At 36.7% G+C, this 72089-nt stretch overlaps 4 protein-coding genes across 5 annotated transcripts; all 4 read left to right on the forward strand.

Moving 5' to 3' along the window:
• The first annotated feature begins 9615 nt into the window (after positions 1-9615).
• LOC113315518 (F-box protein CPR1-like) lies at positions 9616-14505 on the forward strand. 2 transcript variants are annotated; one of them, XM_026563791.1, is made up of 3 exons: positions 9616-10916; positions 12496-12696; positions 14082-14505. In XM_026563791.1, exons 1-2 carry the CDS (start codon positions 9959-9961, stop codon positions 12498-12500), a joined length of 963 nt encoding a protein of 320 aa, XP_026419576.1. In that variant the 5' UTR covers positions 9616-9958; the 3' UTR covers positions 12501-12696; positions 14082-14505. The 2 variants fall into 2 exon arrangements, with proteins under 2 accessions (XP_026419576.1, XP_026419572.1); XM_026563787.1 differs by lacking the exons at positions 12496-12696; positions 14082-14505 and adding an exon at positions 12151-12489.
• Positions 14506-18969: 4464 nt separating this feature from the next.
• LOC113359876 (F-box protein CPR1-like) lies at positions 18970-19491 on the forward strand. The gene has a single exon (XM_026603448.1). The coding sequence runs from the start codon at positions 18970-18972 to the stop codon at positions 19489-19491; it is 522 nt and encodes a 173-aa protein (XP_026459233.1).
• Positions 19492-25141: 5650 nt separating this feature from the next.
• On the forward strand, positions 25142-28011 carry LOC113359882. Its single transcript, XM_026603452.1, has 7 exons — positions 25142-25344; positions 25455-25566; positions 25616-25702; positions 25909-26345; positions 26602-26783; positions 27119-27227; positions 27495-28011. Exons 1-7 carry the CDS (start codon positions 25142-25144, stop codon positions 28009-28011), a joined length of 1647 nt encoding a protein of 548 aa, XP_026459237.1.
• A 19332-nt stretch (positions 28012-47343) lies between these two features.
• On the forward strand, positions 47344-48498 carry LOC113359886 (F-box protein CPR1-like). The gene has a single exon (XM_026603457.1). It carries the CDS (start codon positions 47344-47346, stop codon positions 48496-48498), a length of 1155 nt encoding a protein of 384 aa, XP_026459242.1.
• The last annotated feature ends 23591 nt before the right edge of the window (positions 48499-72089 follow it).

The raw sequence follows: 72089 nt of genomic DNA on the forward strand, positions 1-72089 counted from the left end.
TTAGCTTATGAGTAATTTTCAAGTGATTGAATGATCAATACGAAACTTTTCGAGTCGACATCAAATTAACGATTATCTCACACAAATCATGTAAGATGTTTCAAGGCGATTTTCACATGATCATGTTTTGAATTATTATTTAGTTCCCAACAACTAAATTTTTTCCAACTAAACTCGTCAAGAATATGATGAACGTAGCTAAAGCAAAAAGCTTCCAACACATATTTTGAGAAATAGATAACCGAGTTAAACTCAGCTCGAAATATCAAATGTGTATAATATAAAAGTCTATATAGATATACGACTTAGTCTCATTAGGATATAGAATAGACTTCTGAGTGATAGGTAAGTTTTAGTCTGCACATACCTTTTGTTGATGAAGTTCCACAAGCTCTCCTTAGTAGTTCTTTGTCTTCAATTGATGAACGCCGTAAAGTTTAAGGCTCAACTACACAATCTATCCTAGTACGAGACATAGCTATAAGTAGACTAGAAATCAAGACTTATAGTTTTGATCACTAAACTTGACAAACAAGCTTGAGATAGCAACGCTTGCGAGTTCGACCGAGCAGTGTTCGAACAATATTCTTCCTTTTTCTTTTCAAAGTTGTAGAAGAATGAGATTTACCTTTTTCCTTCATGATTGATGGCTTAACGATCATATTAACATCTTTTCCATCAGAAGATATGATGTTTGGAGTCTCCATTCAAATATGGGATTGTGAGAGAAATTACACAAAACTAGCTCCACAAGCATTCTTTTGACAAAAAGAGTTTTCAGAGAAGGAATAAAGAATGTAGGTTCCCGTAACCTATACACAGAGTAAGTAGGATTCACGTACGCACAACTCTCAACCCTAAAAAGGTATAATTGTCGATCTTAACCCTCTTTTACTAAACCAACAGGGTAAACCTTTTCAATACCATGAAAAGATCAACATAATTCCAAAAAGAAAAAAAAAGTTCCTAAATACCATGAAAAGATCAACAGAATTCCAGAAAGAAAAAAAAGTATTTTCCTAAAAATACGATTATACACGACTCATGTCTCTTTTAATTCGGGCACGAGACAAGATGCGCTTTCAACACAATTAGGTTGTGTTGGGGTGAACAATAATCTGTTCACCATGTAATTTTTCTATGGAATTCTCAGTTTCCTTTTTCATAGAGCATTTAGACCTAGTTCTTTTCTGTGAAAGTCTAACTTTTTCTTTTGAAATTAACTTCTTCAGAGATGAGTTGAGTTTATATACCTCAGATGAATTCGACTTCAGAACAAGTTTAAGTTTGTTTGCTAATCGACTTGCTCTCCGTTGAAGTTTGTTGACATATCTTATTTTATGTTTGTACTTGAAACAATTTGAGAGTTCATGACCCTTAAAGGTACAATAAGAACATGTCAATGCGGAGGACAGTTCAGGTACCATAGCTGAGCTTGCTGCTAAACAAATTGAAGTACCTGAAACATGTGAGATAGAATTTTCAGTAGATAGAGTAAAATCCATTTTTTCCTCCAAAGTGGTCGAAGAAGTTTCTCCTAGAAGAATATCTAGATTGATGTACGTATTCCTACAATTATCAAAATTAATATTTTCGCCAAGGAGCGCAACACTTCATTTTTCATCTTCATTTAAATCATAGTGATTGGATATTTCATCAAGAGTTGCAGCAAGACCTTTGTTACCAGTGTATTTTCTATGATTTGGACACTCATTTGCAAAATGACCAAAACCTTTTACACTTGAAGCACTGTGGCATATCTACATCATCAGTGTCGATAGTGTCCTTGTTTTTAGGAGGGGCACGATCATGAGGTTTAACTGATGATCTGGGTTTATCTCTGGTGAACCGTTTACTTCTCTTTAAAAGAAGATCTCTAAACTGTCTTGTGATCAAAGAGACTGAATTGTCAAGATCCTCATCTGAATAATCGGTCTCAATAGGATCATTCACAGAGTTGCCAACACTTTTACTTTTATCAAGTAATTTAATATTCTTTTGTGCTTTGAAAGTAATATCATTTCCATACTTGGATGTATGCTCATGATCAAAGATTTTTAACTTCGTAACAAGAGTATTTCTGGAAAGTGTATCAAGGTTATTCCCTTCAACGATGGCATATTTCTTAGAATCGTATCTAGATGGTAGAGACCTGGGAATTTTCATCACAATGTCCTTTCAGGAATAGTCTTACCCAATGCAAAAGATGCATCAACAATTTCAGACACTTTGTGATTAAACTCATCAAATGAATCTTCATCATCCATACAAAGGTTCTCCCAATCAGAATTTAGTTTTTGAAGCCTAACTTCCTATTCAGAGGTATTCCCTTCAAATACGGTTTCTAAGATATCCCAACCATCTTTAGACCGAGTGCATTTAGTCACATAGTGCTGAAGATATGGGTAATGGCATGGATGATAGCATTCAAGCTGTCAGAATTTTGCTTTGCATCAAGAATCTCGATAGGCTCATACTCACCAATATCCTTTGGAACAGTTACATAGTTTATTGTAACCATTGGACGATTATAGCCATTAACAACACGAAACCATGATTGAAAATCACGCGCTTGAAGAAAGGCATGCATAAAAATTTCCCACCATAAGTAATTTGAGCCATCGAAGACTGGCGGTACGTTTATAGAGATAGCATTTCTGTCCATAGAGTCAGATTGCTACAAACACAAACTTATGAGGTCTTCAACGTGTTTGCCTGCTCTGATACCAATTGAAAAAGCGGGGGTGTAACAACCACACCCAATAATTCATTCGTCAATCTGTATAGACTAACTCCAATATAATTTCAGAAGTACCAAATTATAAAGTGAGCTCAATCAAGAAATATATCAAAGAGTTATATCTCAATTTCTCAATACAATCTGCAATCGAACAGATAGAAATGTGAACCCGATTGATGTGAGAAATAAATTGGACGGTACCAAAGACACATGCCAAAATTTCAATCATTTTGTATCAACAACCAAAGGTCGGATTTACCATTTGATTGAACTATGCACAACCTGGGATATTTCAATTATATAAACAAATATAATGCGGAAAAGAAATAACACAGACACCGGAAGTTTTGTTAACGAAGAAATCGTAAATGCATAAAAACCCCGGGATCTATTCCATATTTAAACACCATATTGTATTAAGCCGCTACAGACACTAGCCTACTACAAGTTAACTTCAGACTGGAATGTAGTTGAGACCTAACCAAGTCTCACATCCATTAAGGTACAGTCGCGTTCCTTACGCCCTATGAATCCCAGCAGGACTCTACACACTTGATTCCCTTAGCTGATCTCACCCAAAACTAAGAGTTGCTATGACCCAAAGTCGAAGACTTATAAACAAATCTGTCTCCCACAGATAAGTCTATTCTGATAGATAAATCTGTCTCCCACAGAAGTACCTATGAAGTTTTTGTTCTGTCTTTTGATAAATCAAGGCGAACATGAACCAATTGATAATCCAGTCTTATATTCCCGAAGAACAGCCTAGAAATATCAGTCACCTCACAATAACTTAACAATATGGTAGTAAAAGAAGTTATTATGGAATCATAAAGAATGAGACGAACAGCTTTGTGATTAATTTTTATATCTTACCTATCGGAGATAAATCTCGAGTTAATATTAGGGAAGATAGTACTCAATACGATGGAACAAGTAAGATCAGATCACGTAACTACAGAGAAAATAGTTGGTCTGGCTTCACGAATCCCAAATGAAGTCTTCAAGTCGTTAACCTATAATGGTTTCGGAAAAACCTAGGTTAAAGGAGAATCGACGTCGTAACTAGGACACAGGAAAGTGTCGAGCGGTGTTTGGAGACATTGTTCTTGATTTTTCTCTCATTTACTCAAGTTGGTGTCATTGTTTTTGTCAAATTCAGTGAAGAATTATTTGGGTTTCATTAGTATGGAGACTAGAAGAAGTTGGTCTTGTGTGAAAGATCAATTGTAATGAACTTTGAATCTTGTAGTAGCAATAGTCCAAGAAAGTTTATGACAAAGGTGTCAAAATTCCTGCCCAAAGTGTTAGACGAACATGCGATCGAGAATCATTGGGAACCGGGTTTTCAAGTGATTGCATGACAAAACTGAAGAGTATGTTGAATTCTATGGTGCAAGTCAGGTGTTAAAGTCCATGTTTCTCACAAGTATGAGAAGATTATGCATTTGGAATGCATTTTTTCGTAGTGTTATCAGTAGCGAGTACATTACATGTTGTAATGGGAATTTTGCGAAAATTCCTGAAAACCTGATTTAAGATTCAAGCTAAGTCTGCTTAAAACCAAAGCAATATCTCTCCACCATTAGATGGTCTTAGTTTCTTACACACAAATGAAATATAATTTCATTTAGATATGGGTAACCGTATCTAAACGTGTATATCGAGTTGGCTCAATAGTAGTTAACCGAAGTTAGCCATATGAAAACTTTTGTCTTAACCACATTCTAACACTTCTAGATCAACTATGATGATCAATCAAACATGAAAGATAATCAAATGAATCTAATTGTGTTTCAAATAGAGTTGTTCAATTGTTCACTATATCACAAAAATATATATATGAACCAATTGAATCAAAATCGGATTGATTCATGGGAATCAATTCATGATTATTAAGCCACGGTTTGTAAAGATTGCATTCCTTAAGTCATAAATGTATTGTTCATGAGTATGAAAACATATTTAACCGATTTGAGAACTTTAAACACTAAGTTTGCAAACGGGTACACAAACTATAGCGTCCGGACTTTGGTCTTGTCCAGCAGTTTGCAAACCGGTATGCATACTGTTGTCCCAGAACTTAACTCAGGTAGAACCGTCCGCACACTGGTATGCAAACTTGGCTCCCAGACTTTAACTGTTAAAACCTTTCGCATACTGTTATGCAAACGAGGTTTCCGGACCAAAATCATACCACAACAATTTGCATACTGGTATGCATACTGTGTTGTATCTAGACAAAGGTTAATTTGTTCTAAACTCCCATTTCAATCATTGAAACATCCTTATAAGACGACAATAGCTGTCTCAGACAAACTATTAGCTAATAAGTAATTTTCAAGTGATTGAATGATCAATACGAAACTTTTCGAGCCGACATCAAATGATTGTCTCACACAAATCATGTAAGATGTTTCAAGGCGATTTTCACATGATCATGTTTTGACTTATTATTTAGTTTCCAACAAATAAATTGTTTCCAACTAATCTCTTCAAGAATATGATGAACGTAGCTAAAGCAGAAAGCTTCCAACACATGTTTCGAGAAATAGATAACCGAGTTAAACTCGACTCTAAATACCAAATGTGTAAAATATTAAAGTCTATATAGCTATACGACTTAGTCTCATTAGGAGATATAATAGAATAGACTTCTGAGTGATAGATAAGTTTTAGTCTCCACATAACTTTTGTTGATGAAGTTCCTCCAAGCTCTCCTCAGTAGATCTTCGTCTTCAATCGATGAACGACGTGAAGTCTAAATCTCAACTACACATTCTATCCTAATCCAAGACATAGTTATAAGTAGACTAGAAATCAAGACTTATAGTTTCGATCAACAAAACTTGACAAACAAGCTTGAGATAGCAACACTTGCGATTTCGACCGAGCAATGCTCTAACACAACCCTCCCGACTCCGGAAATAACAAAGCGATCCGCAACCCCTACAACCCCCTCATGCACCTCGAACTGCCCAAAACTGGGATGCACTGCATACAATATCCATATGTCATCATCAGATCTGGTATCTGCTTTGTTAGAAGTTTCTGTGGACGTTTTTCCTCATTTTCGCCTATGGGTGCCTTTCCTTTAGCATCGCATGCATTCCCATCAAGATCCATTGGTTTCCTTTCATTTTCAGAACCACCATCACAATCACTACCACCACCATCACCACAACAACGACCATCACCACTACCACCACTGTCAACATCACCACTTTCCCTACTACTTTCAACCTAATAGTATATGCACTGAATCTCAAATGGATTGATTACTGGTATCATAAACTACATGAATAATTACCTCTGATAGAGTTTCAATCAGATTAATATTCAGGAAAGATGAGAAACTCTGGATGAACCTTCCCGTCTCATGATCATCTCAGTGTTTACAAGAAATTATGTTGAAGATCCTCTGCATGCCAATTGAAGTTGTACTCAGTGTTTTCAGAACCGGACCGGACCGACTGGTCTAACCGGCGAACCCGTAGAAAAAGTGGGGCTGGTTCACTGCTGACCCATTAAATTACATAAAAATCGCTAACCCGTATGAACCAGACGGTCCACCCAGTGAACCAGATAACTCAGCTAGGTTTTTATCCGGTTCACACGGTTGCTTCCTTATCAAAATTTTAATTTTAAATATTTTTTGTTGGAAAATATATTCCAGTTTTACAAACAGGGTTGATTTCTAACCTTTACAGGAAAGATAGTTTACTTGAAGTACAATGGGAAACCACTGTGAAGAACAAGAAGAAACAAAAATAAATAAATAAATAAATAAATAAATAGATGAGGTTTATGATAATCAGATGATGTAATGTAGTTTCAAAAAAAAATTATAAAAAAAATCTTATGATGCTCTAATATCATTATTACTAATACCGATAGTATTGGAAATAACAAATAGAAAAGGAGAAGAATATCTATTGTGAAATTGCGGCATAGATCAGACCGGAGGATTCTCTTCTAAAATTTTAATTCACAACTCGCATAAATTGCAAAATTGGAAAAGAGTAATCATTGTAGAACAATTCATTTAATCTAATCAGACCTATATTTGATTCAAATACTATAATTTGAATCTCCACATTAATTTTACATATTTGTTTTTAAAAAATCACTAATCAAAAACGTATGTATGAAGTTGTATAAGACGGATTCTATGAAAGAGAAGAAAAAATAAGTTTTTAGAGAAGACGAAAGGACCGAGGGGAGTAATGGTTTCCTTATCCTTTTTTTTTCCAGTTTTATCTTATACCGTACTTAATAAATAGGGTTATCTAACCTAACTTCTATTATATAGTTTGACCCAGTGAACCCCAGTTGAACCGCTAGTTAAACCAGTTAACCCTGACCCACTAATTTTACTGGGTTGACGCCGGGTCCGGTTCTTAATACATTGTACTTATAATCAGGAGATTCACACCCTTGCGGGAAAGCAATTTAATACGAAAATCTTTGAATAGCATGTTCAAATGGATACCAATAGATTTGTGGCTCTACATCAACTTCTGGCAAAGAATTCTCCTCAAACGAATACCAATAAATCACATCATACCAAATGCTAGGAACACAACTCAGAGCAGTAAACAACATCTTTGATCTCGTAAAAGAAATCATCACATTCAGGATCACATCCTCAACAATATGTTTTACCATATTGAGGATAATGTTGATATTCAACCTTCCATCTTTGCTGACCAAAGAAGGGACTTTGGAATTGTCATAAAAATCTCCAGTCTACAAGATCCAGAGACACTTTATTATTACACTGCTCTAACTGGTACAGATTTTGCTGGCAACACCATTAGGACTAGAGGACATCCAGAACATCATGAAATGAAGAATGAATAGAAACAATAGGAGCATATCTAGCGTTCAACTGGGTTAAAGAACTGTAGCATACTAATGCTGTAATTCAAGCTGAATCTATGGAGATCCTTGTCAGATTTACTATGCTCTATCAAAATGTTGTCTAGAAGAGATTTCGCTCCAGTTACCATAAAAAAAGTAGAAGAGATAATGAAGACGGAGAAAACAAAAACAACATCATCACTTCTGTTTTATTTAATCTCAATACTATGCGCAGAACTCATAATCTTGAATCTTTTTATTTATCTTTGGCTTGTAATTAAGAAAAATAATCACATGACTGGTGCCTACCACTAATGGCAGTTTGTACTTACCTTAGGCTTGTCTAAGTTTTTATTAAAAAAAGAATATGTGGAAAAATTAAAACAAATTGGCTTGTACACGCTAATCTTCTCACTCAAGTTGGGAGTCTTGGGACTTCGTTTGGAATAAGATTTTGCGGCAAGTGATACACTCATCGAAATTTCTCCCAACTAAAATCTCGATAGAGAATCGTATGGTCCTGGAAATGCTTCTCTATATTGGGATTATAAATGGTGTTACGGTGAGTCCCTCTGTTCTCTCAGTCGGGATTATTTATCGGGAGAAGTCACGGGTAAAGATAGCATTTTCCAAGAATCATGTTATAGGGGATGTTGAATTCATTAGAGGGGCTGCTATAATAGGACAAAATGGATCATTAGATGGTAATTTCAAAAGCCCCCTATCTTAATTTTTTTTTATAATGACTAATCAACCTTTATATAGTTAGTGTGTATAATCTAATTGAAATTAACTAATGATGATTCATTAATTTTTATTATATTTATAAATTGGGTTTTTCTAGAGGGAAAAAAGTGGAGAGGAGAAAAAAGAAAGACTTCTATGATTTATTTCAAAAACGTAGATTTTGATTTACTCAACCAAAATGAGTGATTTCAGTGGTAAATTGGAGGTGGGTGAATCTCTATATGATAGAAAAATCATATTTTACAGATACCCCACGACGGAGATCCTATTATGGCTGATCTCTTAGCTCCAATGTCCATTTCAGGATAATTTACAATTGGAATTAACTATAGAGCCAACCATAGGAGCCATTTACCGTTGAAATTAACCACAGAAGCCAACAATAGGGGCTATTTACGATTAGTATATGATGAACATCCAACCGTAACTGGTTAAAATTGGGGAAAATCCAATCATAAACCAGTTACAGTTGGGTTGTTATCTTACAAGATGAACCATAAATAAGTTACAGTTTGTTTGTCGATGGTTAGTATCCAACCGTAACTATTTACGGGTGATAACATTTAAGTCAAAGCCAACCTTAATCAAACTCAAAAACTTAAATTATTTCCGCTCAGAATTTTTACGGTTGGTATTGTTAAAATCGAAACCAACCGTAAATATTTTTACGGTTACAAAATGAACCGTATCTGGATATTCCAAATAGTTTTTTAGAATTTACGGTAGTTAGTTCTTCAATCACCAACAGTAACACCTTCAGAAATCATAGTTACGGTTGGTTAACTAAGAATAACTAACCGTAACTCCATCTGCAATCCTAGCGTAAGTCATGCCACTTAATCTTTCCGACGATTTAGGGTGAAACTGAAATTGGTGTTCTTCAACAGTTTGAGGATGTCGAAGGATTGGAGGATTTTGTTGACTATCGTCGTTACAAATCATTTCATTTTTTCATTTTTTGATTTTAGTTTTTTTTTTTTGATTTTTAGGTTTAAATATATTTGATGATGATTATCAAAAAAAATTGATTTTGATTTCGGTTTTTCTTTAATGATTAGGTTTGAATAAATAGGAGATGGTCCAGTCCTTAGTCCTTTTAAAAATGGAAGGGTACCCGGCCTTTAACATGACACTAAGACACCCCTAACCAATTTGGTAGACATTGTTATCACGATGAAATCCCTCCAATTCTCTTCCAAGATTTTCCCGAGAGAAGCTTAAATGAAGCGTGAAAAGTGAACCAAGAGCCAAAGATGTGTGCACATCTTTTCAGTAGTTTGTCCAAGGAAATTGCCAACTCCACTGGTCCTCGATGTGACAAATGTTTCAAAATAACCCAAAACCCAATGCCTTCTTCATTTTGCCTTTCAGATAAAAGAAAAGAAAAGAAAAAAAAAAGCTCTCTTTTTTCCTCAAAGGGATAACTGTTCTGAAACCCAAATCTCCGAAAATTAGAAATGGAAGATTAGTTTGATTGGGCTATTTGCAACAAGGATTCATCACTTCCGCTACATTCTTTGTTCTCCAAAAATCATTTCCTTGGGTTCATTTTACCAGAAAACAAACATAAACCCTAATTTTCACTTTGAAAAAATTAGAAGCTGAGAAATGTCAAGCATTCCGGAAGAGATCTACCATGAAATTCTTTTAAGGTTACCAGTCAAATCAATACTTAAATGTAAGTGTGTTTGCAAAAATTGGTATGCCCTAATCTCTACCTCTGACTTTATCAAATTGCACCTTCGTTTTATTACTACCCAGAAAAACAACCCTATTCTCATGCTTGAAGGTGCTTATTCTGATAAGGTACTTAAATCCATTGGTTATGATTCATCAGAATCATCAGTGTGTGAAATTGAAGATGCTGCCATTGAAATGGATTACCCATTCAAATCTTTAAATTATGGTGTTCGATTGATGGGATCATGTAACGGTTTGTTTTGTATACGGGTGGTTGATTCTGATGGTAAAAGGGATTTTCTTTGTCTTTGGAACCCAGCCACAAGAGAATATAAAGAATTACCCGATTCACCCATTAAAATGAATAGCATCTGTGCGTTTGGGTATGATCACAAGAACGATGATTACAAGTTGGCAATAGGTGTAGCTCGGGAAACCACGGATGCTACTCTAGTCCAAGTCTATTCGATAGCATCGAATTCATGGAAACCTGGGCAAACTATACCTTATCGGTTTCCTAATTATATGTTTATGCAAAGACGGGGAGTGCTCATTAATGGAGACCTTCACTGGTTAGCCGTGGCTCAAGATAAGTTTTTCTTACTCTCTTTGAATTTCAGTGATGAGAGTTTCAAAGAATTGCAACTACTACCAAAAGAACTTTTGGAGAAGAATAAGAATCCATGTGTGATTCTGGGATTGCTGGAAGGCTGCCTTTGCATACTTGTCAACTCGTACGTTAATGGTGTTAAGATTCATTGTGAAGTATGGGAGATGCTGGATTATGGAGTTCAAAATTCTTGGACTAGACGCTATGTCATTACTCATAAGAGCATCATCGTCAACCATGTTTTATCTTTAAGTCCGGTGTGGTGTTTTGGGAATGGTAAGATTCTATTCATGAAGTATGGTAGTCTAGTTTTGTATGACCCAGAACATGGAAGTGCTACAGAACTAAATAAACATAATAATTTCACCAGGCTTGCCATTAATTATTTTGAAAGCTTAGTTTCTCTTAAGTCTGGTACTTATGTTGGAGGAGAAGGGAAAATATAGGAATTACCAGAACCTGAATATCTTATAGGTTCTTGTTGTTGCTATATTCCTGCAGTTTTTAGTAAATTATCAAAGAGTTGTATAATTAATGATATGTTTCTCTTATGTATTTTTCTAATTTTCCAATCCTAATGTATATCATGGATTCCTTAGAACTAGTAATATGTTTGTCTCCAATCTAGAGCAGATCAATTTCATGTTATATTTTTGTAATTCGTATTCAAAGATTATTTTGTTCATGATTTTGTTCTTTCTGCTGCATTGTTATAATTCATCAGCTTCGTTATGCGTTCACGACTTTGTTTGTGCCTGCAGCCAAGACTTGTTATTTAGTACGACATGTGTTTGATATAGTTTGCTCATGGTTCATATATTTTATGTTTATTGCTTGGTTACTACTTTCTACAAGTTCTTGTTATTATACCTCATTCTTTGTTTTGACTTTATTTGAGCTTCATACACAATTAGTTGTGTGTGTGGTAGTGACCAGAGTTCCTCTAAGCATTGTTATGAACGAGTTTCTCCCTAGATAGTTAAATGTTAAGTTTACCTACCTGAACTTGCCTGAGCTTTGGAAACCATTTAACAAATCCTTACTGTTGCCTACTTGTAGTACTTCTTAATTCCTCTTCAATATTAACATATCTAACGATTAACTGCAGAACAACCTGTCTTCCTGATAAAAAGTAGACATCCTTAACCATGCATCGTACTACTAATTATGTAAGATCAGCTTGATTATTGTTTTTGGGTTCTTGGCATGATTAGAGGCTACAGTAATAACCTTGCAGTATTTGGTGCTGGTACAGAAGGTTTGATTAGATCTGCATACCCGGACACAAAGTGCCTTAAAAATCAGTTACTGTTATGAAACCTGTGCACCTTCTAATGTTACATAGTCAATACTGTGCAGCCTGCGCTATTGTGCTTAGTATTTCCTTTGTAATTTTATCCTCCGGGCTAAACATAGATCGAGGGCTATCTGCGCATTGATTCAGAGACTTCACACAATTGTTTTGTATGGGAGACCTCTGCCTTTTAATTATATTTCTTTTTTTTACCAGATATATGGAACAAGTATATTGATTATTGACGGATTCTTGGAAATTTTTGATTGCTTGATCGCGATATGTGGTGTCACTGTTGCTTTGTGTAAACCCTGGTGATTGAGTGGGGAAGAAAAAAGAGGTTAAAAAGATTTTCTAATTATTGCATGAGAAAACTTGCATAGACATTAACTTGGAACTGGAGCTAGGTATCTTGGAATGGAACCCGATGAAAATTGCCTACTCAAAAGAAGATAAATTTTTCTTTTGATTTCCTTCAATTTTGATGTGATTCTAGTCGGTTATAGACCACTCATATGATTCCAAATATATTTTTGCTTCCATTTTTGTTTCTTCTTGCAGGATGATGAGTTAGCTTTGTTGACTGAAAGCTTCGCTCGCCAAAGGGAGAGAGCACTATTTTCCACACTCATACAAATGACATGGTTGTGTACAACAGTGCTCTCTCTTGGTGTCATTCGATCTGGATACCGGTGAAGCATGGGAAGCTTAATGCACATCTTCTCTCATTGATCATGAAATGCTGGCAAGAAGGCAATTTAGGTTGGTTCTCATTTCCAATGTTGCTTTACTTTTAAGTTCCATTCTGATACTTCACTTATATAACTCGTATATAATAATGCTAATTGAGGAGTTGCTTGCTTCTGATGCTTTAATGCTCTCGTATACTTTTAGCTTGTTCTTCATGTGGGGAATTTTTATTTTACTTTTATTGATAACTCATAAACTGGGAGGATGAAGGGTTCCCACATGAGCCAAATGTCAAGTGATGATATCTTTTATAGTTTTATTCATTAGAAGTGTAGGTGTCAGTCATCATTATTAGTCGCTCCCACTCAGAGATAGTCATTAGGGAAATATTTTTCCACCTTCTTAGTCATGGACAGAAAGCTGGAGTCGATCAGGGTAAGCTCCTGCTTCTGTGATAACTCCATTTCCTCGTCTTGCTTTTGGCAGAGCTTCTACTTCGCTTGTTTTTCTTGTGCCTGCTTGTGTGGAGGATTAGAGTACCTTTTTCCTTAGTCAAAAAGCTTTTTCTTCGATTCGGAAGATCTTATCCAACACATTTTTCGTGTCTTCAGTTGCCTCAGCGAGAGTTGCTATCATGGTTTTTGGTTAAGAGATTTTTGATCAATTCCTGTCCTAGTTTTCAACATTTTTCTCTATTTGTCGGCACTATCTAGTTAGTGACGACATTGTAATCAGTAATCACATGTTAGATATATTTACAAACACTGGATTGATAAAGGATGCGTCTGTCAGGGGAGCTGGTACCTTTATGATATCTGAATTTGTAGCATGGAATCATCTGCTTACATGCTTTCGTTGGTTTGTAACATAGAACTACATCAGAAAACTATCAGCTGATGCAGAAAATACAAAAGTAGGGTGACTTGTCTAATTGAATAGGTTTCGGCAAGTCCCTAAGCGGTGTGAAATTTTTGTTAAAGATACTGCTTTCACCAGAATCCACCAATTGTATCTCAAAGAATTTGGTTGGAAGTTAATGGCGAAATTTACAGTGTTTTGTATGAACTACTAGTTTATTGTGAGATCCAAGGGTAAATAGGGGGTCACGGATCAATTATTCTTATGGAGGGTCGTTATGGTCAGAAACCAGTTTTTTTACTTTTCCCACATCACTATTTTACCCAGGGTTCAAGTGTTACTTCCCCTTTTTTAATAGTAAGTTTCTGGTTTGAGGGAGGGGATTAATTTTTTCACGCACTATTTATGGGCCTGTTTTGTGCCACCTTTATCAATTCACATTTGTGTGAAAATGAACACATGAATGGTTCAAGAGCATACAGTTTTAGGTTTCTCACCTTTTTTACATTCTTTTGTAGTTTCCCCATGTTGTTTTATGATTTCGGTAGGCAGAAGGGTTTTTTGTATTTTGGGGTTTAACAGGTAAACATTTGCTGCAGGTTTTATATATGCGCTGCTACATTGGCCATAGGCTGAGTCCCGCAGGTTATCCAAGCAAGCCAAACCTCATCAAAAGCTACAACCATAGACTTTCCTGACTTGGTGAAAAACTAAGGTGGGTGGGTTAGCAGGGGGGTGGATTTTGAGCCCATGGGTCCTGCAGGGTTGTGTCACAAGGGATAATCGGCTGGACGCAACCCTAGGTCAAGCTAGAGTTTCCTTTTATATTGCACGGTGTGAACTGTGGGAGCTGGAATCCCAGGAATCTTCACTTGTTGGCATCTGCAAGTAATGATTGTACCATTCCAATGGTGTTAACTTGATGCGCAAAGTAAAATAAGAAAATGGGGTCGTCTACCATTGTAATGTCGAACTGAACTTGATAATATCAATAGGAAATAAAAAATGAGGAAAAATTCTTGAGTTTCGTTTTATATTGCACGGAGTCACAGGTGAGCTGCTAGAATCCTTACTTGTGGAGAGCTGTGAACTGTGAGAGCTGGATTCCCAGGAATTTTCACTTGTTGGCATCTGCAAGATGATTGTACCATTCGAATATGGTTTGAATTGTGTTAACTTGATGCGCAAATTAAAATAAGCAAATGGGGTCGTCTGCCATTGTAATGGCGAACTGAACATGAAAATATCTATAGGAAAAAGATAAAGAAAAAGGAAAAATTCTTGATTCAGGTAATTTGATATTTCTATTCAACTCTGTTGGATATTGGAACTATGTAAATGACCAAGGGTGCACAGGAACCGAGCTGGACCGAGGAACCGTCCCGGAACCGGCGGAACCGAGCCGATATTTGTCCCGAACCGAGGAACGGGGTACAGGTACCGGTCCAGAAAATAGGAACCGAGGCTGATGAGGTACAGGTACACGGTCCTGTATAAGTCCCGTACCGTCCGGACCGAAAGAACCGACCATTCGTAGCCATTAGATTTAGGGGTACTGAACAAATATAGCCGTTAGATTAGGGGGGTATATATAGTACCTTAACGATAGGGTTTCTCTCTTTCTCATTTTCATTTTTCTTTTCCGTCTTCGAGTTCGACTCTTCCCTCTAAGAGACTGATATAGAGAGAGAACTGAGTTCTTGAGTCTCTGATTCTCTGAAGTCTGAAAGTGAACTCCATTAATCAGTGAACACGGAACACCGAACAACACCTCTCGATCCAGAAGAAGAAGGAGAAGAAGTCAGTGATTTCAATGATTTGATTTGTGTAAGTTTTTTACTTTTTTTGCTTTTTTTCTTCTCTAATTTTAATCCTAGGACTATGGATTTCTATATGAAGTCGAGTTCTGGATGATCCTAGGACTTTTGATTAATTTAATTTAGGGTTTCAGTTTCACAGGGTAAGTTATCAATCACGTCAGGGAGAAGACGAAGGGAAAGGATTCAAGGAAGAAGCTGAAGGAAACCCATTAAGGTACTTTGTATTTCTTTAGGCTTTTTATAATTTTTTTAATTAATACTGTTTGAGTATTCTTTTAACTTCTTTTAGATCTTTGGAGCTAACCAATTTTGTTGTTTTCAGTTTTTAATTTTATGATGTTTTGAGTTTTTAATTTTATGATGGTTGAAATGTTTCTCATATTTGTCTGTGTAAAAAGTTACACAACTTTCATTCTTTCACATTAACATGCATATATAGTGCTTCCTACTTAATCTAGCAGCTTGCTTGTGTAATGTGTGTGTGATAGTAATTATGGGCTAGCCATTTACTTCATAAGTTGTTCGATGAACCAAATGTGTCTAAATTTTATCTCAATGCTCCTTGAATTGCTATGCTGCATACTCAGTTTTGAGTAATTTTTGTTGTATCTTTTTGTTATCATTAAAAGTCTTTTCTCTTGTCAGTGATGGAAATATGGCGCCATTTCACTCGGGGAAATGTTGAAGAAGCCACTTGCAATTATTGTGGAAGGACTTATAGGGCTAACATGTTCAGAAATGGAACTTCTGCCTTGTGGAAGCACTTTAAAAGATGCCCCAGCAATCCTAATCATAACAAAGCTCACATAAATAATGCTTAGAATTTGTAACTTATGCAGTTATGCTTAATGAAATTATGCTTAGAACTTATGCAGTTACGCTTAGAACAATGCCCAGTTCTTATTTTTTATAACAGAACTCAATGCTCCTTGAACAATGTCCAGTTGAAGAAGGTAACATATTACATTATTACTTGTGTTTGGCAGTAATAAATATAGTCTAATAGTTACTAACTGCTATTATTTGTTTTTGCAGCGTTACTTGGTACTATCAACACTGATGACACCACAAGTGCTGCTGACATGGATTAGAAGATCAAGATTCAAGACTACTGCAGCACTAGCTGCACTGCTAGTTGTTCTTTTTTCAGATTTTCTCATTTTCAAGACTTAGTGTGTCTGTCTGTGGCTACTGCTACTTTTTTTTTTCCATATTTTCAAGACATTGTTTGTTTGGTTTGTTAGTAATATTGCTACTTATTAGTTGCTGCTTTGAATGAGAATTTGTTATATAGAAAAAACAGGTAAAAGAAAAGGCAATCAGTTTTTTCGCTGAAAAGGTACCGACTGGTACCGGTCCCGGACCGGAACCGAGAAACACGGTACCGGTACCGGTCCAAAAGTTCAGTGCCGACCTCTAGGGGTACAGGTACTCGGCCTCGACAAGAACCGAACCGAATCGTACCGTGTGCACCCTTAAAAATGACTATGGCCACTGTCTGCAGACAAACTCGGCTACTGATAGTCTGATTACCTTATTCTTTTAGCTTTCCGACTGCTTTTCTAGTTTCCTTTATTTCTGTGTAATGTTGTAAGCATGTGCATCATGAAAATGAGCGACTTAGGAGATTTTTTTTGTCTCTTCTTTGCAAGTTATGAGAGAAAACAAGTCAGGAATTCATATTAAGTTCGGTAATCTTTCTAGAGAAACAATATGATTCTGAGAATTATCTTTTCAGAAGTTTTGTCCAAGGAAAATGCTAAATGACTGGTCCTTGCAGCAAATTTTGACACTCAGCCTGCAAATTTTGCTATACATTCATTTCCAAAGAAGCCTATTATTGGGGCGTCACATTCTAACAGAAGGGCTTCACCTAATAAGACAAAAACGGGTCATCCATAAATAATTTCAAAAACTTTATATCTAAAATGATTTTATAATTACTAAAAAACCCTTATTTAATTAGGGATAATTATTAATTAGGTTAGATAACTTCCTTTTTAGATTAAATAATTGATTTTGATTTATAATTTACTAGTCCAATTAACTCACGTTTTTTTCTCCTACCTGCGGCTAGGAAGAACTCCCAGACGTAAATGGTTTGAAAGCTTATCTACGGTTGAGAATTTTATAAAACCTAGCCGTAACAGATGGAGATTCTTTTTTCTCTTCCTATCCTCGTCTTCACTAACACTACTATTTGCTTTCTTCGTATTTTGATCACCACTAGAATGATCACTGGAGGTCTTATTCAGTAGGCTCTTCTTGTTGAGGTCCAATACCTGCAAACATGTATTTCGCTTTTCTTATTGTAAACTGCCTCCACAAAAGTTCAATATAATCATTTTCAAATGCTCCTCCATATCCTCCTGCATGTGTATACCTAGAAAATTTAGGATAAGCGCTCTAAGAAATAGTACACTAGGTACTAAAATTGATTAGAAAAGCATCATCCACCCGACTAAAGTAAGATGCAATGTCTAATTTATGATCATGCACCTCGGATAGATCAGTCGGAAGAGCGGCACCAAGCAAAGTCTTAAGAAAGCATAGGGAACTGGTTTTCGAGCATCAGCATATCCCTCCTTATACATGACATAGAATATAACTAGCCGTGAAGACTGAAAATAGGGTCATTGTCAGCATAGTAGTAGTCATCAAGCGAGCCTGTCAAAGGGAAGACTGCAGTTTTTTGTTTGTCTCTTCTAACCACTGAGGTTGTAGCTGCTGGTGCCGACCCAGAGGATAGTGCTTTATGATCGTCATATACGGACGACAATTGCAGAAGTTCAAGTACCCATCAAGTATCATGAGCTTCAAGAATCCATCATGATCTTGACGCCACTTATTATCATCTAGGGAATCATAAGCATCCATGAGCTGTTGCAGTACAGATAACATGTGTATAACATAGGTGTCTAATCATCAGGTCCTTTCTCTTGAAATCCTCCCAGTGACAACTTGCAGGGCCGTTTCTTAGAAAATTTTGTCCCGAAGTGAATTTTTTTTTGTTATGCCCCTAATTTTTTTTTGTTTGCACTACTCTAATAATAAAAGATAATTATTTTGATATCTTAACATTTAAAAAAATACTTATACAATTTGTGAATTTTTTTTGTTTAGACGCAGACTCTATGCGAATACATACCCTAAATGCAAATCATCGTAAATTAATCAATAAAAAAATTACAATTAAGATTATACCAAAATTCCCAAAACTTCGAAACTCTAACTCTTTTCTATCTCTATGTGTTATGTGCTTTGGAATTAGAAAGAAAGGGAAATGAAAAGGAATTATTGAGATAATTTTATCAATTAGTGAAAGATTCGATACAATTAGTAAAAGGAAGAAAAAAAAGAACTGTGTGTCAACGGGAGGAAAATATTTATCAGAAAGTCCCAAGACGTTTTGTATCAATTGAACGTTTGCCCTTTATATATTAATGTAGTTTCAAGAATAATTCCCTATATAATTTTTTTCTTAAGAAATACCCCCAACACAAAACCAGGCATCTATGCCCCTGGGCCTTGCTGCCCTAAACTAGGCCTTTCCCTGATTCCCCTATGGGGCCGGCCCTGTGACAACCATATGTTGGATTCTATGTCTTTCACAAACTACAATTTTTTACACTCAAAGAGATTAAAATATCAGTCATCTACTGATTATATGTTTTTGCAAAGACATGGAGTGCTTTTTAATGGAGACCTTCACTGGTTAGCCGTAGCTCAAGATAAGTTTTTCTTACTCTCTTTTGATATCAGTAATGAGAGTTTCATAGATCTACAACTACTACCGAAAGAACTTTCGGAGAAGAATACATATATGATTCTGGGAGTGTTGGAAGGCTGCTTTTGCATACTTGTCGACTCATATGCTAATGGTATTAGGATTCATCGTGAAGTATGGAAGATGCTGGATTATGGAGTTCAAGAATCTTGGACTAGACGCTATATCATTACTCATGAGAGCATCATCTTGAACCATATTATATTTTTAAGTCCTTTGTGGTCTTTTGAGAATGGTAAGATTCTACTCAAGAGCTTCGGTAAGCTAGTTTTGTATGACCCAGAACATAGAAGTGCTAGAGAGCTAAATAAACATAGTAGTTTCACCAGGCTTGCCGTTGAAAGTTTAGTTTCTCTTCAGTCTCGTACTTATGTTGGGGGAGAAGCGCGAATAGAGGAATAAAGAGAACCAGAAGAAGATTAAGTCTCAGAAGAAAGAAAAACTGGAGAAATTGAATATGTTATAGGTTCTTGTTGTTGCTATATTCCTGCAGTTTAGTATATTACCAGTGAGTTATAAAATTGTTACTGTAATATGTTTGTCTTTTAATTTTCAGACCCTTAATCTTTACCATGGATTCCTTAAGATTAGTGTAATATGTTGTCTCCAATCTAGAGCAAGATAATTCTCTATAGAATTTCAGGTTATTCTTTTTGCCGTTTGTATCCGTAGATTTTTTTTTTATGCTTTTGTTCTTTCTGTTGTATTATAATTCATCGGCTTTCATTATGCGATTGCGACTATGTTTGTGCCTGCATCCAAGGTGGAACTTTAATGGCATATCATAAAGAGGTTAAAAAAGATTTTATTTCTAATATAATTGGATGGCACAAACTTGCATAGACGTTAGCTTGGAATTGGAGATAGGTGTCATAGAACCAGATGAAATTGCCTACTCTAAAGAGGATAAAGTTTTCTTCCGATTTCCTTGGATTTTGATGTGAATCTAGTCGGCTATAGACCAATCATATGACTCATATGATTCCAAATCTATCTTTGCTTCCTTTTTTGTTTATTTTTGCAGGCTGATGAATTAGAGCACTTTTGTCCACACTCATACAAGGAACATGGTCATGTGCAAGAGTACTCTCTCTTGGTGTCATTCAATGTCGATACCAGTGAAGCATGGAAAGAAGGTAATTTAGGTTGGTTCTCAGTTCCAATGTTGCTTTACTTTAGTGTATAAACTTGAGTTTCATACTGCTGCTTAGCTTATAACTCGTATATCATGCTAATTGAGGAGTTGCTTACTTCTGATGCTTTAATGCTTAGTTCTTCATTTAGGGATTTTTTTTTATTGCTTACTTCATTTAGTTCTTCATGAATTGGAAGGAAGGGCTCCACCATTAGCCAAATGGCAAATGACGAAATCTTTTATAGTTTTGTTCATTAGCAGTGTAGGTGTCCGTCATCATCATTAGTCACTCCTATTCAGAGATGGTCATTATTAAGGGAACATTAGTCCACCTTCTTAGTCATGGACAAAAGGGTGGAGTCGATCAGGGTAGGCTCCCGCTTCCTCGTCTTGCTTTTCGGCAGCTTCTACTTCGCTTGCTTTTCTTGTGCTTGCTTGCGTGGAAGATTAGAGTACCTTTTACCTAGTCCTAAAGCTTTTTCTTAATTTGGGAGATCTTATGCAACACATTTTCCGTGTCTTCAGCTGCCTATGTGAGAGTTATTATCAGGGTTTTTGGTTGAGAGATTTTTGATGAATTCCTGTCCTAGTCTTCAACATTTTTCTCTATTTGTTGTCGGCACTATCTTGTTAGTGACAACATCACAATCACATGTTAGATATATTTACAAACACTGGATTGATAAATAAAGGATGCGTCAGTCAGGGGAAGCTGGCACCTTTATGATATCTGAATTTGTAGCATGGAATCATCTGTTTACATGCTTTGGTTTGTAACAAGAACTACATCAGAAAACTATCAGCTGATGCAGAAAATACCGGAGTAGGGTGGCTTGTCTAATTGGGTTTTGGCAACTCCCTAAGCGACGAGAAATGTTTGTTACAGGTACTGCTTATACCAGTATTTACCAATTGTATCCCAAAGAATTTGGTTGGAAGTTAATGGCAAAATTTACATTGTTTTTTTTATGAACTAATTTGTGGCGAGTTCAAGGGTAAATAGGGAGTCACGGATTGGTCAGTTTTTTTATTACTGTGATTCAATATTAAATCACCAGTCACAAGTTTGAAGGAACCTCTTCTCAGCAGTCACCATTATCTAGTCTAAAGTGTCGGCAATCGAAATGGAATGGGGATTAGTATTTTCAATAGAAGGTTGTAAGGTTTTAAAAAGCGAAAGCATGGGGCGAAGCGCTCTCATACCAAAACGTAAAGCGCTGCGAAAGCGTAAAGCGAAAGCAAGCTTTTTGAAAAATATAAATAAGAAGTTATCAACCTAATAAAAGAAAACTACGAAGTTCAGACATAATGAAAGGAACAATTAGACTAACTAAGCATATGGCATACTGATATTGCATATTCTACCCAAGAGCTATTTACATGTACTAGTCACGAATGTCTACATCATTCATATCATCATGTAGATTGTCATCGTCATCATGCTCTATAAATTAGGTTTATTGGTATTTAGTTAGAAAACGTGAAACAGGCCCTACTGGGCTTCAAAGACCGACTTTTCACTTCCTAATATAAAGCAATTCGTAAAGCGACGCTCTAGAAGTACCTAGGACCTGAAGCGCAAAAAAGCGCAAAAAAGCGCGCTTCCAAAAGCGCCTTTTTAAACCATGGAAGGTTGCATCTTTCATGCTAAATCAGAACTCCGTCTCTGCTGTTATTCATGCATTAATATTGGATGCAAATGAACTCCCCAATGGTTAGTCTATGCTGTCATTTACTTATTGGTGCAATATATTCGTTTGAAAATGAACACACGGATGGTTAAAGAGCATACAATTCTGGTTTCTCACCTTATTCTACATTCTTTTGTAGTTTCCCCTTGTATGTTGGATTTATGATTTCTTCAGGTAGAAGGTGCTTTTGTATTTTGGGGTTTTAACAGGTAAATATTTGCTGCAGGTTTATACATTGCACAGAGGCACAGGTGAGCCGCTAGAATCATTATTACTTGGGAATTATGGAGCTGTGAACTCTTAAAGCTGGAATCTTCACCTGTTGCCTGTTGGCATGTGCATCAATGATTGTACTACTAGTATTAGAATATGGTTTAAATTGTGCTAACTTGATGCGCAAAATAAATAAATATGGAAAAGGTGTTGTCCACCGTTGCAATGGAAATATCAATAGGAAAAAATGAAAGAAAAAAGAAAAAGGAGAAGTTAATTTTCTTGATTCATGTAATTTTGATATTCGTCTCCAACTTTGTTGGAACAACGTAACTATGGCTAATGTGATATACTATTTTTTTTTTAAATATAAATATTCGTTTTTCTTAGTTGATTCTTTTTAGCTCTTCTTTGTTAGCATCTGTATCCTTTGTTGTCAAAGGCGTCGCCTAGGCGCTAAAATGGTCTTATTATTAACACAAAATTAGTTAAAAAAACCAAAATCAACAATTTTTGGGTGAAATGGACAGTTAGATTTTGATACTGTTTAAATGGACAAAAATATAAAAATAGGCACGATGTAACCAGTTTCATCGTACCCATTTTCAAATATTTTTTTTTATTTTTAATTTACACAGGATGTATCCAGTTTCATCGTTGCTATTTTTTAAATTTAAGATACGATGAAACCACTTTCATCCTTACTATTTTTTTTTTGCCATTTCACCCGAACTATTTTTTTGAACCGTGATTTAAAAATATTTGGACAAATGATCCATTTTCCGTATTATTAAACTGCGCGCCACACAGTGTGTGAGGAGATGCCACTTTTAAAAGTGGCGCCCAGACGTTGCCTTTCTAGACGCTCAGACCAAGGCGCCAGGTTGTTGGGTGCCAAAGTGGCATTTTCTGCCATAGAAAAGAAAAAAAATATTGCCAAAACCTCTTTAAAATCTTTTTCATTAAGTATTACATTAGTACAAGGAAAAAAAGTTTTTCCAAATCCTTTGCAAATCTCTATCATTAAGATTTACAAGCACATGACATTAGTATTAGTTATTTTTGCTAATTATATTCGTCCACCATTTATATAAAAACCTGTGTGGCAAATATTGTTATGTGCGGCCCCGGATTTTAGACCCGATACCGTGCGGTGGCTTCGCCCATGATAACATAGTGTGTATCATGATTCGTCTTTCTTTCCTGCTTCCATAACTGGCCTTGGTTTCGTATCCTATGCAAGTCTAATTTACAATATACAGATCCTATACGCGCTCAGTGATAATCTAAAATAGGGGATAACTTTTTCAATTTTTTTCCCTCTCGTCTATAGGACGATTTTCTCTCTCCCCCAAAAAAGAAGATTTTCTTTCATCTCTGGATGATATTCATCTCATCTTCATGACGATTTTCCTCTCTTACTAACGTGTTAATTTAGTTGTTTGTTTTGTGATTTTGCAGGTTAACTTGAGTTTGCTATCGTTTTCTTGATCTCTCTTTCGTCTCATCATTCGTGGATTACAGATTAGGGTTTCAATCTACTTGTAAGTTGTGCTTTCCTTGAAGACATCATTGAAACATCCTCTACATCAGAGGAAGATTACAGTGACATCACAACTAAGATGGCATCTCTATTGAAGGAGGACAATCTGCTTTTTGAATTACCGGAAGATGCAGCTGAACCATGTCATGAACACAAATACACCCTGATCATCACCACCTTCACGAGACGTGAATATGGGCTCAATATTCTCTATAATATACTCCAAAGATCATGGAGACCATCTGGAGGCATTGAGATATCCAGTTTTAGTCAAGCCATATACAGAGTTAAATTCAAACTTGGTTGTGATTACAACAATGTCATATTAAGATCTCCACGAGCTTTAAATGAAAACCTTGTTCTATTTGAGGTGTGCGATCCAAATAAACAACCTCATGAGTATGAGTTGAAGTTTACAGATTTCACAGTTCAAGTAGATGGATTATCAATGAGCAATCAAAAGATCAAGATGGTGGAATTTGTGGCTGCGAAGATTGGTACACCATATCCTATACAACCAGCTGAACAAGAAAAATGGGGAAGTTTTTCCAAAGTTAGAGTGAAGATTGATGTAACAGAACCCATCAGGCAAGAGTTGTCCTTTCTTCTCCATCAAATAAGAAGTGCATAGTGAAATTAAGATACGAATGTCTTCTAAAAGTATGTTTCTTTTGTGGAAGGTTTGGGCACATTATGAAACTATGTCCAGAATTGTCCAAGGAACGCGAGAAAATGGGTTTCTTTTCTCCAGATACCTTCATGGAAAAGATGCAGGATTCAAAACTTGCTCGTTTCACTGATAAAATCAATAGAAATTATAAACCCAAAGTTCAATACCATTATCAAAACCCTAGATCCAAACCAGAAAGTTACCCATAAAAAAAAATCTGCATGACATCTCATCTCCAACTTACCCGGCTGAGATTCACAATACAATTAATATGAGCATAATTCTGTTACCAAAAAAACCTATAATCCTTCAACTCCTTTGACTCAACAGCTGGAGAATATCACTCCAAATACTTCAGCCTCGGCAATATCTCCTACCAACAAGGAAAGTACGTGCATGCAAAATACCAATCTTTTAAGAGAGTATATAATCATGCATGAGAATACTTCAAAGTCAAATTCGAAGGATAATAGAGATAACTATGTGTCCACTCTGGCAAATCCACCCAGTAACCAAATCACCAACCATCAAAAAAACACCACTCATATCCATAAACAGAACCCAAAACAACCTCACCCCACCATACCCATATCTGATGACCTAGCCAAACCCCATACCACTAAACCCACAAGTCCCAAAACCCACTCTAAAACCACCTCATCAAAAAAGAAACAAACCAACACAAAGCACCCCATTGTTGAATTGGAAACCATCATCTCAGTCCTTTCCCCCACCACAACTATCCAACATTCATTACCACCTCTTATCCAAAACATCACAACTACCCCAATCCCAACACAATGGTGGATGATCAAGCTAAAATGATGAAACAGTGGAAACGACTTGCCAGAAGAAACCAAAATTCTACTACTTCAATCTCCCTGGAGAAAATTGGAAGTAAGAGACATGCTGAACCTATGGACTGTGATCCACAAATGAAGCAATACCGCAACTTCAAACAAATAGGTTGTGGAGACTTTCCTAGAAAAGTCGCAAGGGAGATGTTAGTACATTCATGGAACTGTCGTGGATTAGGGAATGATACGAAAATTCTAACATTAAAATCATTCCTTCGTAGCTGCAAGCCTTCCATTTTTTTTTATCTGAGATAAGGTTAAATGATAGTAACAGTACAAGGCTGTGCAACTCTTTGGATTACATGAACTATACTTTTGTGACGGATAATGGTGGAAGTGGTGGTATGGAACTTCTTTGGAAAGACAATGTAAACATGGTGATTAACTCTCAATCACATAATTTAATTCATTGAACAGTGGAAGCTCATCTTAGCATACCAAGTTGGGATTTTCTTTGCATTTATGGCCCTCCTGTACATCCTCAAAGAAATAGCTTCTGGAGAAGTATTAACACTACTATTTCTACTATCAATGAACCTTGGTGCATAATTGGAGATCTAAATGTACTGATGCATACATATGGAAAACATGGAGGTTCTTCAGGCACGGATATCAGCTGTAGTGAATTTAGAACTTTGATCAGGGAAAGAGATATCTTAGACCTGGGTTATGTTGGTCCAGCTTTCACCTGGTCAAATAATGCTTCTTAGTCACCACCAATTTTTGAGAAACTAGATAGAGCTCTCTGTAATACATCATGGAGACTTCTCTTCCCAGATGAAGCAGTGTTACACCTCCCCAGGATTGGGAGTGATCATGCTCCAATCATTCTCAACACAATGAGGAAACCACCAAAAAGAAATCCAAATCACAAGTTTGAATTCTATTGGACTGATCATACAGATTTCAAAGACATATTAAAAAGCAGCTGGGACAATTCAACAGGAGATACAACAACTAAACTACAAGATGTAGGTGAAAAGCTGAAGAAGTGGAGTAAGGACACTTTTGGTGACACAAGGAGAGAGATAGAAAATGAAAAACAAAAAATTGTTGACTTGCAGGTTACAACACATCTGACTGACACAACAGAGGAGGAGAAATCCATATGCAACAGAATTGCTTGCCTTGAGAAGAGGGATGTGATGTTCTGGCAGCAAAAAAACAAGTCAAAATGGGTGCCTTGCATTGAAAAAAATACCCAAGTATTTCATGTATCTGTGATCATAGAAGAAGAAAAAACAAGATTTTTTCTTTAAAAAATCAAGCAGGTGAACGGATATCTGATCATGAGCAAATAAAAGAAACTCTCATTTTCAAACAATGTTCACCTAGGATGAAAATGTTATACCCAATTCTTACATGATTGATTCTGCTAATAAAATTTCTCAAGATAACTGCAGGCTTTTAAGTGCAATTCCAAGTGCAAAAGAAATTTTTGGTGTTGTTAAAAAGATGGGCTCTCTAATGTCACCTGGACCATATGGATACCCTGTTCTATTTTACAGGAAGCTCTGGGAGATTATTGGTGCAGAAGTTGTACAACTAATACAAGATGTCTTCAGATTCTCTTATCTATCTTCAGGTCTGAATCACACTTACCTAGCCCTAATTCCAAAACAAAAGAATGCCAGTCCAACAATTGACTATAGACCAATAGCCTTATGAAATGTGCTTTATAAAATTGGCACAAATATCTTAACCAAGAGCCCTTTCTTAGATGGTCTTATTGAAAAAAATCAATCTTCCTTTGTACCAGGAAGACAAATTCTTGATAATATTGTCATTGCTAAAGAAATTTTCCACTCTATGCACACCTCAAATAAGGATCCTTTGCTCTCAAACTAGATATGAGCAAAGCTTATGATAGGATAAAATGGGATTTTCTTAGTCAGGCATTACTTAACATTGGTATTACAGATAAAGCTCATACTCTTATAATGAACTATGTCAAGACTGCATCATTCTTTATATTGTTAAATGGTCAACCAAAAGGCTTCTTCGTGAGTGAAAGAGGAATCAAACAAGGGTGTCCCTTATCACCCTATTTATTCATCATATGTTCTCATACTCTGAGCGGGATCATCAACAAAATGAAAGTTGAAGGCAATACAGTGGCTACAAAGTCAATAGATGGGCACCTAGTGTGTCTCATGCATGTCATGTTTGCTGATGACATCATGTTGTTTAGTAACACCGATACCACCACAATCAACTCCATCTCCACAATCTTGCAGGACTAATACAAGCTATCAGGCCAGCTGGTTAATTACTCAAAATCCTCAATATATTTCAGCAAGAGTGTGCCAGAATCCTATGAAGAAGAAATCATAACAAATCTAGGAGTCAGCATAATGAGAAAGGAAGAAAAATACTTGGGGGTGAAGATTCTTCAACAAGGTCTAAGGGTTTCTAATTTTAATTTTCTCATTGAGAAATTTGAAGAAAAGCTGAAAGAGTGGAAAAGAAATTCATTGTCACATGCAGGAAGGGCAATTCTTATTCAATCAGTGTTAGCTCTCATCCCAGTATACTTCATGGCCACTTCTCTTATACCCAAAACAGATTTAAACAAGCTCACTCAAATTATTAGAGATTTTTGGCGGGGCCATAGCAGGGACAAAAGGAAAATGCACTTCCTTAAATGGGAGTGGTTCAATCTACCTAAGGAGAAAGGAGGACCAGAGCTAAGATCTCTGAGTGACTTGAATCAAGATTTAGTAACAAAGCTTGCATGGAGATTTCTTAAGGACCAAGAAATCTTATGGGAAAAAATACTACTTGCAAAATACCTAAGAGATAAGAACTTCTAGGAGTTCAAGAAAGCTTCAACTTGTTAAACTACTTGGTCTGCAATCTTGGAAAGCAGAAATCTATTAAAAAAGAGGATGTTTAGTTAGTTGGGAACGAAGAGAACATTAATATTTTCTCTGATCCATGGATTTTAAACAGCTGCATATCAGTGTCAGCTAGAAACTCTGAGAATCATCCAGAAATCATAAGAGTTAACCAAATCATTGATCCCGATACAGGCCATTGGTGTTAGAGCATTGCTCGGTCGAACTCGCATGCGTTTCTATCTCAAGCATGTATGTTAATGTTAGTGATCAAAACTATAAGTCTTGATTTCTAGCCTATTTATATATGTCTCAGACTAGGACATAGATTGTATAGTTGAGCTTAGACTTCACGGAGTACATCATTTGAAGACGAAGAATTACTAAGAGAGCTTGTGTAACTTCATCGACAAAAGGTATGTGGAAACAGAAACTCATCTATCACTTGGAAAGTCTATTTCTACTCTATCTCCTATATTGTTACATAAGTCGTATTACGATATAGTTTTCTATATACACATTTGACATTTCGAGCTGAGTTTATCTCGCTTACATATTTCTCGAAATATGTGTTGGCAAGCTTTCGTTTCGACCAAGTTCATCTTATATCATGAGAAAATTTCCGAGTAACATCTTACATGGTTTGTGTGATACAATCATTTGGTGTAGTTTTGGAATGTTTCGTTAATGATTATTTCAATATCTTGAAATTGCTTTGATGCTAATAGTGTGTGAAATCGGCTATTGTCATCCTCTAAGAAAGTTTCAATGATTGAAATAAAGAGCTTAAAATCATGTAACTGATGAGTGCCAAATATTGTATATATTTATCCCTTTTTGTTGGCATTTAACTCATATGTTGTGCATTAATTCTACATTTTATCCCATATTCTGTATTTTCATTGTTTTCAAGAATAAATATTTTTCTTACTTAATTTTATATTTTTAGGTAATAAATAAAGTCTGGATGAATTGCGGAGCGGAATAGAGCAGAAAAGTAGTGAAAAGTCGGGAGGAGTTACGCAAGGAAGCCGCGAAGAACGTTGTGCATAAGACCAAGAGGCTAGGAATGGGCTTGAAGAAGAAGAATTGTCCTTAAAGAAGATATGGGCTTGGCATACCCAAGGCTCAAAGCCCTTTCTCAAACCCATTTACACTATCCAAGCCCGTATCGGATTTCAGCCGTCAGATCGAAGCATTTCAGCATCCTACGGTCGCTCCATCATCGCACATCAAACTCCGAAGCTCCCGCTTTACATCGCAACGCCCATCTCCATCTTGGGCCGTCCTTTTCGTTGCATTCCTCCATCCGACGGTCGCTACCCACATCCTCCCATCTCATCGTTGGATCCACCTACCATCTTCACATCCAACGCGTCTCATCGCTAGACATCAAAGTTTGATGAACCCGCTCAACACCCTAAGCATAAAACCCATCGACCCAAAACAAACACCCACCTTCTTCTTCCCCAAAACTCATTTCCCCCAAATTTCTCTTCTCTTCCCCCGACATTTGCAGAGACACCATGTCCTGCCACCACCAGAACACCACCTCTGCCGCCACCACAAGGACACCACCACCATCACCTACATCTTCCCTAGTCGTGTCTGTCTTGTTCTTAGCATTAATTTTTGATGCTACCAAGAAGACAAACATAGCTAGGGTATCACAGTGGAGAGAAGAAGGAAATTGGAGCAGCGTTCGAGTAGAGGGAGCATAAGGACGATTCAGAGCATGGGTCGAGTCTAATTGCATCAGAGGGTGAGTTAATTTCATTATTTCTCGAAACCCTAATCCTGCTAATTTGGGGATTTTCCAATTAGGGTTTGTAGAAATCTAGTTTTCCTGTAAAAACTATAAATTGAGAATATGGGTGTGGTAGAAAAGACATGTTTGGATTAGCCTGCATCCAGAACTTTCAAGTTCTGTTAAATGTTAATTTACAAGCTCAGTTCAGTTTCATGTTCATGTTAGACTTTCATATCCTGTTAAATGTATCCTGTTAATGTGTGTTATTACTGTTAGATGTTTGTGTTCATTTTTAATGTTTGTTTCACTGCATATGTTAAATGTGTATGTTTCAATTTCTTGTTTTCAGTCCCTGTTAGTGTTGTTCACTGTTAATGCTTGAGGCTCCTGTTGATGTTTGTTAATGTTCCTGTCATGTTTAATTTGCTGTCACAATTGATGGAATGCTAGGCTAGATACCTTAGAAGCATTGAACTGATTGTGCAATGGAAGAAATCAGTGCTCATAGCAAGCTGATTATCTTGCCATTCTTTGTGTATGCTTAGGTTGCACTGTTGATTGAGCATTGGGAGAAACTAGTGCTCATAGCAAGCTAGTTTTCTTCCCATTCTATTTGTTTGCCTGTATTCTTGCCTTAGCCTTGCTCATTTCAGTTTATCCACATCCCTTCCCTTGGCCTTAGGCCTTGGTTCATCTTGTTTTGTTCTTTGCTTTTGCCATGTGTTGCCCTGTTTGTGTTTCCTTTTGTTTATTTTGTTAGCCATCTTCTTTATTGCATTATCTTTGCTTCACTGCCATCTTTGCTTCCACTGCCCTGCAACTCTTTTGTTCATCTTTAGTTCACTGCCCTGTTGCTTAGGCCTTTGCTTGCACTGTTTTCTGTGGCTTAGGCCTTTGCTTCTGTTGCTTTGGTTCATCTCTTGCACTGCTTGTGCAGCTGCTGTGCAACACTTGTGCTGCATTCCCCTACTGCTACTGTTTACCTCCCTTGGCTTGCTGCAACCCTGCTGCTGCCACTCCTGCATTGCTTTTCTTTTTCTTGGCCTTGCTGTGCAGCTCTTGCACTGCTGCTGCTTTCTTTACTTTGTGCAGCTGCATTGCCTTCCTTTCTGCTACACTGCAGCTGCCTCTGCTGTTGTTGCTTTTTCCCTGCAGCTGCTGTTGCTGCTGCCAAGCTGCTATTGCTGCTGCTTCCTGCAGCCAAGCAAAGGTCAATCCAACTGAGCCCAAAGCTCAGCTCATTCCAAAAATCTAAGGCCCAGTCCACAGTTACCAAGCCCAGGTTTGAACCAAAAGTTGAAGCCCAGTTCATTAAGGCCCCAAGCCCAAATTCATTGTTAAGGCCCAGTTCAATTCATTTTAAGACCAACTGAGCACAAGGCTCAGTTCACTGTAAGGCCAAAGCCCATTTACATTTCAAAGACCAACTGAGCCCAAGCTCAGTTCATTTTATTGTTATCAAACCCATTAGTACTCAAAGCCCAATTTGAGCCAAAAGGCTTCATAGCCCAATAGCAATTTAGGAACCCAATTAGCTAGAAACACTCCAAACACACCCGATCTCTGTGGATCGACCCGTACTTGCACGAGCTACAACCGACGACCGTGCACTTGCGGTATTACTGTAGGCCCCCGTTTTCATTGCGCTTCATTTTATACATATCTCCGGGCCCACCAAGTTTTTGGCCGGGGATAATTTTTAGGACCTTTTCCAGGCCTGCCAAGTTTTTGGCGCCGCTGCCGGGGACTCGGGTTGTTTTCTCTAGTAGTTTTATTAGCTATTTTGCATTTCACTGCATAGCATTTGCATCTGCATCTGCTTCACTTCATTTGCTGTTGGACCTACTGTTCTGAACCTGTTTTTCCTCTGCTGGGACGCCACCAAGGAAAAGAACCAAAGCCCAACTGGGTTTTTGCAACAATATCAGAGCAGCTGGGCTGTGCTAAAAAGGTAAGCCTAAACCCATTCCATTGAGAGAACCCAACCTGTGGGCTTCCAAATTTCTTTAATTGTGGGCTTGTAATAATTAACCCAATTTTTTTGGGCTTTTTATTTTTCTATTTTGGGTTTGTAATAATTTATTTTTGGGCTTATTTGTTTAATTTGTGGGCTTGTATTTATTTTGTGTGGGCTTTTTTAAATTCTTCTATTGGACTTGTATTTTGTATTCTGGGTTTAAACCCAGCTGAGCTTGTAACCGATTGTGGGCCGCAGCCTTCCTTCCATTCCATTAGAGGACAAACAGTGGGCTTGCTCCCATTCAAAAAAAAACCAAATTTTATTTTCTTTTTCTAAAAAAAAAAAAAAAAAAAAAAAACCAAAATTTACTTGCTCCCATTTTAAACCAAATTTTTTCTTTGCCCATTTTAAACCAAATTTTTTATTTTACCCATCAAAACCAAATTTTCAAATGTTCCCATCAAAACCAAATTTTCCCAAAAACCAACCCATTAAAACCAAATAGTGGGCTTTGTGTCATTTCAAAATGGGCCAACCTCATGCTCTCCATGAATACATGTATCCGTCAATAAAAATTCCATTATCATGTATTGTATTACCTCAAACCAATAACCCTTTTAAAATAAATGCAAGCATGATACAAATACTTCCTATATTTCGAGGGTTCGATTCTGAGAACCCCTATACTCATGTAAGAGAGTTTGAACAAATTTGTCGGACTATGCAACCTGATCATATGTCCGAAGACTCTCTGAAATTGCGTTTGTTTACATTTTCTTTAAAGGAAAGGGCCAAAACATGGTTTTACGGTTTGAGACCACAATCAATCACCACTTGGGAACAACTCACTAATCAATTTTTCCAAAAATTCTTTCCACATCATAGGACCATCGCTATTCGTCAAAGTATCAATTGTTTTGTCCAATTGGATGAGGAAACTGTTTTTCACTATTTTGAACGTTTTAATGATTTGTTGAGTGAATGTCCGCACCATGGAATTGAGAAGTGGAGACTTGTCGTCATCCTCTATGAGGGACTAGACTTTAAATCTCGAACCATGGTTGAGTCTATGTGTAATGGTGAGTTTATTGATAAATCTGTGGATGATGCATGGAATTTTTTAGCCGAGATTGCAGAGAAAACCCATCAATGGGAATCCGTTAGGGAAACAGGAACAACACCACATGATATGAGTCACCCCATGAATTAGAGTTTTATTCTTGTAATAGCTCCGACCTTAGGATTGAAAATTATCCTAGATTGCAAAATTCCTATCATGATGATGATGATGATTATGATGTTATGTTAGAAGAACATGTCTATACTGAAAATGTTATGGAACCTTTGGGTTCAAATACATTAGGCTTCTCTGCCCCGACCTTAATGCATGATATTTCTTCTAGTATTCCATGTGATGTTTCCCCTGATGTGCCGATACACGAGAATAAATCTGTTGATGATGATATTCTGATTGTGATCTTGCCAATTTGATTGATGATTGTGAGCATGATGTGACATGTGTAGATGAGTTAGAAGATTTTGATTTGATTGATAATGATATGCCTATTCTTCTACCTAAGTCACAATCTGATGGCCTTCCACCCAACCTAGATTTGGTTTGTACAAATTTAAACCAATTTTCTGAAAATTCCTAATCTAGGATTGGAACTGTGTGCCTCCCAAGTCCTCTTGGACTATTTTGCTTCAAAATACAACACTTTTAAAGAGCCACAGTTGGAAATTGCATGTTTGCCCATCCCGAAAACAGTCCATTATGAGTTAGACCTTTTGAATCCTGAACCCTAAAATTAAAATTTTGTGCTTAAAAGTAAACCTGTTGAAAATTTAGGTTTAGGGGTGATTCATTCGGTTTTTCACTCTCACTCCCATTTAAGTCCAATTTTAGTGTTTTGAAACTTTCTCTGTCTCTACATTTTTTCTTTTGGGTTGATCCTCAACTCTTTAGATTGTTAGTGTATGGTGAATTTTTTTTGTATATAATCCAGTAGATAAAATTTTAAAAACCCTTTTGTTCCTTTTGTATATATTTTGCTAATCCAATATGATCTCGGCTGAAATATGTTGGATTTTTGCCTTGAATAACGGAGTTTTAATTCTGCTTTCGCCGAAATCGGGTATTCTCTCTCCTTTTACTCTACTCAGCATGTCCCTTTCCATATGTTGCATTTTAATTCTTTCCATATTTTGAAACATTGAGGACAATGTTTAGTTTAGGTTTGGGGGTATAGAGTAGATACCACGATAATATGCTATAATTAAAAACGAACTCCTTCTTCTTTTTGAAAAAATTGAAAAATTCCAAAAAAATTGAAAAATCAAAAATTCAAAAAAAAATTAAAAAATGAAAAAAAATCATAAAAATGGAGCTCATTTACCTTGAAATGTTGACTCTTGTGCAAATATGTATTTTTATTAGGAGTCTTAGTCTAGATATTTAGGCACCCTGATTCTAGCACAATTCACATAGTGATAAGAAATTTGCACGCGCACGATCTACCAATACATGTATGGCCTCGATCTTCAAGGTGTTTGATAGGAAGTTACGATTGCCAATCACTTTAGAATACTGAACGAAACTTGACTAGCTTGTTCTTTGGTTGGTTGGGATAGAAGGTGGAGGTTACATTAAGAAAGACAACCATCGAATTTAACTGGGTGCATCAAAAAGGGCTACCTCTTGCAAAGTGTCATGTAATCTTTTGTTTACTTTTGTATATGTATCAAAAGTGTTTCCTTGTTCCAAAAAAAAAAAAAAAAAATCAAGTACTTATCAATTCCATCATCTCTTGTTCCAAAAATAAAAGAGAGTAGTCAATGTAAATAAGAGTCATGTAAATAGTCATTTTGTTGTTTCATTGTAATAAGCAAGGAGGGTGTATGCCATTGATGTACAACGCGAGTAATTGTGAAATACCTCCAACTCATTCACAATTCTCGTAAAGTCCGGACAGCTAGCTAGATTTCGACCTCAGTTCTTAGCCTGAGAAACTATCTCTTGGTGATTAGTAGTCATAACTTCAGATCTTTCTTTACACATGTGTAGATACACTTTACACTCTTATCACATGTCTTTTTTTTGTTATCAGTGCTAGGATTGTGCCTTCGATAGCTAGATTGACATCTCCATTTTGCTGTGAGCTTAACTGTTTTGCACATGTCACATTTGATGGAATCTGAGCTCATATTTTGTCCTTAGGTTTTGTAGGCACACCTCTGGTAAACCTTCACGAGACTTCAACTCGTCCACTAGGGACACTTAGTGGTTTAAAAGGCTTGGTGCATACGCTAAATGCATTCGAGAGACCAGCGACAGTGGTATAGTTAGGATTTTCTTAGTTTTGTTTTACTTGAGGACAAGTAAAATTCAGGTTTGGGGGTATTTGATGAGTGCCAAATATTGTATATATTTATCCCTTTTTGTTGGCATTTAACTCATATGTTGTGCATTAATTCTACATTTTATCCCATATTCTGTATTTTCATTGTTTTCAAGAATAAATATTTTTCTTACTTAATTTTATATTTTTAGGTAATAAATAAAGTCTGGATGAATTGCGGAGCGGAATAGAGCAGAAAAGTAGTGAAAAGTCGGGAGGAGTTACGCAAGGAAGCCGCGAAGAACGTTGTGCATAAGACCAAGAGGCTAGGAATGGGCTTGAAGAAGAAGAATTGTCCTTAAAGAAGATATGGGCTTGGCATACCCAAGGCTCAAAGCCCTTTCTCAAACCCATTTACACTATCCAAGCCCGTATCGGATTTCAGCCGTCAGATCGAAGCATTTCAGCATCCTACGGTCGCTCCATCATCGCACATCAAACTCCGAAGCTCCCTCTTTACATCGCAACGCCCATCTCCATCTTGGGCCGTTCTTTTCGTTGCATTCCTCCATCCGACGGTCGCTACCCACATCCTCCCATCTCATCGTTGGATCTACCTACCATCTTCACATCCAACGCGTCTCATCGCTAGACATCAAAGTTTGATGAACCCGCTCAACACCCTAAGAATAAAACCCATCGACCCAAAACAAACACCCACCTTCTTCTTCCCCAAAACTCATTTCCCCCAAATTTCTCTTCTCTTCCCCCGACATTTGCAGAGACACCATGTCCTGCCACCACCAGAACACCACCTCTGCCGCCACCACAAGGACACCACCACCATCACCTACATCTTCCCTAGTCGTGTCTGTCTTGTTCTTAGCATTAATTTTTGATGCTACCAAGAAGACAAACATAGCTAGGGTATCACAGTGGAGAGAAGAAGGAAATTGGAGCAGCGTTCGAGTAGAGGGAGCATAAGGACGATTCAGAGCATGGGTCGAGTCTAATTGCATCAGAGGGTGAGTTAATTTCATTATTTCTCGAAACCCTAATCCTGCTAATTTGGGGATTTTCCAATTAGGGTTTGTAGAAATCTAGTTTTCCTGTAAAAACTATAAATTGAGAATATGGGTGTGGTAGAAAAGACATGTTTGGATTAGCCTGCATCCAGAACTTTCAAGTTCTGTTAAATGTTAATTTACAAGTTCAGTTCAGTTTCATGTTCATGTTAGACTTTCATATCCTGTTAAATGTATCCTGTTAATGTGTGTTATTACTGTTAGATGTTTGTGTTCATTTTTAATGTTTGTTTCACTGCATATGTTAAATGTGTATGTTTCAATTTCTTGTTTTCAGTCCCTGTTAGTGTTGTTCACTGTTAATGCTTGAGGCTCCTGTTGATGTTTGTTAATGTTCCTGTCATGTTTAATTTGCTGTCACAATTGATGGAATGCTAGGCTAGATACCTTAGAAGCATTGAACTGATTGTGCAATGGAAGAAATCAGTGCTCATAGCAAGCTGATTATCTTGCCATTCTTTGTGTATGCTTAGGTTGCACTGTTGATTGAGCATTGGGAGAAACTAGTGCTCATAGCAAGCTAGTTTTCTTCCCATTCTATTTGTTTGCCTGTATTCTTGCCTTAGCCTTGCTCATTTCAGTTTATCCACATCCCTGCCCTTGGCCTTAGGCCTTGGTTCATCTTGTTTTGTTCTTTGCTTTTGCCATGTGTTGCCCTGTTTGTGTTTCCTTTTGTTTATTTTGTTAGCCATCTTCTTTATTGCATTATCTTTGCTTCACTGCCATCTTTGCTTCCACTGACCTGCAACTCTTTTGTTCATCTTTAGTTCACTGCCCTGTTGCTTAGGCCTTTGCTTGCACTGTTTTCTGTGGCTTAGGCCTTTGCTTCTGTTGCTTTGGTTCATCTCTTGCACTGCTTGTGCAGCTGCTGTGCAGCACTTGTGCTGCATTCCCCTACTGCTACTGTTTACCTCCCTTGGCTTGCTGCAACCCTGCTGCTGCCACTCCTGCATTGCTTTTCTTTTTCTTGGCCTTGCTGTGCAGCTCTTGCACTGCTGCTGCTTTCTTTACTTTGTGCAGCTGCATTGCCTTCCTTTCTGCTACACTGCAGCTGCCTCTGCTGTTGTTGCTTTTGCCCTGCAGCTGCTGTTGCTGCTGCCAAGCTGCTATTGCTGCTGCTTCCTGCAGCCAAGCAAAGGCCAATCCAACTGAGCCCAAAGCTCAGCTCATTCCAAAAAGCTAAGGCCCAGTCCACAGTTACCAAGCCCAGGTTTGAACCAAAAGTTGAAGCCCAGTTCATTAAGGCCCCAAGCCCAAATTCATTGTTAAGGCCCAGTTCAATTCATTTTAAGACCAACTGAGCACAAGGCTCAGTTCACTGTAAGGCCAAAGCCCATTTACATTTCAAAGACCAACTGAGCCCAAGCTCAGTTCATTTTATTGTTATCAAACCCATTAGTACTCAAAGCCCAATTTGAGCCAAAAGGCTTCATAGCCCAATAGCAATTTAGGAACCCAATTAGCTAGAAACACTCCAAACACACCCGATCTCTGTGGATCGACCCGTACTTGCACGAGCTACAACCGACGACCGTGCACTTGCGGTATTACTGTAGGCCCCCGTTTTCATTGCGCTTCATTTTATACATATCTCCGGGCCCACCAAGTTTTTGGCCGGGGATAATTTTTAGGACCTTTTCCAGGCCTGCCAGTAACCATGTTTGGATGTAAACATAGTGTGTTATCACATTTGTGTGTAAGTCCAAAACCGGGAACCTGAAGTATGCATACCCGTATGCGTACTGGCGGTTGTTGGATGTCTGGGAAAGTATGCGTACCCGTACACATACTTGCGGAAGTCTCACGTCCGTGAATTTCTGCTGGAGTTTAGAGTGTGGATTGGTATGCGCACCCGTACGCGTACTGGAGTAACCAAACACGGTCCGGCTACTTAAATATGCATACTTGAGTTAGTTGCTTTCTAAAATCGGTTTTTTACATGAACCTAAACATTTATAAATTAAGGAATGTAATCTTTGCAAACTGTGGCTATGATATTAATGTATTGATTCGAGTAAATCAAATCGATTTCGCTTCAATTGTGTTCTTGTATACTTCTATGAGAATATAGCAATTGAACGACTCTTTAACTAGTTTCATTTGAGTCATTTAAACTAGTTATGGTTAAGATGAATAAGGTTGATATGAGAGTAATCATATGGATAACTTCGGTTAACTATTTGTAAGCCAACATGTTGTACACGTTTAGGTACGGTTACATAAACCTAAATGAGGGTACATTTCATTTGTGTGTAACAAGCTAAGTTCGATCTAACGGTTCAAAGATATTAGCTTGGTTGAATCAGGTTTTTCATCTAACGGTGAATATTGAATGCTTTGTTACCAAGGTAACTTGGATTGCAAATACTGATTTGAAAACTATATAAAAGAGAACTCTAGCTACTGGGAAACCTAATGCCCACACCTCCTGTGTGTTACTTGTTGCATAACTAGAGTCGATTCTCCTTTAACCTTAGTTTCTTCGAGACCCTATAGGTTAACGACTTCAAAGACTTCATTGGGATTGTGAAGCCAGACCCAACTGTTCTCTTTGTAGTTGCATGTTCTGATCTTGCCCGGTTCTATCGTATTGAGTACAATTGAAATAATTGACTCGAGATTAATTTTTCCGATAGGCAAGATAATAGTAATCACAAACATCTTCGTCTCATCGTTTGTGATTCCACAATATCTTGTTTCGCTAGTCGATTAAGATAATTGTGAGGTGATTGATAATACTAGGCTATTCTTCGGGAATATAAGTCCGGTTTATCAGTTGGTTCCTGTTCACCTTGATTTATCAAAAGACGGAACAAAAACTCTTGGGTATTTCTGTGGGAGACAGATTTATTCAATCTATAGACTTTTCTGTGTGAGACAAATTTGTTTATCAAGTCTTCGACTTTGGGTCATAGCAACTCTTAGTTGTGGGTGAGATCATCTAAGGGACTCAAGTGTGTGGTATCATGATGGGATCAGAGACGTAAGGAACGCAATTGTACCTTGAATCAGTGTGAGATTGATTAGGGTTCAACTACAGTCCAGTCCGAAGTTCATTGGTAGTTGTCTAGTGTTTGTAGGGGCTTAATACAGTGTGGTGTTCAAACTGGACTAGGTCCCGGGGTTTTTCTGCATTTGCGGTTTTCCTCGTTAACAAAATTCTGGTGTCTGTGTTATTTCTTTCCCGCATTATATTTTGTTATATAATTGCAATATCACAGGTTGTGCTTTAAGATCAATCAATTAGACAATCCAACCTTTGGTTGTTGATTTAATTGATTAACACTTGAACATTGGTCTTTGGTACCGTTCAAGTTACTCCTCTTATATTCAATCGGGCTCACAGATTTCTATTTGTTGATTGCAGATTGAATTAAGCGTTAGAGATATAAACTCTTTGATATATTTTTCTCTAGATTGAGTCTGACTGTATAGTTGATTCTCTAGAAAGTATATTGGAGTAAGTCCTCTCAGATTTCCAAACGAAGTGTTGGGTGTGGTTGTTAGACCCCCGCATTTTCAATTGGTAGCAGAGGATGCAAACACGTTAGAGACCTCATACGTCTGTGTTTGTAGCAATCTGATTATTATGGACGAGTCTATCTCTAATATCGTACCAGTCAGAAATTACCAGATGACTTTCAAAGATTGAATTCACCTGAGAGAATTGTCACATCTAAGTCAATATCTAAACATTCTCTGAATGTAAAAACTGTTGATTGGGAAACACTCCTAAAAGAACAGTTAGATGAAATTTCTGATGATGGTGATTCAGATATTGATAGAGATGTTGATGAGGAAGTCTTAGAGTATGTTAAGTTTTTGGATTCGTTGAAAATTAAGAATATTACAACTTCTCATGTTACACCTCTTCTGACTCCTCTCTGTCGAGAAAACAAGAAATTGAAAAGGATTTACGGAAGTCTTTATGGTAGGAATCGCTCTTGCGAATCGGTCCTCAAAGATTCCAAGGAAAACCTGAGTAGAACGTCACTTGAATGTGATCGTTTTTATCAAAAATACTTCTTGTTAGAAGAGAAACTTGCAGAAATTGAAGGAAGGATTAACTCCCAGCAAGCAAGTTTTGATAACAAAGAAAGCGCCTTTCTCGCTCGAGAAAAACGTCTTGAGGCTGATTTAGCTGCTGCTCTTGATAAAATCAAGATGTTGGACTAGTTCAAGCAAATTAACGACTATTCTATGAGCAAGTAAAAATCATCGTGATACACGAGGATTGGGCTACAAGAAGTTTGGGCATCACAAGAAATGAGAAACTTCATGATGTTCTTGTTTGGGCATCACAAGAAGTTTTGAAACCAAGATCATATGTTAAGACTAATCCCCTTAACGTTACAGGTTGTAATTGTCCAACCTTTATGCAAAGGAATCAGTTCTGTGATAAACCTAGATTTGCCTATATACGTCATACGAATCCTTTTCACAATCATAATGGTTATGAAAAGGATAAGTTCGTAAAGACGAAGACAAGATCCGATGCTCCAAATTGGAGAAAGACTAACTTGCAAAAGAATAGTCAATCCAATTCTCTTCCGAGAATTATAGAAGAGAGTAATGGGAATAAGGTTCTGGTGGTTCTTAAACAGACTCAGAAGTGGATACCAAAGAAACTTAATGATGTTTTGAGTGTGAAAAAGAATGATCTCCCAGAAAATTTCATGACTATGGAGAAGGCAGTATCCATGATGTTGGAACTTAAAAAGTTCTTTGGAAAGATGGATTTGGATGTGAAAGGTTCTAAAAGCGATCTCTTTCATGATAATTCAAAAGTCACTTGTGGTGAGCAAGACATTGTTCACCTCAACAAAATTTGATTGTGTTGTAAGTGCATCCTCACCAAGGAATGCCCTGCTATGTATACGGTGAGGGAAGCACGAGAATTGGGGCGCACAGATTATGTTCGGTAAGGTTGTAGAATTCGATTGGATTCTTCTAAAAAGGTATGTCTATAAACTTGAGCTAGATTTGTGTTTTTATTTGCTTAGAGTACTTATAATGATCCACGTACCTTTCTTATCATTCATTTCTACCTAACTTGATCTGTATTTAAGGTTCTTAAATGTTTAGGTATGAAAATAGTAGTTCGGTATGTTTGGACTTCATGATACGCATACCAAGTATGCATACTATCATTTAAAATCAAAATCCATGGATTTTAGTACGCATACCCGTTTTCATACTACCCCAGGTCATGAAAATTCGTTTGCAAACCCGTATGCATACTTGCATGTAGACGTCGATATTCGGTAAACTTGTTTTGGCCGTATTTTCTTCGTCCAAACTCGGAATGACCTCATTATTTTTTCTTATCTTCCTATTTGAATTCTCTTTAAAATGGAGATGAGAAACCTTGAATTTGGATGAGTTAAAATTGGTATTTGTCTTGTCTCTTGTTTTTGAGTGTATTGCTCCGTTTCGTCGCACTTGTTCCACTTCTCTTGGACTTGGGCACTTGGATTCTTGGAGTACTACTCTTCTAAGATAATTTGTAGCTTTTACAAGAATGTTGTTGGTGAATCACAAAGAAGCAAGTTCAATAATTTGGCAGTAGTACGCATTGCTATGGGGTTCTTGAATGTTCACAATTTTGAGAACTATGGTGCATGGTCGTTAATGACTTTGTATGTTCTTCTTTGTTAAGAAAATATTTTTATACGCCTTTGGTATCTATTCTTGGTGTAAATCCGTGCGAAAAATATTGATTCTACCCTCTAAGGACAAATCATCTTGTATGTGCATTACGAGTTTGTCTTTTGTCTGGGAAACTTCTTATGAGAATTTATTTCTTGTGTTTTTAGAAGGATTACCAGGGTTTGGAATAGCCATTATTGTGAGTACACACAGCTATTTCGAAAGTTTTCATCTTCAATGTTTTTAGATTTATTTATTTAAATTCTGAGTTATTTGGAAGATCATTTTTACAATTTTAATCTTTATGATTTTATATATTGCAAATTGTTATGGGATATGTTGTTTACGTCCGTGAACCTGTGGTTGTCCCATACTTGTTCAAAAGTTATCTCTATTATGTCGATATGAAAGTATTGATAAAAGATAGAATGAACTTTTGAATACAAAAGTTAAAGTCTTTATGTCATTATTCTGATAGAAGAAAGGATGAAACTTTTGTTTACAAGGATTAAGTCTATTATATGTCCTTGTGAAAATAGTGATGAAAAATAAAATGAATCCCTGTTTATTCCGCAATATTGGTCGACTCCGATCAACAGATTTTTGTGCATATACTGTGTTGCTCTGTAAGTTCTCTTATGTCGAGCATGGCCAATTGGATTGATCATTTTTGTGGTTAATTCAATTGAGATTCTTGGATTTAAATTCATGTTTTCATGTGATTTGGTTATATCCAAAGAAATTCTTCTTTTCTTGTAAAAGAAAGGTCGCCTTTGTTGTTCTTTCGGGAATGACATTTTATGGGGGAGAGTTCTTTTTGAACTTGTGCTTAATTGCCAAATATTTGTGGGGAGTGCGACTGTAGAATATTATAGGGGTTATCTTGTATCTTTATAAACTCCTTGATGAATGTATTTAGCTTCGGCTTTATGATTGCATCTAAATAAGTTGGTATGTTATTCTCTTTTGGTCATGAAGTATCTCTATGAAAATTTCATGAGGATCCCACTAGTTTTCATACCTTTGCCAATTTTATATTGACAAAAAGGGGGAAAATTAATGTGTAGTTTCATACTACAAATACCTATGGTTTACGGATCATTATGTAAGGGGGAGTGGTTTTCATGTCGAGATGAAGTATTGACTAAGGGGGAGTGATACATATCACCATAGTATTGCTGTCAAAGTTGTGATACAATTGAACTTTGATGCTATGTAATGATACTATGACACTGTATAACAATGATTGAGAGCACTTGTTTTCTCATTTTTATCGCTACGGATCTTCAACAACTATGATGCTGAGTTGAACACATTTAGGATCATGAAGTACTTGGAAGTGAGGAAGTTTTCGAGTCGTGTTGAAGATGCCAAGGAGATCAAGCATTTGGATGAGAAGCTACAAATTTTTATTTATTTTGTAATCCATATGTGTTGATAGTTTTGTCACTAAAATTGACAAAGGGGGAGACTGTTAGAGCATTGCTCGGTCGAACTCGCATGCGTTTCTATCTCAAGCATGTTTGTCAATGTTAGTAATCAAAACTATAAGTCTTGATTTCTAGCCTATTTATAGATGTCTCGGACTAGGACATAGATTGTGTAGTTGACATTAGACTTCATGACGTTCATCATTTGAAGACGAAGAACTACTAAGGGGAGCTTGTGGAACTTTATCGATAAAAGGTATGTGGAGATTGAAACTCATCTATCACTTGGAAAGTCTATTTCTACTATATCTCCTATATTGAGACATAAGGCGTATTACGATATAGTTTTCTATATACACATTTGAGATTTCGAGATGAGTTTATCTCGCTTACATATTTCTCGAAATATGTGTTGGCAAGATTTCGCTTCGACCAAGTTCATCTTATATCATGAGAAAATTTCCGAGTAACATCTTACATGGTTTGTGTTATACAATCATTTGGTGTAGTCTTGGAATGTTTCGTTAATGATTATTTCAATATCTTGAAAATTGCTTTGATGCTAATAGTGTGTGAAAACGGCTATTCTCATCCTCTAAGAAAGTTTCAATGATTGAAATAAAGAGCTTAGAATCATGTAACCATGTTTGGATATAAACATAGTGTGTTATCACATTTGTATGTAAGTCCAAAACCGGGAACTTGAAGTATGCACACCCATATGCGTACTGGCGGTTGTTGGATGTATGGGAAAGTATGCGTACCCGTACGCATATTGGCGGAAGTCTCACGTCCGTGAATTTCTGCTGGAGTTTGGAGTGTGGATTGGTATGCACACCCGTACGTGTACTGGCGTAACCAAACTCGGTCCGGCTACTTAAGTATGCGTACCCGTTTGCATACTTGAGTTGGTTACTTTCTAAAATCGGTTTTGTACATGAACCTAAACATTTATAAATTAAGGAATGCAATCTTTGCAAACCGTGGCTATAATGTTCATGTATTGATTCGAGTGAATCAAATCGATTTTGCTTCAATTGTGTTCTTGTATACTTTTATGAGCAATTGACGGCTCTTTAACTAGTTTCATTTGAGTCATTTGAACTAGTTATGGTTAAGATGAATAAAGTTGATATGAGAGTAATCATATGGATAACTTCGGTTAACTATTTGTGAGCCAACATGGTGTACACGTTTAGGTACGGTTACATAAACCTAAATGAGGGTACATTTCATTTGTGTGTAACAAGCTAAGTTCGATCTAACGGTTGAAAGATATTAGATTGGTTGAATCAGGTTTTTCATCTAACGGTGAATATTGAATGCTTTGTTACCAAGGTAACTTGGATTGCAAACCCTGATTTGAAAACTATATAAAGGAGAACTCTAGCAACCGGGAAACCTAATCCCCACACCTCATGTGTGTTACTAGTTGCATAACTAGAGTCGATTCTCCTTTAACCTTAGATTTCTTCGAGACTCTGTAGGTTAACGACTTCAAAGACTTCATTGGGATTGTGAAGCCAGACCCAACTATTCTCTTTGTAGTTGCGTGTTCTGATCTTGCACGATACTATCGTATTAAGTACAATTGAAATAATTGAATCGAGATTAATTTCTCCGATATGCAAGATAAAAGTAATCACAAACATCTTCGTTTCATCGTTTGTGAATACACAATATCTTGTTTCGCTAGTCGATTAAGATTATTGTGAGGTGATTGATAATACTAGGCTGTTCTTCGGGAATATAAGTCCGGTTTATCAATTGGTTCCTGTTCACCTTAATTTATCAAAAGACGGAACAAAAACTCTTGGGTATTTCTGTGGGAGACAAATTTATTCAATCTATAGAGTTTTCTATGTGAGACAGATTTGTTTATCAAGTCTTTGTTTTTGGGTCGTAGCAACTCTTAGTTGTGGGTGAGATCATCTGAGGGAATCAAGTGCGTAGTATCATGCTGGGATCAGAGACGTAAGGAAAACAATTGTACCTTAAATCAGTGTAAGATTGATTAGGGTTCAACTATAGTCCAGTCCGAAGTTCATTGGTAGTAGGATAGTGTCTGTAGCGGCTTAATACAGTGTGGTGTTCAAACTGGACTAGGTCCCGGGATTTTTCTACATTTGCGGGTTTTCCTCGTTAACAAAATTCTGGTGTCTGTGTTATTTCTTTTCCGCATTATATTTTGTTATATAATTGAAATATCACAGGTTGTGCGTTAATATCAATCAATTAGATAATCCAACCTTTGGTTGTTGATTTAAATTGATTGACACTTGAACATTGGTCTTTGGTACCGTTTAAGTTACTCCTCTTATATTCAATCGGGCTCGCAGATTTTTATTTGCTGATTGCAGATTGAATTAAGTGTTAAAGTTATAAACTCTTTGATATACTTTTCTCTAGATTGAGTCTGACTGTCTAGTTGATTCTCTAGAAAGTATATTGGAGTAAGTCCTCTCAGATTGCCAAACGAATTGTTGGGTGTGGTTGTTATGAAAGCCAGATCCTTGAAGGTGAATCTCATTGAAGAATTGATAGATCCTCTCATTGCAAGCCAGATCCTTTCTCTCAAGATAAATGCTCACTCTCATGATCAGTTAATATGGAAGATCACTACTCATGGAGCTTTCATTTCACAGTCTTTTCAGAAACTGATTCAAGACAACCAAGGAGAAACTTCTAGTCATGGGGAATCGAATTTTCCAAGGAAAAAGTTCTGGCGGAACAACAAAACTGCACCAAAAATTAAAAACTTCATGTGGAGAGTTTTACATAAAGGAATCGTTGTAGCTCAGAAGGTTGGAAGATATGTTGATGGTGTCTTTAAGCACTGCTGCATGTGTAACAATGCAATTGAGACGATTGATCATCTTCTACTTCATTTTGATCTGGCACAAGCTATATGGTTTGCATCTGCTTTCAGACTGAGAATCCAATGTAGTAACACTCGAACCTTCTCCTCTCTCATACAACATTGGATGCAAAGGAATGATAACTATTACTCAGTCTCTCTCTTGGAATGGCCATCTGCTGGGCCATATGGAAGATAAGGAATGAAAAGGTTTCTGAAAACAAACAAAACACAATCTATGGGGCTCTCAAAATAATTATGTTCTGGTTCAACCTTTACTACAATCCTGTAACTGCAGATGGAACTGAGGCAGATGATGTTAAAGCTCAAGTCCCTGATGATGACACTCATTTATGGAAGGCACCTAATTCACCTTTCATTAAGATTAATGTGGATGCGACTTGGAAAAATGGATCTTATGCATGTGTTGCTGTTGCAACAGATCATAATCAAACTTGTTGTGGAGCTGGCACTCAGATTGGAAGATCTAAAAACTCTTTGTTGGCAGAAGCTGATGGTTTCCTTCTTGTGGCTGAACTGGCAGACCACCTGGGTTTGCATGATATAATTATAGAAGGAGGTTGCCAAATTGTTGTTAGATGCCTCACAGGGATTACGAAACAACCACCTTGGAGACTATGGAGATTTCAAGATGATTTCAAAGAGCTCATAACTATATTCAACAACAGTGAAATCAGACATGTTTCAGAAGAAGCGAACTTTGCTGCTCACTCTCTCACCAGTTATGCTCTCTCCCACAACATCCAGTCTATGTGCGACTAATCAACCAGCAGTTACCCGCTGATGTTGCTGCTCTCTGTCTAGAGGCTGCTAGCTAGTTTTTTCTAGCTGTTCTTTTCTTGTACCAAAAAAAAGAAGAAGAAAGAAATCCTATACGCTCAGCACGCTGCAATGGTATGGTCAGCCAACGCCAATAATGACCCGCAGCGGTTGGCTTTGCCCGTACTAGCCAAGGCTATCCATAAATCAAAAGCCAATGCCCTTTCATGCCTCGATAAATTCTCTCTCAGTCAGTCTTTCTCTTTCCACTCAAGAAAAACCCACTCAAGAAAAACCCTAATCTCCGAAAATCAGAAATTGAGGCTTGATTGGGTATTTGAAGAGATTCATCACTTCCACTATATTCTCCGTAATCTATAAAATCATTTCTTGGTTTCTTTTACCACAAAACAAACATAAACCCTAACTTTGAATTTCTGAAGAAATTAGAAGCTGAAAATGTCAAGTATTCCGGAAGAGATTTACCATGAGATTCTTTTGAGTTTACCAGTTAAATCGTTGCTGATATGTAAGTCTGTTTGCAAGAATTGGTATTCCCTAATCTCTACTTCTGATTTTGTTCAATTGCACCTTCATTTTACTACCCAGAGAAACAACCCTATTCTCATGCTTGAAGGTTCTCCTTCTGATAAGGTACTTAACTTCATTGGCTATGATTCATTGGCATCATCAGTGTGTGAATTTGAAGATGCTGCTATTGAAATGCATTACCCATTTAAATCTTCTTTACATTACCATGTTCGATTGGTGGGATCATGTAATGGTTTGGTTTGCATATTGTTGGTTGACAATGATTTTGAGGGTTTTCTTTGTCTTTGGAACCCAGCCACAAGAGAATATAAGAAAATAGCAATACCCAGTTTTTCAATTATGAATTATGAAGTAGCTGCTTTTGGTTATGCTCACAAGACTGATGATTACAAGTTGGTGGTAGGTTTTATGGAATCAGGTGCTCTTCTAATCAAGGATAGTACCCTAGTACAAGTCTATACATTAGCATCAAATTCATGGGAACCTAGGCAAACTGTACCTTATCAGTTTCCTTATTATATGCAAAGACATGGAGTGCTTGTTAATGGAGACTTTCATTGGTTAGCCATAGCTCAGGATAAGTTTTTCTTACTCTGTTTAGATATCAGTGATGAGAGTTTCAAGGAACTGCAACTACTACCAATAGAACTTTTGGATCAAAAACATAATCCATGTATAAATCTGGGAGTGTTGGAAGGGTGCCTTTGCGTAATTTTCACCTCATCTGTTAATGATGTTACGATTCATCGTGAAGTGTGGGAGATGCTGGATTATGGAGTTCAAGAATCTTGGACTAGACGTTATATCATTACTCATGAGAACATTATCAGAAACCTTTTTTTTTATGTAAGTCCGTTGTGGTGTTATGAGAATGGTAAGATTCTATTCATGAATGCTGGCAGACTAGTTTTGTATGACCCAGAACATGGAAGTGCTAGAGAACTACATGAACATCGTAATGTCTCCAGGCTTGCCGGAAATTACATTGAAAGCTTAGTTTCTCTCAAGTCTGGTACTTATGTTGGGGGAGAAGGGAGAATAGAGGAATTAAGAGAAACCTGAGGTCCTGAAGAAGAATAAGCTTTAGAAGTAAGAAAAAATGGTGAAATTGAAATGTTATTTGTTATTGTTGTTGCCATATTTCTGCAGCTTTTAGTAAATTATCAATGAGATATGAAATTAGAAATGTGGTTCTCTTATTTCTTCTAATGTTCAGACCCTTAATGTATATCATGGATTCCTTAAAACTAGTAATATGTTGTTGTCTCCAATCTAGAGCAAGATCAATTTCAGGTTTTGCAATTCATATCCGAAGATTAATTTTTCGTGCTTTTGTTCTTTCTGCTGTATTGTTATAATTTATCTGCTTTGGTTATGCGATCACGACTTTGTTTGTGCTTGCAGCCAACGTGGAACTTTAATGGCAGATCATTAGAGGTTAAAAAGATACTATTTCTAGTAATTGGATGGCACAAACTTGCATAGACGTAAACTTGGAATTGGAAGCTATGGACAATGTTTAACCGGATGAAATTGCTTAGTTAAAAGAGGATATTGTTTTTTTTTCCGGATTTCCGTCGATTTTGATGAGAGTCTAGTAAGCTACGGACCAGTCATATGACTCCTATGGTTCCGAATCTATTTTTGCTTCCATTTTGTTTTCTTTTTGCAGGCTGATGAGTTAGCTTCGTTGACTGAAAGCTTCGCTTAACAATGGGAGAGAGCACCTTCGTCCGCACTCATACAAAGGACATGGTTGTGTACGAGAGTGCTCTCTTTTGGTGTCATTCTATCTCGCTGCCAGTGAAGCATGGAAAGCTTAATGTATATCTTCTCTCATTGATCATGACATGCTGGCAAGGATGCAATTTAGGTTGGTTCTCAGTTGTTGCTTTACTTTTAAGTGTATAAACTTGAGTTTCATTCTGATACTTTGCTTATAACTCGTATACAATGCTAATAAAGGAGTTGCTTACTTCTGATGCTTTAATGCTCTCGTGCACTTTTAGTTTGTTCTTCGCGGGGGGATTTTTTATTTTTTATTTATTGATTACCAAGGCTCCACCATTAGCCAAATTTCAAATGAAGATATCTTTTTTTAATTTTGTTCATTAGAAGTGTAGGTTGGTAGTCATCTCATTAGACACTCCCATTCAGAGAGTCATTAGGGGTAAATTCGCCTACCCATGGACAAAACGGTGGAGTCAATCAGGGTAAGCTCCCGTTTCTGAGATTGCTCCACTTCCTCGTCCTGCTTTTGGCAGAATTCCTACTTTTTTCCCCCCTTTCTTGTGCTTTCTTGCATGGAGGGTTAGAATACCTTTTGCCTAGTCCAAAAGCTGTTTCTTCAATTTGGAAGATTTTATCCAACAGATTTTCCATATCCTTAACTGCCTCAGTGAGCGCTATCTACCTAGTGAAAACATCGAAATCACATGTTAGATATACTTACAAACACTGGATGATAAAGAATGCGTCGGTCAGGGGTAGCTGAATTTGTAGCATCGGATCAGATGATTCCATGCTTTAATTGGTTTGTAACATAGAACTACATCAGAATACTTGCTATCAAAAGAAAGAAGGTTGCATATTTCATGCTATTATTAGAACATTGTTATGCTGTTATTCTTCATTAAAATTGAATGAAAAATGTACACCCTGACGGTTAGTACATGCTGTCATTTACTGATCCGTGCAACGTACTTGTGTGAAAATGAGCACCCGAAAGCTTAAAGAGCACACAACTTGAGGTTTCTCACCTCTACATTCTTTTCTAGTTTCCATTCTGTGTTGTTTATATGATTCGTTTAGGCAGCAGGCTGTTTGTATTTTTGGGGTTTAACAAGTAAACATGTGCTGCAGGTTTATATATTGCACAGAGGCACAGTTGGGCGCACAAATTATTACTTGGGTACACTCTGGAGCTGTGAACTGTGAGCTGGAATCGCCGGAACTTTCACATGTGGGCATCTGCGAGTAATGATCCTAGTATTTGAGTATGATTTAAATTGTGTTCAGTTGATGCGTAAAGAAAAATATGAAACAGGGGGCTGTCCACTGGCGAACTTGATAAATATCATTAGGAGAAAAAAAAAGGAAAAAAAGAGACGTTTATTTTCTTGTGGCAGGTAGTTGTATGTTTCTGCTAGACTCTGTTGGAACTTTGTAAATGACCTTGGGGTAATGCCTGCTTATAAACTTGTCTACTGACTGTCTGATATACCATTTCTTCAAATAAATATTTCATTTTCTTAGTTGATTCTTTCAGCTTTACGTTGTTTCCACGACCAGCATGTCCTTCTTAGCCTAATTCCAAAACTGGTCTTGGGTCTGTATCCTATGCAAGTCTAAATTACAGAATGATCTTATACGCTCTGCACGCTGCACACACAACCCCTCCCTTCTGTTCCAGTCGTATGGTATATTAAGCAACCACTATGGTGGCCACTTTTTCTGCTTTCAGTTACATAGACAAGCCTTGGGTGTGGAAGTAGGTATACTGAGCCAAATTCGGCCAATTTTTCTGCTTTCAATTATTTGTATGGAGATTTTATCTCAACTTCAGATAAAAGGCGAGTCAGATAACCTATTCAGGGTTTCAGATTTAAAATAAATGGTCCTTCAATTTCGCACTCATTTTATGCTGATGATTACGTGCTTTTTTCAAAAGCATCTTTGACTTATGCTAGACCTAATGAAGATTATAAACAATTTTGCCAGAGCCTCTGGTCAAGCCATAAATCTTGAGAAATCTGATTTTTTCACTAGTGCAAAAATGCACTATAAGCATATTAAATTGCTTTCGGGTTAAATTCTTAAGTACTTCTGAGAAGTATCTAGGTACTCCTCTCATTTTAAAAAGGGATAAAAACAAAGTCCTTTTAGTTTCTAATAGATAAGATTTATTCTATGTTGAGTAATTGTAAGAGAACGAATCTTAATGTTGCTGGTGGAACTGTGGTTACTAAGCATGTGCTCTCTAGTTTAGTTGTGTATTATATGACGTGTTTTCCTTTTCCTAAAAAGATTACTTCTAAAATTGATTCTATTCAGAGAATTTTTTGGTGGTCAAAAAAATATCGCAGCTTATTTTCGGTCTTAGAATGATATTGGTAAGTCTAAAAGTTGTGGTGGTCTAGAGATTAGAAATTCTTATGCTACTAACAGGGTTTTTATAGATAAGTCGGGTTGGAGAATCATTCAAAATCCTGATAAGATTTTAAAAGATAAGTATTTCCCTAATCAAAATTTATTGGAGGGGACATATTGAATCTCTCTCTCATCTCTGAAATTCTTGGAAGGATTTTTTCATGGCGATTCAATATCTTACTGAAACTCAGCCTCCTAATCGTTTTGATCTTTTGATCAAATCAGTTTAGGAGTGTGCAAACTAAACTTCTCCGCCGTCCAAGGAGGGATCTATGATCCTTCCCCTTGGAGCCGAGATTTATTGGTTTGTAGAGCTTTACTTTTGTTTCGTCTTTTCTTTTCTTCAATTTTTTCTTCATGGTAACCAAAATCTTTCTGGAAAGCAAATCTTTTGAGCTTTCCTGGGTGTTTAGAGGAAATCAAAGAAATCTTAAGGTTCTAGAAAGATACAAAGGAGTTGTTAACCGGATCTTTCTCCAAAAAAATTCTATTCAATGGGTTCATGATTCTACTTTGGAGGTTGTATTAGTTATTTCAGAGAAGACGGGAAAATGGACTCAACGTTTCCAACATGTGGTAATTCTTATCGAGTTGCTATCAAATCAAGCTGGTTGTTACCTTAACATCTCAAGATTTGAACCTTCCATGGAGGCTCGATCTAGATTTGTTAGTATACCAAGTGGTCACGATGGAGCTAATTGGATTTCCTTTTTCTCTTCTTTAATGGATTCAACGATCTCAAATCCACCTTTCGTTCGTTATTCTGAATCTTTCCCAGAGTTAGCAACTTCGCTTTTTGTTTCTTATGACGCAAGTTTCTAGTCCATGGGAATTGCATGTGAAGTTAATTTTTTTCATCCTGGTTGGAATAAAATTGCGAATGGGATATCCAAAAAATGTAATTGGTCGGGTTCTTTGGGTTTGAGGAGTATCAACAACAACCTAGTTGTTTTCTTAGCTGAATCAAAAGCTATATATGATCAATTCTCGGTTCATCAAGAATTTAAAATTGGCAAAGTCAAGATAAAACTAAGTCATTGGAGAGAAGATGATGCTCATATCAATAAAGTTAATTCTTTTGAAGAATCTCATTGGATAGGGATTAGAAGATTGCTTTTACGTTTTGGAATATCAAAACTTTCGAGGAATTGGTATATCCTTGGGGAAAAATTATAGCAGTTCATCAATCCTCCTTAAAGTTTACAAAATTAAATAGTTGTAAACTAAAAGTGCTTGGTGATCTACGTAATTTTCCAGCAGTTATTAATTACAAAAATATTTTGCTAAGCGTAGAATGGATTCAAGATCATCTTTCTGATGAGGTTTTCATCAATCAAGAACGCATGATAAAATCTGAAATTTTCAAACTTGATAAATTTGGAAACCAAATTCATATTAGTCAACACTCATCAAAGTCACCAGCTGTCAGGGAGGTTTTGAATATCTCAGAATCTTCATCTTTAGACATTATGGAAAAAAAATAAGCGGCAACTGGCAAGTCTTCATCGTCAACATCTTCAACTTTTACGCACAAGATTACGCATAATTCAAATTCAAAATTTTCAACTCCTGATAATTCAGCGATTTAGAAGTTAAATTTGGTTTGGAAAAAGGTGGCAGCTCAACAGCTAAGGGATAACCCTGCTACATCAAGTACTCCAATTCCGGAGGTAAATGATGGTGATGGCACGAGTGATATTCACATTTCGTGGGTGACTGTTTGTCCAAACAAAAGAGATGCAGGTCGCTATATGGCCAGATGGGAAGAGTGTTACATTCGGATCCTTAGAGGATTGGGGTTTCGGTTCTAGCCTCTAGGCAAGGCTTAACACCTGCCCATGACCTGCAAGATCACTATATGGACCAAATGGCGAGGGTGGTATCTCATTGTCCTTCTGAGGATATGAATATCGGCCATAAGCTAGGCTTAACTCCTGTCCATGATCTCTCTCTAGTTTCGGCACCAAGAATTAATATGGAAATACAAAGTAATCCAACACCATTGGATGATTTCTCGGCATCTCCAGAATTTCAAATCTCCAATTCTTTCTTACCGTTAGATTCCACTAATTTTGATGAAGATTTGAATTCATTACCGTTGCTGAACAATACTTTATCTAAAGCAGCTCCAGACAAAGAGGAAGTATTGAGACTTAATAACCAAAATCAAGATCTGATGTCAAAAATTGATTCACACATTGAATTTAATTCTGTGTTGGGGATTTCTTGTGATCATCCTAATATGAAGAACTTGTGTAAGGATATTATTGAGCGAAATGAAGTAGCTAATATGGAAGTCCCAGAAGTCAAAGATGATGATAGTTTAGGGGATTTGGATTCAGGTAACATATAATAGGTTATTTGTGACACTTTTGGTGATGATGATGAGCGAATTGATGTTGTTAAAGACACGATGGAAAATGAAGAAATGAAGGATGCTTCTTTCAACCCTATAATAGGTTCTGGGTTTTCTATTGATCATTAATGGATCACAAAATCATGTGCTGGAATATTAGGGGTCTTGGAGAGGATCAGAAGGTGATTGCAATGCAATTTTGAAGAATAGGATCACCATTTGTTCAATTCAGGAATCAAAAAAACAAGTGGTCGATGTTGCTCTAATCAGGTCTCTATGGGAAAATAATGGTTGCAATTTCATTCATTTACCTTCTAATGGTGCTTCCGGTGGTATAATTGTAATGTGGAAGAAAGGAGTTGTAGAAATGAGTGATCATCTTTTGGGAGCTTTTTCAGTTACCATCAAATTCATGAATTTAGCTGATGATTTTGTTGGGGATTTTCCTTCAGTTTACTGTTCTTCAGATTCTGGTTATTACAAGAAATGTTGGGAGGTGCTCAATGATATAAGAATTCTGTTTGATGATCCATGGGTTGTAGGAGGAAACTTTAATGCAATTATCTGTCAATCTGAAATAAATAGAGCCGGTGGATGTGTGACTAGTAGAAGATACTTCAAAAAATTTATCAACAAGCAATCTCTAATTGATCTATCAATGGTGGGAGGTAAGTATACTTGGACTAACTCACAACAACCACCTTTGATATATTTCTGGTCACTGATGATTGGCAGGAGCATTGTGCTTCTCTTATGCAAATAAGACTAAAGAGACCAATTTCTGATCATGCTCCAGTGACGCTGGTTTGTAACTCTGGTGCTAAATTCATATCTCCGTTTATACTTGATAACTACTTGCGGTATCATCCTTCTTTTCTGGAAAATATGAAAGTTTGGTGGGCAAATATTTCTTTTTATGGAAAACCTAGTTATGTTTTTGCTAAGAAGTTACAAGCACTTAAATTCTTCATTAAAGATTGAAAAAGGTCTTTGGGTGATCTTCAGATTAAAATTGATGATCCAGAGAATTTAATTGAGTCTTTTGATTGTAATGAAGAGAATGTTCAGCTCTCTACAGAACATGTACTTGCCAGAGAAGCTGCAAAGTTAAATCATGCCTCCTTTTCACTTGATCTTGCAAGAAAATGGGGTCAGAGGGCTAAAGAGAATTGGTATAGAGATGGGGAGAAGAATGCAAGATATCTTCATCAAATGGCAAACTACAAATATAAATTCAGTTTTATAAATTGTCTAAAAGTAGATGGAAATCTGACTTGCGACAAAGTTAAGATTGCTGACGCTGCAGCCACTGAATTTTATCAATCTCTTTTTTCTGAATTTTTTCCTTCAATACCAAGATTTGATGGATTAAAAATGCCTTCCATTTCTCTTGAGGACAAAATTTTAGTTGAGAGACCATTTTCTGAGGAATAAGTGAAGAATGTTATTTGGCATTTTGGCATTAACAAAACACCACGCCCTGATGGATTTACAATGGAGTTCTTCAAATTTACTTGGGATATTATTAAGCAGGATTTAATTCTTGTTATTAAATAATTTGAGTCTACTTCTTCTTTGAATTGGAGACTCAACTGTACAAATTTGAAGCTCATCCCTAAGTGCAGTGGAGCTGTTTCTTTGCACAATTTCAGGCTTATTAGCCTAATTGGAGGAGTTCACAAAATTATTTCCAACTGTTAGCTGAGAGGCTTAACCTTGTACTTCCTTCAATCATCTCTGATTATCAGAGTGCTTTTGTTCAAGAAAGACAAATAAATGATGGTATCTTAATTGCTTCAGAACTAATTGATTCAAGAAAAAAAGAAGACAATGAAAAAGCGGGGGTACAACAACCTCGCCCAATATTTAAATTAGCAATCTGTATGGACAAACTCCAATATACTTTCTAGAGAATCAACTAGACTCAATCTTAATAAAGTATATCAAAGAGTTATATCTCTCTTTCTTGATTCAATTCTTTCTCAAGCAAATAAAATCTGCGATTCTAATTGAATACAAGAGAAATCACTTGAACGGTACCAAAGACCAATGTTCAAGGGTCAATCAATTTCAATCAACAACTAAAGGTCGGATTTCCAATTGATTGATTCAAATGCACAACCTGTGATATTTCAATTATATAACAAAATATAATGCAAAATAGAAATAACACAGACACCAGAATTTTGTTAACGAGGAAACCGCAAATGCTGAAAAACCCCGGAACCTAGTCCAGATTGAACACCACACTGTATTAAGCCGCTACAGACACTAGCCTACTACAAACTAACTTCGGTCTGAACTGTAGTTGAACCCTAATCAATCTCACACTGATTCAAGGTACAGTTGCGCTCCTTACGTCTCTGATCCCAGCAGGATACTACGCACTTGATTCCATTAGCTGATCTCACCCACAACTAAGAGTTGCTACGACCCAAAGTCGAAGACTTTAATAAACAAATTTGTATCACACAGAAAAGTCTACAGGAATAGATAAATCTGTCTCCCACAGAAATATCTACAAGTTTTGTTCCGTCTTTTGATAAATCAAGGTGAACAGGAACCAATTAATAACCCGGACTTATATTCCCGAAGAACAACCTAGTATTATCAATCACCTCATAATAATCTTAATCGACGCGTCGAAAGAAGATATTGTGGAATCACAAACGATGAGACGAAGATGTTTGTGACTACTTTTCTATCTTGCCTACCGGAGATATAAATCTCAAGCCAATCATTACGACTGTACTCAAAACGATAGAATCAATAAGATCAAATCACACAACTACGAGAAAGTAGTATCGGTCTGGCTTCACAGTTCCAATGAAGTCTTTAAGTCCTTAACCTGGTTTTCAAGAAGAAACCTAAGTTTAAAGGAGAATCGACTCTAGCTAATACAACTAGTATCACACAGGAGGTGTGGGGATTAGGTTTCCCAGTTGTTATAGTTCTCCCTTATATAGTCTTTCAAATCAGGGTTTGCAATCAATGTTAGCTTGGTAACAAAGCATTCAATATTCACCGTTAGATGAAAACCTGATTAGATTCAAGCTAATATATTTCAACCGTTGGATCGAAAACTTAGCTTGTTACACACAAATGAAATGCACGATTTTAGGTTTGTGTAATGATGTGATTTTCAATTGAGTTGTAGTAAAAAGGTTCGTTGAGACTTGTGAAAGCAAAAGAATTTAGACTTAAAAATTAAAGAAAACTTAACTCAAAATTTGATTTCAAGATATGAAAAAATAACCAAGACACTGATTCCACTATTACACATGAATGAATGATGGTAAATAACCCAAAACTCTAATTATCTTTTAAGTCTCTTATTTCTTAATTCACAAATAATCAGGCAAATTCTCAAAAATTAATTGTATCCCCTAAGCATGGATTATCTAAACAAAGCATAACCTATCTAATTGAATCACAACTAATGAAGAAAATTTTGCAAACAATTAAAAACTCTACAAAAGCAGTGATTGAGTGAATTATAAATTAGAGAAAATAAATAATTACCAATTATTCATGCGTAAATAGCTTCCTCATTTCCTTGGTTGTGAGAGAATTATCCGCTCATCATGTTGGAAACACGCTCAAAAATCATTATTATTGCTCAAAGGTGGTGTACAAATGATGGAATGGAGAGAAAATATTAAAAATCGGGTGTAACACTTATTTCTGTTACAAACCAGCTGTTACAGAGAACGATAAATGAGAACTGTCGTTGTCACTGTAGCTATACGACCCATGGCTAAGTGTCGTTGTCACTGTAACTATACGACCCACGGCTAAGTGTCGTTGTCACTGTTGGAAAACGACTGTCCTGGTAAGTCTATTCTTCGTGTTCTTCAGCTTTGCAGCAGCAGAAATGGAGTTTCTGCAATTTGATCTTCTCGACTCTCTGGTGCTCTGTAATTCTCCCAAACTCTCTATCCTTTATGAAACACCAACACCCTTTATATAGCCAGTAGCACCAAGAAATCTCGCTATAACTCAAGATAATTCTCTCTTAACTCGACCTTGATGAAAAATATTTTGAGAATATTTTCTTCCCTGATTTAGCTTCTCACGCTGTTTCCCCACGCCAAATTACTCTCAACGCATCCAGTCATTGTCCAGAAGTGTTCCAACATGCAGCAGCCACGCGAAAATCTCTTGGTCACTGAATCAGGACTCGGAATGGAAAACCAACCCGTGATGCTCTGATTTCATATCTTGGGTTATCTAGCCAAATTTAATCAAAAAAAACACCCATACCAGCTTTGTTATGACAAATCACATCTACCCATGAAGTTTCAGGGATTGAATCTCACTAAATCATGTCCAAACATCCGATTGAAAATCTGCCAGTTCTCTTCACCATTTTCTCGCCAAAACAAAATTTTGAATTTGTTAAAGAAGGTCACCCCTTATCCAGTGGTCGCCCCTTATCCGTTGTTGGAGTCCGAATAACATATGTCCTTCGGGGTGCCTTTAACAACTTTTTGAGCCGAATTTTCCATCAATATTTATTTCCAAAAAATACCTACAAACACACAAAACACCATAATAAGGACGAAAACAAGTACTAACAATACGAAACATTGAGGACAAATTAGACACATAAATGCTTCTATCATGTAACCGTACATAAACATGTACATTTGTTGGTTCAACAATAGTTAACCAAATGGTTAGCCATATGAGCACTTTCATATCAACCATATTCTTCTTCACCATAACTAGTTCAAATGAACTAGTTAGAGAGTGGTTCAATTGCAAGGAAATCTTATGTAACTACACAAGACACAATCGAAGCAAAAACGATTTGATTCACTCGAATCGGTTCATGAACTTTATAGGCAAGGTTTGCATTTTGCATTACTTAGTAAATATAAATAAGTTCACAAACAATCGTCTTTAGATATAACCAACTTAAGTTCGCAGACTTAGTTCGCGGACTTAAGTTACCGGAAGGAGTTCTCAAACTCCAGCAGATTTTCTTGAGACGAGAACTTCCGCCAGTTCACGGACTGGGTTCGCGGACTGAGTTCGCGGACTGAGTTCATGGCTCTTGTTCCGGTTCTCTTGATCAACAAAGTTCGCAAACTTCGGTTCAAGTAAAAATGACTTATACATATATGTGTTGCCACACAATGCTTATATCCATCATTGGTTATATGATCTAGACTCTCATTTCAATCATTGAAACATTCTTTGAGAACGTTATTATATATTTGTTATTCACAAACTATTTTTCGTCAAAGTAAGCAATTTTCAAAGTGATTGAAACGTATCATGACTTTCGTCACTAGGTAAAGATGAACTTGGCCAAAGCAAAAGCTTACCAACACATATTTAGAGAAATAAATAGGCGAGATAAACTCGTCTCGAAATAACAAATGTGTATAATCAAAGTCTATATAGCAAAACGAATTTTGTCTTAAAATAGGAGATAGAGTAGATAGACTTTTGAGAAGTTCAAGTACCCACATACCTTTTAGTCGATGAAGTTCCACCAGTTCCTTGAGTAGTCCTTCGTCTTGTATGATGACTGCTATGGAGTTCTTGAGGTCAACTAGACTTTCTATCCTAGTCCGAGACTTAGCTATAGTAGACTAGAAATCAAGACTTATAGTTTTGATCACTAACATTGACAAACATGCTTGAGATAGCAACGCATGCGATTTCGACCGAGCAAGGCTCTAACAATCTCCCCCTTTGTCAATTTTAGTGACAAAACTATCAGTACATATGGAATACAAAAATAAATGAATTAACTTTTGTAGCTCCTATTCCACATGCCTAATCTTCAACATTACTCGAAATCTTCGTCACTTCCAAGTACTCCAATGATCCCAAAGGTTGTAAGTTCAGCATCATCGTTGTTGAAAATTCGTAGCTATAACAATGAGAAAACAAGAGTTCTCAATCATTGTTATACTGTGTCATAGTATCATTATATAGTATCAAAGTTCAATTGCATCAAAACTTCGACAACAATACTATGGTGATATGTATCACTCCCCCTTAGTCAATACTCCATCTCACATGGAAACCACTCCCCCTTACATAATGATCCGAAAACCATATGTATTTGTAGTGTGAACTACATATTAATTCTCCCCCATTTTTTCAATAAAATTGGCAAAGATACAAAAACGAGATCCTAATGAAATTTCCGAAAGAGACATTTCATGACTAAAAGAAAGCACATATCATCTTATTTAGATGCAATCATATAGCCGAAGCTAAATGCATTCATCAAGGAGTTTATAAAGATACAAGATAACCCCTATAATATTCCATATCCGCACTCCCCACAAAGATTTGGCAATTAAGCACAAGTTCAATTAAGAACTCTCCCCCATAATATGTCATTCCCGAAAGAACAACAAGAGCGACCTTAATTTCAAAAGAAAAGAAGGATTTCTTTGGACATAACAAATCACATACAAGTATGAACTTGAATCCAAATACTCAATTAAATTAACCACAAGAGAACCCATGATTAATTTAATAGGAAATGCTCAACATAAGTGAACTTATGGAGACTCAAAAATACTCAATTAGATTAATCACAAGAGAACCCATAATTAATCTAATCGGAATACACAACCAAATTAGCCACAAAAAGTAATCAATTTTATTGGTCATGCTCGACATAAGAAAACTTACGGAGTAACAACTAAATAACCAAACAAGGATGATTAATTTAGTTGATCATGCTCGACATAAGGTACCTCACGGAGCAACAACTAAGCTAAGAATAACTCAGTCGATTGTGCTCAACATAAGACACCTTATGGAACAACACAGTATATGAACAAAAAATTGTAGACCGGAGGTCGACCAAATACTGTGGAATAATCAAGGATTCATTCTATTTTCCATCACCATTTCCACAATAACATACAATGGACATAATCCTTGTAAACAAAATATTTTAACCTATCTTCCATCAAAAATTGACATAATAGGCTTAAATTTTGTATTGTCAAAAGTTCATTCCTTCTTTTATCAACACAACATATCGACATATAAAGGACTTGACTTTTGACAAGGTTATCTGTACTTTGTATGGAATCAACACATTTAGCAATTTTAATTGAAAGATAAGATTATTCAAAGCTATTGTTCCATAAAAAGTTATTACATCAACAAGACATAAACTTTAAGTACATCAGAAAAGTTTAAACAGATAACAGAAAACACTTTAGATTGTTCAGCATACCAAAGCAAGAATAGAGACTAGTTAATCATCTCATAGAAATCTCTAGCATTTTCATAAAACTCTTCACCCAGTTCAGGATAAGCAGTCCTTGCATAATCCACCTGCTCCTTCAAACAATCAACTTGTTGCTGAAGGCGAATGACCTCAGGACTGGATGTGGTAGATGATCTTGACATCTTCTCATTGCTCTGCATGGTTAAGGCCTTGGGTCCTCCAAGATTAGTTCCAACAGAGACAATGCTGAAATGACTACAGATTCTTGAGATTAGACACGGAAAGCCAGGGGTCTTCCTCGAAATATGTTTGACACTTATCATTTGACAAATAATGAGACCACAAAAATCAATGTCCCTCCCTTCGATAACATAATAAACCAGTTCAGCAAGAGGCCTGGTCCATACTGGTCTATCAATTGTGCTAGGCATTAAGTTTTCTAACAGGAGTTTTCCAACAACTTTGAGAAATAAAGCATCCTCATGAACATCGATCTTGCCATCATTTCATGTAACATCCTTTGCAAGAAGGAAGTTTGAAAGTGCATTTGGTGAGAGTCTCAGATGATCTGGTGGTGGTAAGAGAAAATTACCAGGTCGAGATATATCCAAAAGTTCAGCAATAACTTGTTTGGTTACCAGGAAAGTTTTTCCTTGGACCATGGTTTTGAACATACAATTTTCAAAATCAGGATCATGCAGGTTTGCATAGAATTGGGTTGTCATTTCTAAGTGGGTTGTTCCCATAGGACGATGGATAATTCCCCATTCATGATTTTCAAAGAACCTAGGCAGGCCATCTACCCTAAGTTCAGAGAGATCATAAATTCTTTCCATAACATGGTTCTTCTTACTGTATTCTTCATAATAGTCACGAGCCTTAGTGTCGAAAAACCTAATTCGTAAACTTGAATCATAAAAAGACTCATCATGATATTGGGTACCCGAACTTTCTCTGCGATTAGTTCTCTTCCTAGAAAACATGTTTGGTAGAGTATGTGAACGAGAAGATCGAAACTTACTTGGTTCGTGAACAATTCCTAATGGAAGTCCTCCAATAAATTGACAATCGCAAAAACTGCTCTTGACCCAAAGTTCACGAGCTTCTCCTGAGTTCAGTGGAACAACCCAACTTTGATTTGGTTCGGAAGCGTGAAATTGAAGGAGCAAGGAATGGGAATTGTTGAGTTTCTATTTTCGTTTTCGAACTGACAAAACCAGAGAACGAGGTGATGTGAACGAAGAAAGTTTTCTCTCCTTTTTGAGTGTCATGGAACCGTTTTGACATGTTTAGGAATGAGACTCGTTTGCAAAGTGGTTTGAGGTTCAACGTATGCGAACCACACATGTGCTAGATAAGGACTTGTTTGGTACAAAATAGGAGTGATAGCTCACATATTTGTTTCAAGTAATTTTTGTATGTACAAAAATGATTCTTGCGCAACATGACACCGTGAGAGAGCTTCTTTCCAACAACTCTTACATCTCGAAATATTGAGATCATTCCAGAACATAATTTTTATAAGACTATCAAAGAGCATAATCAGAACCAAAGAATTTTTCTGATTTCTCTTTTTCTATATTTTATGTTGATAATTTTTTGTATTACACAGGGAAATTCTTCTGGTAATAGAAGACATCCTGGATTCTTCAAGAGTGAAGACAACATCATGACAAGAAGTATCAGGAAATAATTCATGATGACGTTCATGCTTTGAGGTATATTTCTCATTTGATTGAGATTTAAACTCTTCATGTAACATGTCTAGTTTGTTACAACTAACAGAATACAAAAGAGGAGCACTGTTCTCTCTGATTAATAAATCAATATCAACATCAATATGATTACTATTCATCATAACTTGATTTAGCCCGTTAAGAGATTCTTGTTCATTCTGAAGATATAGATTAACATCATAAGATAGACTTTCAAGTTTCTTTTCAATTCCTGAAAGAACTTCATGGGATTTTAAACCTGGTGGAGGTCTAGACAAAATTTCTTCTACATATTTAATTAAATCAGACATGGAAGAGAATTATGGAATCCCTGGATCTGGTGGTGCATTTATTAAGATAACACTTCTGTCCATAGAGTCAGATCACTTACAAACACAGACTGATAAGGTCTTGAACGTGTTTGCCTGATCTGATACCAATTGAAAAAGCGGGGGTACAACAACCTCAGCCAATATTTCGATTAACAATCTGTATGGACAAACTCCAATATACTTTCAAGAGAATCAACTAGACTCAATCTTAATAAAGTATATCAAAGAGTTATATCTCTCTTTCTTGATTAAATTCTTTCTCAAGCAAATAGAAATCTGCGAGTCTAATTGAATACAAGAGAAATCACTTGAACGGTACCAAAGACCAATGTTCAAGGATCAATCAATTTCAATCAACAACCAAATGTCGGATTTCCAATTTATTGATTCAAACGCACAACCTATGATATTTCAATTATATAACAAAATATAATGCGGAATACAAATAACACAGACACCAGAATTTTGTTAACGAGGAAACAGCAAATGCAGAAAACCCCGGACCTAGTCCAGATTGAACACCACATTGTATTAAGCCTCTACAGACACTAGCCCACTACAAGTTAACTTCGGCCTGGACTGTAGTTGGACCCCAATCAATCTCACACTGATTCAAGGTACAGTTGTGCTCCTTACGTCTCTGATCCCAGCAGGATACTACGCACTTGATTCCCTTAGCTGATCTCACCCACAACTAAGAGTTGCTACGACCCAAAGTCGAAGACTTTAATAAACAAATATGTATCACACAGAAAAGTCTACAAGAATAGATAAATCTGTCTCCCACAGAAATACCTACAAGTTTTGTTCCGTCTTTTGATAAATCAAGGTGAACAGGAACCAATTGATAACCCGGACTTATATTCCCGAAAAACAGCCTAGTATTATCAATCACCTCACAATAATCTTAATCGACGCGGCGAAAGAAGATATTGTGAAATCACAAACGATGAGACGAAGATATTTGTGACTACTTTTCTATCTTGCCTATCGAAGATATAAATCTCAATCCAATCGTTACGATTGTACTCAAATGATAGAATCAACAAGATCAGATCACACAACTACGAGAAAGTAGTATCGGTCTGGATTCACAATCCCAATGAAGTCTTTAAGTCGTTAACTTGGATTTCAAGAAGAAACCTAAGGTTAAAGTAGAATCGACTCTAGCTAATACAACTAGTATCACACAGGAGGTGTGGGGATAAGGTTTCCCAGTTGCTAGAGTTCTCCCTTATATAGTCTTTCAAATCAGGGTTTGCAATCAATGTTAGCTTGGTAACAAAGCATTCAATATTCACTGTTAGATGAAAACCTGATTAGATTCAAGCTAATATCTTTCAACCGTTGGATCGAAAACTTAGCTTGTTACACACAAATGAAATGTACGATTTTAGGTTTGTGTAACCGTACCCAAACATGTACATTTGTTGGTTCAACAATAGTTAACCAAATGGGTAGCCATATGAGCACTTTCATATCAACCATATTTTTCTTCACCATAACTAGTTCAAATGACTCAAATGAACTAGTTAGAGAGTTGTTCAATTGCAAGGAAATCTTATATAACTACACAAGACACAATCAAAGCAAAAACTATTTGATTCACTCGAATCGGTTCATGAAATTTATAGCCACGGTTTGCATTTTGCATTCCTTAGTAAATATAAATAAGTTCACAAACAATCGTCTTTAGATATAACCAACTTAAGTTCGCAGACTTAGTTCGCGGACTTAAGTTCCCGGAAGGAGTTCTCAAACTCCAGCAGATTTTCTCGGGTCGAGAACTTACACCAGTTCGCGGACTGGGTTTGCAGACTGAGTTCACGGCTCTTGTTCCGGTTCTCTTGATCAACAAAGTTCGCAAACTTCGGTTCAAGGAAAAAGGAATTATACATATATGTGTTGCCACACAATGCTTATATTCATCATTGGTTATATGATCTAAACTCTCATTTCAATCATTGAAACATTCTTAGAGGACGTTATTATATAGTTGTTATTCACAAACTATTTTTCGCCAAAGTAAGCAATTTTCAAAGTGATTGAAACGTATCATGAATTTCGTCACTAGGTAAAGATGAACTTGGCCAAAGCAAAAGCTTACCAACTGTAGATGGTGGATTTTCAACAAAGGCTAAATTCGCAAACTCATAATTATACGAAGCTCTGATTCAGCAATCATACGTGAGTATCGAGACACGGGTCTCTCATCGAATTCTCAACGGAGAGTACTTTCTCTCAGAGTACATGTAGATATGTAGTCTCACGACTGGACAACGACATATCTCATGAATACTGAATACTTTCAGTGATTATTTCTATATAGCATCACGAGATGGACGGCTCCTAGACAGCTTGCTCTGCTAGTATAGAGCGATAACGTCTTCAGGAACAAACAACAAGTTTACCCTGACTATATAAAGGATATGACTTACCGGCAAGCTCATATCAGGGTAATTAATGCTCCTAGACAGCTTGCTCTGCTAGTATAGAGCCACAAAGTTAATTATTCCTAATTAAAATCGCTCATATTCCATGGTCGAATCCACGACTGGTTCCATGGAATGACAATAACAATTGTTCTGATTCTATGATCGAATCCACAGCTTGATCTCATAGAATAGCAATAACTATATTATCTCATTACTCCGATTTCATGATCGAATCCACAACTGGTCTCATAAATGGTAATAGATAAACCTTAATTACTCCGATTCTATGGTTGAATCTACGATCCCATGGAATGGTAATGCTCACTTTATTATTCTGAATTCGTAGTCGAATCCTCAGCTGATCCTATGAATTAATGATAAACATCTTATTACTCAGTTTTGTGAATTATTCTCCACTGAATTCCACAATTAGTAATAAATAATCAACAACCGGGCGTCTGAGCTACCTCTAAGTAAGCCTCGATTCGAATGGTGAAGGTGTATTCAACGATGATACACTAACAGTCACCGCACGAACGAGTATTTCAAAAATACAACGAAACGATGAACCTATGCAAAATAGAGAAGAAAATAATAAAAAATTAAAAATATTGACCAGGGTGCTGGGAGCACGGACACACGACCGACCGACCGTGTCTTGATCAATCCCACGCCAGTTTTATATTTTTAATGCATTTTTATTATTTTCCATGATTTGATGAAAATCCTCTCATTTTATTAAATCTCCTTCGTCTCGAGAAAACTCCTCGGTTTCATGGTACTTCCATAAATCCATAAAAATAATATAAAATTAAGGAAAGGAGTGTGGGGCATGACCATTGGTCAACCGGCCATGCCTTGGTCCCAACCGGCCCCACACTCACGGTTCCTTATTATTTTATTATTATTACTATTATTTCTCTAATTTCATGAAAAAACTCCTTGATTTCATGGTATTTTTGCACAAATCATCAAATAATAATAAAATAAAATAAATTATGAAAACTTGTGGGACCGGGCCTTGGCCGGCTGGCCATGCCCTAGCCGGTGACGCACGCCCCTTTGTTTTATTATTTTATTATTAGTTTTCCTTGAATTCATCAAATTCCTTGATTTCATGGGATTTCTCTCAAATTAGGAAAAATTCCCTCAAATCATCAAAAATACCTAAAAAATATTAAAAAATTATGAAAAACTCGTGGGACCGGGCCCAAGCCGGCCGGTCATGCCTCCACGGTCCCGCACGCCCTTGTTTTTATTATTTTATTTTTTTCTTCCCTGAACTCATGAAACTCCTTCAGTTCATGGAAACTCCCTAAATTCATCAAATTTCTCAAAATTCATGAATTTTTCATAAAATCATTATAAAATTAGGGAAACTTGTGGGACCGGGCCCTAGCCAGCCGGTCATGCCTTCCACGGTCCCACACGCCCTTGTTTTATTATTTTAATATCTTTTGCTTCCTTGAACTCATGAAAACTCCTTCAATTCATGAAAACTCCCAAAATTCATCAAATTTCTCAAAATTCATGAATTTTTCATAAAATTATCAAAATATTATAAAATTAAGGAAAAGGCACCACGGGACCGTGGTCACGACCGGCCGACCATGCCTTGACCACGGAGGTCCCACGCCTCCTCATTCCTTATTTTATAATTATTTTTCATCATCTCATGGTGTTTTCCTCAGTTTCGTCGAAACCCTAATTTTGGCATATTTTCTTGAATGGATGCTCAATTGCACGCCAGAAAATATCAAAATTCTCAGGACTGAGATGCGGACGCCTTGGGGACACGAGCACGCTATCTTGACCGAACAAGATTGGCTCTTTGGCTCACGGAAGCCGGTCCCATCAATTTTCACAGTTTTGACCTAATTTGCACAATTGCTCGTATTATGTCCAAAACTCTCCTAAACACTTTGGATCTTCATGAAGTGATCTTCAGGCGGTCAGAGGACAACCCAGGGCCGGTTTCATGACTCCATGGTCGGTCCCTCGCCTCGTCATAATTAATTAGGTTTTCTCACCTAAGGCTCAGACGAGCATTTTTTGAATAAACGATTAAACCAGCATTTAATAATTCTTCCACCAACAAATCGTCAACTCTTCAGGAGTTCTTCGTATTTGCTCACGTGAGCATATGGACACTACATGGTTGATACACGGTCCCATGTAGTCGCTCCCTCCTTCGTCCCATGGTTGAAATTCCGACAACCATGAATTAATCATCAATTGATCAAATTAAGGTTTCTGAATCCAAGGATCATCATTCCAGATTCCAACCTTAATAATTTTACGACGGCCTCATGGTCATTAATTTTATTAATTATGCTCGGTTCAACGACCAGTATTCTAATTAATATTTTTGGTACGCTGCCAATAATCCACCAGATGAGCAAACACATGCTCAGACGATCAAATATTCAACAATTCATCACATGAGCATCACTTGCTCAGATGAGGAATATTTGCTCAATATTGGTTCAACAATCAATATTCAACGATCCATCGAATGAGCAATACTTGCTCACTTCATCGTAAGAACTATACCTCTGTCTCATGACATGTTCAATTCATGAGTTTCCGAACATCATGTTCAACTCAACGACTACATGGACTCATCGTCCCATCAAACCACGAAGTCATCAATTGACTAACAAACCACGAGACGTCAATCGTGTTACTTGGGGGGATATCACTTAGGGTTTTGGTCTGGCGGTCTACGGCACGTGTGTTCATACACACGATGGAATGTGAGCAAGTCGTGCAATCAGTTGAAGGAATTCACGAGGTAGTGGGTGGAAAATCGACCAAGTCTCCACACGTTGAGCAACTGGTTTCAAACATGATCTCCACTTCCCTACTCCTTGATTCCATAAACTGTCACACTTCATGGAATCATGGTGTCTACAATTCCATCAATATAAATAAGTCTCTGAATCATGATTGAATCATCGGCAGTATTATCAATCTCACGTCAAACTGACAACACGAGATCATCGACCCATCAATTGAGCAACTACTCTCAATTGATCAATTTCAATCACTTAGAGCTTATCGTATTCATAATTCACACACCCACAATCTTTGATTACCATTGATTCCACACATTTCTCAGCTTCCCTCCTACATATCAACCCATCCTCTCTTGTGACCGAATTTACTCGGGAACGGTCATTGTCTTGATTTAGGCCGGAGTACTACAGATTGATCTTTCGAATCTAAAGCACCCCCTTTGCAGCGGTGCATCTGTGTGAGGTTTAACATTTCGCTCGGTTCGAGGAGTCTCCTCCGTACGGTCGTCTCCTCAATTCCTTAAAAATCAGCAAATCGTTTTTCCCCATCTACACCAACACATATTTCTAGAAATAGATAGGCGAGATAAACTCGGCTCGAAATAACAAATGTGTATAATCAAAGTCTATATAGCAAAACGACTTTTGTCTTAAAATAGGAGATAGAGTAGATAGACTTTTGAGTGATAGATAAGTTCAAGTCTCCACATACCTTTTAGTCGATGAAGTTCCACCAGTTCCTTGAGTAGTCCTTCGTCTTGTATGATGATTGTCATGGAGTTCTTAAGCTCAACTACACTTTCTATCCTAGTCCGAGACTTAGCTATAGTAGACTAGAAATCAAGACTTATAGTTTTGATCACTAACATTGACAAACATGCTTGAGATAGCAATGCATGCGAGTTCGACCGAGAAATGCTCTAACACATTTGATAACATTAATTGGGGTTGTCTTGATATAGTTATGGAGAGATTTGGTTTTGGTAATGTTTGGAGAGCTGGATCAGATGGTGTATCTCATATGCAAGATTTTATATCTTAATAAATGGTGAAGCCTCTTATATGTTCAAATATCAGAAGGGTATTAGGCAAGGGGATCCAATATCCCCTTTCTCTTCATTATGGTGGCAAAAATTCTCTTTTTAATGCTCAAGAAAGCTGGTGAAGTTGGTCTTATTTCTGGTTTCAATGTTTCTCCAGATGGAACTATGATTCAACACTTATAATTTGCAGATGATCTCATTGTCTTCTTAGATGATTCAGCTGAGCGGGTAATTAATCTGAAGAATGTTCTCTTTGCTTTTGATCTTATGCCTGGTCTTAGAGTAAACTTCAGGAAAAGTGCAATTGCTGGAATTGGCTCTAACAGTAATGGCCATCTATGTGCTGATATTTTTGGTTGTGATCTGGTTCAATTGCATATTAATTATCTTGGCATTCCATTAGGGAGAAAATCAAAGTGCAAGCCCATTTGGGATGTCATAATTCATAAAACTCAACAAAAATTAGCTACATCGAAGAAAAAATACCTTTCAAAGGCCAAAGATTGATAATGATAAATAACGTTTTTTCAAGTCTTCCAATATACTATTTAGACATGTTCCAGATGCCATGTTTAGTAATGAAGACCATTGAGAATATTATGAGAAATTTTCTCTGGGGTTCCACTTTAAATAATAATAAGAGAAGCTGGGTATCTTGGACAAGAGCAACTCTACCTAAACAAGGAGGAGGTGTTGGCATAAAGAAATTAAAGCTAGTTAACAAAGCTCTTCATTGCAAATGGATTTGGCGTTATGGCGCAGAGAAGAAAGTTCTGTGGAGAAAAATCATTCACCAAAAATTTGGAGGTAATGTTAGCTCTTTCTTACCAAACTCAAGCTCAATATCTGTTGGTCATAGCTTGTGGGTTGGCATTCTTAAGTCCAAAGATCATGTAATGCAAAAAATTGTCCTCCAAGTTAACAATGGTGATAAAATTTTGTTATGGGAAGATAAGTGGATTGGTAATCTTCCTTTAAAATGCTTTTTCAAAGCTCTGTAAAAGATTTCACGAAAGAAAAATGCCACTGTTAAAGACTACATTTCCTCTGGTTTGGCCTGAGACTTTGATTTCTCAAGAAACTTAAAAAAAATGAGCTTGGTGATGTTATTTCCCTATTACAATTATTGGGAGATCCTTATGTGGTGATGGGTACAGCTGATGAATACAATCAGAGAAATGGGAGTTAGGTGATGATTTCAGTGTTGCTAACTGTTATGATTTACTGGATGTGGATGGGTTCTTATCTTTCCCACATAAGCAACTTTGGAATCCAAAAATTCCTCTAAAGATTTCATTTTTGGTTTGGACTCTTTTCTTTAATGGCGCTCCAACTAATGACTTTTTGGCAAGAATCGGTATGTCCAATACAGGTAATTGCATTTTATGTAATGAAGAGTTGGAGACTGATGAACACCTGTTCCTCCACTGCAAAGAAACATCAAAGATGTGGAATTACTTTTTCGATAGTTCTGGACTGCAGTGGGCTTTCACTGAAAATGTTAAGCTTACTCTTTGGGAATGGCCACACAAAAAGGGTACTGACATGAAAAAGAAGCTTTGGGGTCTTATCCCATTTGAAATTTGGTGGACGGTATGGAAAGAAAGAAACAATGGTTTGTATGGTGGCAAGAGAAGCATGAATTGTAAACATCTAATCATAACTATTAAGTGTACTTTGTTTAACTAAGGTATGCCTCATAAGATCTTTGAAGGCTTTTTTTTGAGTACTCTTATTAGCAACTGGGGTATGTTTTGAATCTCTTTGTATTTTTGCTAGTTTATGTCACTCTTTAGGTGACGACAACTTCTTTTTATAAAATTTTCCCTTTTTATTGTCATAAAAAATAAAAAATTATTGGAAATAAATAAGGTTGTTGATTCGTCTTCTCGGATTTGGAAAGCAATAATTAATAACTTAGTTTTCTTAAGATCCAACATTGTAAGTAAAATAAATGATGACACTTCAAAAAATATTTGGACTTCAAATTGGTACCCTCTCACTCCTCCGGTTTATATTAAGCATAATTTTAATGATCATACCTTTGTTAGTGAGCTTATAAATGTGCAAAATAACTGTTGGAATATTGGGCTGTTGAATTTGTTATTTTATCTAGATGGTGTTATAAAAATTAGAACTTTAAGGATTAATCTTAGTCAAAAAGATAAAATTATGTGGGGTCATACAAAACATGGTATTTACTCTATTATGACAGCTTATAAATTTTATATGAATGATTCTAGTACAGTCGAAGAAGCTTCTTTTTGGAAAAAAATTTGGAATTTAGATTGTCTTCCGAAAATTAAGTTCTTTATATGGAAGGTTTTTGCTCAGTTTCTTCTTATCAACTCTTTGCTGAAATTTTATAATCCTACTATTGATGATTGCTGTCCTTTATGCAAGAATGATGAGGAAACAGTTCTTCATCTGTTTTTTAACTGTCCGATTTCTTCACATATCTGCTTTTCCCTGTCTTTTCAACACCTAGTGGTTTCTGATTATGTTTTGATTGGAGATATTTTTCTGAAGTGGTTTGATAATGTTTGGGGGAAATCTCCTTATGCTTTTAACTGGCCTAGCATTGAAGCAATCGTCATGTGGTGCATTTGGAA

Source organism: Papaver somniferum, chromosome 1, assembly GCF_003573695.1.
Source record: "Papaver somniferum cultivar HN1 chromosome 1, ASM357369v1, whole genome shotgun sequence".
Taxonomy (NCBI): Eukaryota; Viridiplantae; Streptophyta; class Magnoliopsida; order Ranunculales; family Papaveraceae; genus Papaver; species Papaver somniferum.

Bases quoted from the DNA above. Each gene is read 5' to 3' on its own strand.
- LOC113359886 (XM_026603457.1), top strand. From the start codon at position 47,344: ATGTCAAGTATTCCGGAAGAGATTTACCATGAGATTCTTTTGAGTTTA.
- LOC113359876 (XM_026603448.1), top strand. From the start codon at position 18,970: ATGTTTTTGCAAAGACATGGAGTGCTTTTTAATGGAGACCTTCACTGG.
- LOC113315518 (XM_026563787.1), top strand. From the start codon at position 9,959: ATGTCAAGCATTCCGGAAGAGATCTACCATGAAATTCTTTTAAGGTTA. The intron at 10,917-12,150 runs GTAAGATTCTAT...TTTTTTTACCAG, and splicing joins GGTGTGGTGTTTTGGGAATG to ATATATGGAACAAGTATATT.
- LOC113359882 (XM_026603452.1), top strand. From the start codon at position 25,142: ATGGTGGATGATCAAGCTAAAATGATGAAACAGTGGAAACGACTTGCC. The intron at 25,345-25,454 runs GTTAGTACATTC...ATCTGAGATAAG, and splicing joins AGAAAAGTCGCAAGGGAGAT to GTTAAATGATAGTAACAGTA. The intron at 26,346-26,601 runs GTTCTGGCAGCA...AGATAACTGCAG, and splicing joins CTTGAGAAGAGGGATGTGAT to GCTTTTAAGTGCAATTCCAA.